Source organism: Osmerus eperlanus, chromosome 2 (assembly GCF_963692335.1).
Source record: "Osmerus eperlanus chromosome 2, fOsmEpe2.1, whole genome shotgun sequence".
NCBI classification, from domain to species: domain Eukaryota; kingdom Metazoa; phylum Chordata; class Actinopteri; order Osmeriformes; family Osmeridae; genus Osmerus; species Osmerus eperlanus.
In genome coordinates, this window is record NC_085019.1 from 7,932,182 (window position 1) to 7,995,658 (window position 63,477).

At 41.4% G+C, this 63,477-nt stretch overlaps 4 protein-coding genes across 8 annotated transcripts in view; 1 reads left to right on the plus strand and 3 right to left on the minus strand.

Moving 5' to 3' along the window:
• LOC134037670 (dynein axonemal assembly factor 8) overlaps window positions 1-2,372 on the plus strand; it is an 8,954-nt gene extending 6,582 nt beyond the window's left edge. Inside the window, exons 22-30 of the mRNA XM_062483124.1 lie at window positions 98-136; window positions 215-378; window positions 558-753; window positions 890-984; window positions 1,061-1,181; window positions 1,423-1,619; window positions 1,761-1,846; window positions 1,964-2,033; window positions 2,178-2,372. Of these exons, the coding sequence (XP_062339108.1) occupies window positions 98-136; window positions 215-378; window positions 558-753; window positions 890-984; window positions 1,061-1,181; window positions 1,423-1,619; window positions 1,761-1,846; window positions 1,964-2,033; window positions 2,178-2,249 (1,040 nt within the window). The 3' untranslated portion in view covers window positions 2,250-2,372. The remainder of the gene's footprint in view (window positions 1-97; window positions 137-214; window positions 379-557; window positions 754-889; window positions 985-1,060; window positions 1,182-1,422; window positions 1,620-1,760; window positions 1,847-1,963; window positions 2,034-2,177) is intronic.
• A 60-nt stretch (window positions 2,373-2,432) lies between these two features.
• unkl (unk like zinc finger) lies at window positions 2,433-14,718 on the minus strand. Of its 4 annotated transcripts, none has more exons than XM_062450590.1 (16): window positions 14,602-14,718; window positions 13,130-13,339; window positions 10,929-11,105; window positions 10,384-10,517; window positions 10,136-10,271; window positions 9,566-9,683; window positions 9,342-9,426; window positions 8,973-9,139; window positions 8,464-8,652; window positions 8,060-8,113; window positions 7,697-7,874; window positions 7,454-7,546; window positions 7,138-7,368; window positions 6,833-7,029; window positions 6,489-6,746; window positions 2,433-6,300 (listed from the first exon to the last, which is right to left on the minus strand). In XM_062450590.1, the coding sequence occupies exons 1-16, from the start codon at window positions 14,664-14,666 to the stop codon at window positions 6,145-6,147; spliced, it is 2,448 nt and encodes an 815-aa protein (XP_062306574.1). In that variant the 5' UTR covers window positions 14,667-14,718; the 3' UTR covers window positions 2,433-6,144. The 4 variants fall into 4 exon arrangements, with proteins under 4 accessions (XP_062306574.1, XP_062306566.1, XP_062306588.1 ...); XM_062450582.1 differs by having other exon boundaries at window positions 8,060-8,188; XM_062450604.1 differs by lacking the exon at window positions 8,464-8,652.
• A 4,019-nt stretch (window positions 14,719-18,737) lies between these two features.
• Window positions 18,738-22,236, minus strand: gper1 (G protein-coupled estrogen receptor 1). 2 transcript variants are annotated; one of them, XM_062483144.1, is made up of 2 exons: window positions 22,003-22,236; window positions 18,738-20,736 (listed from the first exon to the last, which is right to left on the minus strand). In XM_062483144.1, the coding sequence occupies exon 2, from the start codon at window positions 20,270-20,272 to the stop codon at window positions 19,208-19,210; it is 1,065 nt and encodes a 354-aa protein (XP_062339128.1). In that variant the 5' UTR covers window positions 20,273-20,736; window positions 22,003-22,236; the 3' UTR covers window positions 18,738-19,207. The 2 variants fall into 2 exon arrangements, with proteins under 2 accessions (XP_062339128.1, XP_062339120.1); XM_062483136.1 differs by having other exon boundaries at window positions 18,738-20,741.
• A 10,938-nt stretch (window positions 22,237-33,174) lies between these two features.
• Window positions 33,175-41,468, minus strand: gpr146 (G protein-coupled receptor 146). The gene is made up of 2 exons (XM_062450615.1): window positions 41,178-41,468; window positions 33,175-36,697 (listed from the first exon to the last, which is right to left on the minus strand). Exon 2 carries the CDS (start codon window positions 36,653-36,655, stop codon window positions 35,654-35,656), a length of 1,002 nt encoding a protein of 333 aa, XP_062306599.1. The 5' UTR covers window positions 36,656-36,697; window positions 41,178-41,468; the 3' UTR covers window positions 33,175-35,653.
• Window positions 41,469-63,477: the final 22,009 nt, after the last annotated feature.

Below are 63,477 nucleotides of genomic sequence, written 5' to 3' on the forward strand. Positions count from 1 at the left end.
TCTCGCGGTTGGTTGAGGACAGCCAGCTGTGCATGATAGCATACCACACTTGGAGTTTTGTCTCACATCAAAACAACAATATTGTTATTTATTTCAGGTTCCAAGAGTGTGTCACTTCTCAGTAGCATGGCAAATGGTGAGTTCTGATGAGGTGGAAGACCAATTTGGAGACATTGTTGAGAAGTTGAGATCTCATTGTTGAACATGTTCTTAGGTCCCCAGCTACTTGTCACTATGTGTCTCTTCAAGCCTGGAGCCTGGAGCCATGTTCTGGGTAAAATCCTTCGAAAAGTGCAGCAGAATGGGTTCACCGTAGTGGGCCTGCGCGTGGTTGTGCTAGACACATCCACAGCAAAGTCCCTGCTGCATGCAAACAAGGTAATCCTTGGACTGACCTGTAGCAAAGGACATTTTTTTGATTTCACGGGACATGTTTGTGTACTTGTATTGTCAATATTCGTTTCTACAGTCTGTGTGATCCATACATGACAAAATATCTTGCCTTTTTATTTTGTCTCCTGCATTAGCCCATTAGGTTTATTCTTTGTTTTGTATAGAACCCTTGTGATGTAGAGGCCCAGGTGCAGCACCTGTGCTCTGGCCCCTCGCTGGCTCTCAGTCTTCAGAGAGAGAATGCTGTGAAAAGACTTCTGGACTTGCTAGGACCAGAAGACCAGACCCAGGCCCGTGCTCAGGACCAGTTCCTGTGGAGGGCGTACTATGGCACGGATAATCCTCACAGTGGCATCTATGGTCAGTAACCTTTCCCCCAAGCTAGGCCACCCTTCAAGTCAACAGAGACCAATCAATAACATCAACAACCAAGCTCAGACTGGGACTATTTTGTTTAGAACATGAATGTGAGTCATGAATATTTTCACTATTGTAGGGTCAGCTACATATCGGAAAGCTGTTCAGGATGTGAAAAGGATGTTTCCAGAAGGGATGTGCTGCACAGAAACTGAGACGATGAGACGGGAGCAGGTACTCTTCACACGGGTAGCCATGCGGTTTGCCTGACGTGTCGTACCCAGTGTGAAAACCTATTGTGTGTTTTCAGATACCCTGCGTACACTCCGACTCTGTGGCCTCTGTGATCCGTGAGCAGAGCTATGCTCTGGCTTCTATGGCCAAGGAGGAGGCATCACTCACACTCCTAATGGAGTCAGGAAAAAATGGAGGTTCGGAAACCTGGAGATCCCAATCTCTTAATCTTGCTCAGTCTGAGATGATATATTTTAGAAGCACTTTTTTTTTTTAAAGAACCAAACTGATCATACAGCTTATGCTATGATCCTACTACACTGTGATTACTCCCGACCAGGTGTTGACCAAGTTTTGCTACGTTGGATGTTGTTTCAGCTGCAGTTGAACTTTGTTAGCTAGGCTGAAATCGTCCTGTTGTTTGTTTGTTTGTGCTAGGGTCCTTAGTACGCAGTGCCCTGTGCCAGACCACCTGTCTGCTCGTGCCTTTTAATGTTCTGCAAGTTAGCCGAGTGCCCCTCCAACTGGACCTACTGGAGAGCCTGCTTAAGGCAGGCTGCCACCTTGTGGCTGGAAGAATGAGCGTGCTGGATGAGGCCCAGCGGCAGCACATCAGTAAAACACTGGGTGGGAAGGTGAGCGTGGCTCTGTGATACCGGGAGGGATATTACTGTGTATGGGGTGGGGTGTGATTGTTAGTGTGTATATGCCCTGAATGGACATTCAGGTCAGATGTTGGTGGCGTGTTAATGTCTGGTCTCTGGTGTATCCTCTAGACTCCTCATCTTCCAGAGGGCCCCTGTCTTGTTGTGGCTCTTCAGAGAGACAATGTTGTGACCTGTTTTGACTCCATACTTGAAAGGTAAGACAATCATGCTGTTCATGCTGACCTGTTTAAACCTGAATGTTTTCCCACTGGTTTCCCACTGCTTTGTTGATGCTGTACATTTTACATTTACTAAACCAGCATTTACTTTAGAAGTTACAGGGAGAGGTCTGACCTAGAAAAAGTGGGAAAAGGGATCATTTACCCCTGCACGGAAAAAGAGGTAAGATTTTACAAAACATACTTAACCTTTATATAGTATTCAAGCATTTAATTCATACTTCTTGTATGAATATCTAACAACCCCCCCCCCCCTCTGGCTACAAGTATATATACGTCATACATGTTATCTTTGTTTTGGCTTTAGGCTGAACATCTGCTGTGCTACCTATTTGATGTCCTGTCTCCAGATAGTCATCATGCTATTGTACCACAGTAATGACAAATCTCAATTGCTGAAATCACTAACAGACCAAATATGTGAAAGTTGCCTTGCACTACACTGCTACACACACATTGTATTAACTGTTTATATAACTAAATGTGTGGTGCATGAATAAAACAAAATTCAATTGAACTCCGCCCAAGCTCGCCTATCTTAATGTGCACATTCCATGACCAAAAGATTATTTTAATTTCAATTATAAAAAGTTTATGAATTTTTTTATCTTCTGCATAACTTGGTGTAGTGTAAAACAAGTGTCTCATACACTAAAGAAAAAATATTATTCAATTTACACATTCTACTTAATTCTTATAAACCATCTATTACTTTCTGACGCTAATGTGAGAAACTCCAAGGAATAGACAAAGTTAAATTAAAGACTTAAACTGGCTAAAATAAAAAAACAGATATATCTTTTGGAAGAATAAAGATATATGATCATGGTGTCCCAAAAATATTTATACAGTTTCTCAGGTGCAATACAAATGTTTGTCCATTGAAGTTTAATACATCTATCAAAGGCAGTTCGTTCAAAAAGAATATTAGGAATGAACACCTTGATTCTTCTATAGCCCCCACACTCATTACACTGACAAATACAAAACTTGTTTAAATCTTATAAATTTATTTCATTGTATATCAATTCACAAAACTAGATGCTACATCATTATGGATTAACTGCTCCATATTATTCCAGTGACCTAGTGTACATCTAATTTAGAACGGTACATTCAATATTTCAGGGTTTTCATGTTAAATTAACATCTCTATGGAAATTATTTAAAGGGAAACATTGCTATTTGTTTCCTGTTATTTCACCTGTCGGTAATTATTTACTTAACAATTAATTATATAATCAATAAGGACACAAAATCTTGACCGACTTTATCCAATAACAAAAAAATTGTGAAAAAATATAAACACTAAGCAAAGACATGTAATTAAACAAGGAAAGCACCTTACAGTTTAGGTGTACTTTTGAAAGCATACACATAGTGCACAACCATCCATATTCAGCTCTGATTAATTGACTTTTTCTGTAAGTGAACTTGACGTACAAAAAATAAACATAATTCAGAAAATAATATATATGGCAACTTCATAATGTTAACACAAATGCCATTCACTTTTGACATTCCTTCACTGTAGACAACAGACAATTCCAATTCCTTCTAACTTGAGATCAGTGCACCCAAGACCATTTTATAACAGGTCTCATTTTGACATCAAATGATTTCTGTGTTACACATATGAATCTCAAGTTAGGATGCTGCCTATTAACATTTCAGAATAAAAAAATTGTGTACCCCACTAATAAAAAAAAAAAAGCCATGTGACAATGGCAATCTATAGGGTACAAGGTTTGGTATCTGTCAGATTGTGTTTAATTTATTTAGCTGCTAAATGCTAGAATGCAAATAGTTATAAAAATACAAAAAAAGAAAAGAACAACTATGAACAGTAGAGGTCTTTGGTTGAACTACAAAATGGGACTCGAGTGCATCAATTGTCAACAAAAGCAAATGGCATAGATTTTCTGTTATTTACTTGTGAAGAGATGTCATGCTGTACGCAATGTTTAAAACATGCCATGATAATTACTACAGGAAGAAGGTACAACACCACTTTGGTTCATTTTAGAGAGGATAACATGACATCATACCTTTAGTTGGCTTTAAACAAGAAATCAAAATGTTACTGATACTGAAGTTGGTGTAATGTTTAGAATGCACAAAATACTGCAGACTAATAACATCAACAGAATTCTCAGAACTAATGCAAGAATTGGGAAATTCTACAGCAGGTCCATATAATTATTCTACCAGATTTATAAAAGTACCAAAATGTCAGTCAAAACATTTTTTTTTCCTCCCACAAATATGTCTACAGAAGATTGATGCTTTCATGTCTGTAATCGGAACTGTTTGTGCACAATCACATTCAAACATCTAAATGTATTACAAAAAACTACATTAATACATTTTTTACCAGCAGCAGCAGAGCTTGCAGAAGTGAAGGATCAACCCAGTAATATGCTAGAATGAGTCAATACAAATATTCTGGCAGTGAAATCTAGATCCATAGCTGGTTAACAAAGCACATACTATAAAACATGCGATATATTTTTGCCTGCAGTCTTTACTTAATACCAGGTAATATTTCCTGTGACTACATTTCTAAGAGACACCAAGACAAGTTAATTTTGAGTTGCTTCATCGCCATACATGTTAACAAATCAAATTTAGCTTAATTCCTTGCAAAAGCTGTACCTGGTTTCTCTTTACATAACTCAAAAAGCAGTCAGTCTTACAAGAACCAAGATACAAATCAAGAAAAAAATAAAACTTTTTGTTTTGTTTTTACACAGTAGAAGGTCATTTCAATTAGATTAACTTAAACACATTACACTGTCATATTTCAAAATGCAACCAATGGGTGCACCACCGCTGATTTTATTTTTGTAAACACTACAGGGTGATGCACTTAAGTGTAAAATAGAGCTTGTCTTTTGCACAAGAACATGAACTGTTTTGTCCTTTTATTTGCATACTACTAAATGTACTCTTCCTTTTCCCAAATCAACCCCTAACTGTTTTGTGCTTGAGGCGATCTTAAGGACTAATGTTAACAGTGTGGTGGCCTTTTCAACCAGCCAAGCAGAGCGCAAGTTAGAGCCATTACCACCTTAACACTGTCACATCCCTTCAGATCTCAAGAAGCGTTTGTTTTGGGGTGGGCTCTGAAGCTACACTAAGAAGCACCATTGCCAATTCAGACAAGGAATGGGGTTAAGTTTAAGGTGTGATTTGAAGTCAGCATTCAGGCACTGACAAGGTATGTTTTGATACTATAAATTATAAAATGCTTCGAAATAATATTTGGGCAAATACACTATGGCATACATATTTAGGTTAATGCAAGATGAAGTAGACATTTTGCAGACATCTTAGACGAGCTTAGACTATGTGTGTCTACTTATCAATCCTAAACATAGATGCACAGCGTTTTACTCTAAGGCAAGGCACTTGAGAATGAGAGGCCAAGTATCAGATATGTTCTACACATGTTTAAGAGGCTAGAAGTCCTCAAATAATCAAACATGTCAGGCTTTTGCACATACTACAAGTGCCCCTCTTAACAACTATACAGATAGATTAACTGATACCCTAACATTGAGTATGTGCCTTATTGATATTACAGCTGCTGGTTATGTCTAAAATGCATTCAAGGTTTGCACTTATTTGATTGAAAATGTAAATTCAACAATGATAGTAGAAACTACTAAATACTTTTCTATGAAAACTAACAAGATATATAGAACTATACCATGATTTAATAATAGGAAATACTAAATGTTCTACATGTTTCACAGTACACACAAAAGCTTTATACATTAGTATATTTAGAGAAAATATACATCTAATAAGAAAAAATAAAATAAACTACAAAGCAGCTTAAAGCAAAATTCTAAATACCCTTTAACAAATTCCCAGTTCAACAAAGTGCTTTAACAAGTAATCAATCTTCACAAAGATGGTCGCTATAATGATGTTTGACTGATGCATCAAGTTATGAACAGTCAAATCGGGGCAAATTTCCAGAAATATAATGCTAATGTGGGATGTGTGTTAGTCATTCATTTATTACAAAATTACTTATTATATTTAAGGACTTGCTTGTCAGTCAAACATCATTCAATAAGCTTTAATATAACTATTAGTTAAATCACTGTTTGAAATACTGAAACACAAAACTATTTTGAAAATGTAAGCATGTGTGTGTGTGTGTGTGTAATATATAAATACACACACACACACACACAAGTATATTTGTATTAGTAGTTCTTCAAAGGGCTAATTCTTTAAATAGTACCTTGATTAATTGTACATCACCACTTCAATATTTTTGTCTGACAGTAGGGACATTCTGTTTTATTAGATGCGCAGTTCTCACAAAGTACATAATGTTGGCAAGGCTGCAGAACTATGCAACGGTCATGCTTTTGGCAAACTATACATTTCTTTGACTGAAGCTGATATATTACCTGTATTGGAAAAAGATGAAAGAGTTTCAGTTACAACTGACAAGGAAAATAAATTGGCTTCATGCAAAAATGGTCAAATACAAATTCTAGATAGATCATGTTGTAGTTTAAACGGTTGCCTAATAGGTGACAAAGGGTTTGTCGGACACTATCAATTAGAAGTTGTAAGTTGATCTAGTTCTTCTTACCCCGTCTATACGATCTAAATCAGCGCGCAGCTGGCTCTGGATGGAGTGAAGCTTTGGCAGAGGGAGCTGGTCCAGGTCTCCATAGCTGCGTAGTAGTGGCGTTCCAGGGGAGCGACACAACACATCAAAGTCCCGCTGGAGCTCCTTCAGCTTGCGCTCAGTGTCCTCTCGTTTCTGCTCTGCCAGCTGCCGCTCCGACTCGGCTGATTTTGCTTGCTCTTTTGCATCGTGAGCATCTTTCTGCCAGGCTTCACATGCCTGGGGGGGACGGACGAGAAAGCAGCGTCAGATGTGTGGGTGACGAGGTCGTGCGGCCGTGATCGCTGCGTGGGACGATGGCTTACCTGTTTGACCTGGTGCCAGGCATCCTCCCACTGCTTGATCTTTCTCTTGGCCTCCTCCAGCTCCCGAAGGAGACGGGTCACATCGGTGCTGCTGGAGCTTCCTGTCGTGGAGGTGAGGCTGCTGAACACTGGAGACGGGCTGGGAGAATAGCTGCCACTCACAAAGTCCCATATGCTGCCCGTTCCCCCATTCAAACCTAAAAGGGAGGAGGAGGAAAGTGAGTCGATGCTCACGCAAAAAAAAAGGAAAATAGGGACATGTATTGTGAACGGTCAACTACGAAATGATCAACTTGCAAATTTACCCAGGGAGTTCTGGGAAGTGGAGGTAGGCGTTCCCAAAAGACCGTGTTCAGCTTTGGCTAAGAGGGCCTGTGGATGCTGGGGTGCCACCCCTGACAGCAGGGACAGGGACAGGGATTGAGAGAGCGAGCTCAGAGGGGAGGCAGAGAGTGACGAAGATGAATTGAGTGACGAGGACCGTGCAAGTGAGCCAGGAATGTTTACCGGGGCAGAACCTCCTATTAACCGTTGATCTACAGAGAAGAAATCAGTGTCAGGTATGGTAGTTCCAAATCTCAAATTTGACGACACAAAAGTATGCATTGTATGTATTCTTACTTGCATATCCGAAAATGTTGTTTTCTTGCTCCTCTAAGTCTTTATCAAGACAGGCAACATTGATGTCACTAAAATTGAGATCAAGAGCAGAACCTACAAGAGAAGATATAGGTTTAAGGCTTGTGCACATACAGTCACAATCAAAACGTTCACAAGGGGGCACAATGGATGTCTCTTTGTTCATTCAATGTGTGTACATGAAAAACCCATATTGAATCACTTTATTTGAAGAGGTAAACTTACCTATAACGGATTCCACTGTATTGCTCCCAGGGTAAAATGGGGTGGCTTTAGCATTCATTGTTGATAAGGTGGTGGGTGAGGAGCTATCGGAGCCAATACTAGAGGCCAAGCTTGACGTTATACTGGAGGTTATACTAGATGCCAAAGGGTTCACTACAGAGAATACAGTATTGTGTGTCTGGAAAATAAATGTCAAGAAGGTCATAGTGAGAAACAGCTTCAGAAACACAGAAACCACCAGGCAGTTTTAAGGTTGAATAATAAGCTAAAATAAATAAGATATATATAAATAAATATATAGTTATTTGTTGGAATATGTAAACTGAGGCCAACCCTAAAACCTGGTTGGATTGCTGCTATTACCTGTTTTTCTTGGTCCATCAACTTTTGATCGTTCTGTCCCTTGTGGGTTCTTATCTGAGAACAGACAGCATATTTACATGACCAACACACAAGACCATCACACCCCAGGTCATGAGACGAAAGAAGTTTCTTAAAGGAGAAGGAAATGTTGTTAATAATCAGTCAAACGTCTGCAGCTCTATCAAAGAAAGAGGGGGTTCAATCAAGAATCAGGCATTTCGCAACTGCAAATCATGCAACCTCACAGAATATGGATTATGAAGTAATGTTGAAGAGCTCAAGTCAAAAAAACAAAAGGAATTCTTGAGTAAGCTTTTAAAACTTTAACCAAATAGTTATGCCTTTGTTTTGTGTAGCAGTTGTCTTCACACATGGAGAAAACGATGAGAGCAGTTTTATTGTACCTGGTCCTCACGTTCAAAGCCCGGAGCTTTGGGATAGTTAGACCTCAGAGATGAGACACTGGACGTGGTGGACTCTGAACATAAACTACCATTAATTAGGGATTTAGGTCTGCCGGTGGGTCCAATTGGGGATAATGAACAGTTGCTCCCTGAGCTTGGCGTTACAGTTGGACTATTTGAACATGAAACCTGAGGGAGAGAAGTACACAGAGTCTTAAGATTAATTTGGAGCCAAATATACTCTCAAATGATTGGCTTAGGAGCAGTTAGGTGAAGAAAGTGAACGGGTTGATTTAGCAATTTGAGAATTTGGTCCTAAAAGAGACTCTTGTTGCACTTTTTCTCCCTAAATAAAAAATTAGATGACATGTCTGTAAGCAAAACAATCAAAACACAAAGAAATAAATAGAATACAAATCATGTAAAACTATCTATTAGGCACTGGAATACAATTTGGGCACTGGAAAGAAGGAAAGAAGAAGGGTGAGGGTAGTATTCAGGAAACATACATTTCCCACTTGGCCATTGTTGCTGGTCGTGCTGCTAATGGAGTTGGCACTGTTGCCCCACTCGCTGACTGGACACTCAGAATACTGCTGGGAGTTTAGCTTGGACTGGGAGCCTGATTGCATGGCTGTTAGCAAGGAGCTCATGGTTTCTTCAGTGGAAGGAATTCCTGGAGGAACACAAAGACAAGAGATCCATTTATATTTCATATTAACGCTTCCTTCTTTCCTTACCGCGAGGTTAAACTAAAATCGAATTATGTCAGATTACGTTTTCTCTCCTGTTTCATTTGAAGATGTCTAGGGCCCAAAGACCCCAACAGACATTCAATCAGCAAGCAAAGATTTTAGAATGCCAAAGATTTTACTTACTTTCTACGTGGGCAAATGCACAGAACGGTCCCCTTGGACAATAGCCAGTTTGCCTCATGTCATTGCATTTGGTGGATTTGTATATCTATAGGATTTAAAGTAAGAGCAACAAGGCTGGTGTATTAGCCTACACTTTATTTATATATTTTTTTAACGATATCACCTAATATTGCCACTCAGAATGAATGAAGTGAATGTGTCTGGAGAACTAACTGCCTACTTACCTCTGGGTGGAACTGTTGTTCTGTGCGTGAGTGACAGTACTGGCAACTATCTCCACTGTCACACTTTGATGGCTCTCCCCACTCATCCCCATGTTTCACATTTGGGCATGGAGTAGATCTGCAGGAACATTCACAAAGATTAGCTTTTTGTTTTGTTTACCACCTCAGTTGTCACTATACTATGATGCTACATCCAGACGTATTGCTCAATTTGGATTTCTTGCTCAGATCCCTTTTTTGTTTTGTCGTTCACATAATTTTGAACATTTGGCCATTATCAGATTCCAAACTGGTTATGGTCCTGAAATGACCCGCATGCACAAACAAACAATAACAAAGATGCAGCAAACTGTAAAAGCATGCTGGCCGCATAACTTTTGATTTATCACGGGATGACAGTATTGCAAAATCCATTGTGGCGCAACATCACACCGGTGAGAACTATGTAATCGGTGTACCGCCCACCCCTAGTTCACACTTTCATGAAAATAACAGATCTGAGTCACATGAGGGGGGAAATAAATCTAAGTTGAGACACTTTGGTCGGCAGCCTAAATAGGATGATCTCACCTGTATTTAAACTTTCGTGGATTTCTTCTTCTGTCTCTACTGTTGTGGTAGTGGGGACAGGCATAGCCTTGTCTGCATAGTCTGGGAGGCTTGGTACACTGCTCTGTTTTATAGTTTGCCAAAACAAAGTTTGTATCTGCAAGGAATGCACAGATTACAATTGTTGTTAATTGCTTCACATCCAGTCCAACAATCGAATGGTAATGTTTGCTCAGGATGTGAGGTCGCTATGGATGTATCCTGCTCACCTTGCCACCGGGGGTCCTCTGTCAGGGTTTTCTCTATCATGGCTTGGCTGGCCAGTACACCTGGTTGAAGATCAGGGATGCCTTCCCCAGATCCCAGCTGTCCATTCTGTAGAGCCTCCTGAGCCTGAATTTCTCTGTTAAAACAAACAAAACAAAAAATAAGACTAGTACACACACATGAACAGCACAAAAACACCAAGCAGTAAATGTTAAATATCCAGGCATTGGTTAGGTAGTCATTTCTTGCTCAACAGTTGCTAGGCAACAATTGACATGGCTGTTTAACCACTATAGAAGAGCAGCAGCATGAAATAATTTGAGACTGATAGACGTGTGGTTATCAAAACCTTTGTTTATGACCGAAGTCTATAAGTGCACTAAGCATCTGCTGTTAAATCCTCAACAGATAGACATTTTGTATTATAGAATGTACTCTAGCTCACATCTTAATCAGTTAAGCGGGGTAAAAGTTATTGGTAGTAGAGAGTGTTTCATATTCAGAGTTTAAGACTAAGAAATTATTATGGTCATGCGTGACGTTTCACCTGATATCATAAACAGGGGGGCGGAGATCATGTGGCCCATGAGCGAAGGCGCAGTGCAAGCCGTTTTTCACGCAGTGCCCACGAGCATCTGTTTCATGAATACAGGTGCCAGTCTTGTAATAGCGTAGATGGTACTTGCGCTCTGTGTCACCAGTGGTCCGGTGTAAGTAGGGACAGCTAGAAAGACAAGGACATCCAAAAACAAGGCCATGTCAAAATGTACATTACTGTACTTAAAATACAAACACCTAATCTGCATAGTCTTTTTTATGTGATACTAACATTTATAGCATAATGGAATGGAATTGTTATGCCAGTACTAAATAATGCTGTAGTGTTTAAAATGCAGAGCAGACAATGGCAAACAACAAAAATGCAACAACAAAAATGCAACTAATGTCCAAAGTGGGAGTACCAAAAATGCAAAAATCAGCCTATGACACCCTTTGATTTATGGAAAGCAGCACTTTAGTCTGTACAGAAATACATTAAATACCTCAATCATGCCATAATGAAAGAAATTACCAATAATCTTCTTGGATATAGAAAACACTCTATAACTGGGTAGCAACAGTAACCATGACAACTGATGTGATATCATGATATGGTAAGAGAGAGAATAACTGTTTGCTTGCAAATAGAAAATGAAAATCCTCAACACACAGTATTCCATGTTTTTGTCTAACAGTGACTAGAAATGCTTTTTATTCACAATCTCTATATTGTCATTTACTTGAAATTACCACTTTGAAATGGTATTCCATTACTAAAAACAATGTAATGATTCAAAGCCGACACAAACACATATTTGGACTACTTAATCTCAATCATGAACAGGTCATGTAGTTTATCATGCTCCAGAGGAAAGCAAAACCTAATTTTGATAACATAACTGAACATATTACTGGAACAAAAGCAGTTAAATCGGGAACAAAGAATCCTTGTCTGTGTGACTACAATAGTACAGTTTCATTGCTGCTATATCTGGAACTCTTGTCAGATCTTTGTGAATTGGAATGTCGCTAGTCACATGCTTCATTTCCTTCAAACATGGTAGGTAATAAGATACATTCATGTTACAGTCTTGCTTAAGAAACATCTCAGTCAATCAAAGTCCTCAAAATCTGTTCCTCTTTCACTATATTTATATTTATATATTATATTATATATTTAGTCATTTAGCAGATGTTCTTATCCAGAGCGACTTACAGTAAGTACAGGCACATTCCCCCCGAGGCAAGTAGGGTGAAGTGCCTTGCCCAAGGACACAACATAATTTTGACACGGCCGGGAATCGAACTGGCAACATTCAGCATTCAACATTCCTGACTCATTAAAATAAGTTGTGCACATTGTGTGTACATAGCACTCCAAGGAGTGAATATATATTTGATTCAGGTGCAAGACAAGTTTAAAAATATCCCTTGGAGGACAAATGCTGTTTAAGATCTCTCTTCCTTCAGATAATATGACAAAGGGGCAAATATAAGACAGATTTGATTAATCCAAGCTTAAGTAGGGTGAATAGATGAAAAACAACATGCCAGGATACATGCTTTGTGCTGGATAAAACACAGACATTAAGTATAACCAGTGGCTATGTAGCATGAGTTTCTCCTGCTTGCAATACCAGTAAGTATAAGTCTGGGAAACCAATTCTGCAGACCTTTTCTGGATCTCTGTGAAACTATACCCATATAATAGCTCAACATAATATCAGGAGTCAATCATGCATTGCATTGGGTTATAAATATGTATTGAACATATGTTAAGGAACAAATATTATCAATAATAAGCACTCAGAATAAGTTGGATTTCAACCGATTTAACAAATGTGCCAACACTAAAGGAATTTTAAACAAGCGTCCTTGGCCAGAGATGACTACGTGCAGGGGGTGTGCGATTTATTCCCTTCAAACATGAGTTAAAGATCAATAGATCAAACCCAAAGATGTAACCAGATGCAACACACAGTTGAAAGGCAAAAACTAATTTAGCTAACTGGCTACACTGACGAAGAACGCTTAATTAATCGAAAAATTGTGCAACAATGACCAAGTGAACAATCAATAATCATTCAAAAAAGTAATTCAAATGTATACATTTTGCTTTATAATCGGATGTCGCACATGACAGAGAGTACAGCCTAGTTAGCTATTGTAGGACCATTCATCCACTCACTGGAGTGACTATGCACTTACTCATCTCCGTCTGGGCAAATGCCTGTTGTCTCGTCGTACTTTGTGCAATAAACATCAGGACTGTAGTTAAAAGTCCCATCTCTTCTCCGTATTGGTCGTCTACGCCTCTGGTTCAGAAAATGCCAATGGAAACAGGTGAATGGTCTATGCTGCGTGCACTTGTGCTGCAAAAATAGCGGGCACTGTTCGGTCCTGAATTCCTTCAAATACCTGCAATACAGAGAGAAGATATTATTAACATAGTTTCTATCGCAGATCTAGCATTATCTTTAAATGGCACTATATAACGACTGTACTGTGAACATGTATAACATAGTTAGCTATTTAGCTAATAAGAAAACATTACTGACAGACATAAGCCATTGTTCGGTGATTTAGCTAGACTAACCGAGTGCCAATAATTCGCTTGCTCTACAAGCAAGCAAATACGAAAGTTTTTTCGCTAGTGTGGCTAAACTAGCTAACGTTACCTATTTAATTGCATATATTACCTGAGTCTTTATATAGCTAGCTCTAGCTAGCTTACAAGATTAATATCATAACAAAAACTAGCTAGCTACATGCGTTCGTAATATGAACCATGTGTTAAACCAGTTCATAGCCTAGTCTATTACGTAAAAGCATGATTTATAGAAGATAACTGTTGCATATAGTTTGTCACCATTAGAATGTTCTTTATCGTAATAGTTATGATAGTGTAGTTTATTAGCATTATTTAAGTACAGAACAGTCAAGCCAATTCCCCACTCCAAACATGGGACTATTTGTTTACAAACAGACAGACTGAGCACAAGTTCACTGACAACTATGTAGCCACTGGCTAGGTAGTTGTTGGTTGGCGTAAGTTTATTTCGATTACTAGCTCTATATGTTCTAAAACCACACTAGCTACTTAAACCCTATATATTTAGGGTACATTATTAGTTAGCTAGCTCTAATTATTAACTTCCAAACTGGTCATGTAGCACTAGCTATCGATTCGTAGCTGACAAATTGCAAGTAGCTAGTGCTAACTAGATTGCGGTTCAGACTATTCGCTGGTCCAATCATTGATGATGATGATACAAGTTCCGCGATGGGTACAAACAACTGTCTTGTGACTGCGTGTTCCCAAATGGTCCAAAACAAGAAAATAATTGCCTATCGTTAACTGTTAGCATCCATTTGTTTAAATAACATGAGACACGCGCGTTGGATATGCACGGTCCTCAGGAGACCAACCTGTTAACTATCTGCATGTAGTATAACACATTTGAATTGAATAGTTTTACTTCAGCAAATATACGAAGCCCGAGCTACATCGCCAGCTAGCGTGCATTCGGAATTTACAAAAGGAAAACCACCGTGTCCAACACACAAACACGAGTGAAGGAAATCTATTACGTCTGCAGTAAACTATACATTATATGTCAATGAGACCCAGTATCTAGTAAAATGTGTGTTTTATACGTTTTAATATTTGCTTTACTTACGTATAGTGGGTTGGTTTCTCGGTTTGAGGAGAAGCATTAGCCGCCGTTTTCGAAACCGACGGCATTTTCAGTCAAAACAATGAATTGCGCATGCGCGATTCATTGCTTGAAACCAAGTATTCGCCAGGTAATCAGAAGATAGCGGGCAACATACATTCCAGTACGTAGGCCCTATTTGAAATAAAACACCACCATGTTAATGTCAAACGCATGACAGTACCCTACATGTCGAATAAAGCGGCAATTATATATAAACCTCAGTCCTCTCTGAAAACGTTTGACGTTGCTCAATCTTGCAACTCCACGAGCTGCGACATTGTTAGTATTAGTGCAGACAATTTAGGCCGACCGCTGACTTCCCATTGAGTCTCAACGTGATTATTTAGCAAGAAAACAGTGATTAGGTTATAACAGAGCCATCTCTATTGCTCTACTTTAGAAGGGCAATTAACAAGTTGAAATTTTACACATCCATCTGTAATTGCACTGCAGGTCTTCGAACCGCTGTGATGTTGTTTGGTTATTAGCTGTGTTAAACTATAGCCTTATGTGTAATTAATAAATGCTAAATGTAAATGTAATAATTATTTGAATTTAACCTCCATCTAAGTATTAGGGGCTCATTATCTTAGTCCGAAGCTCATCATTACTTTTCTCTGTTAAGATTGTAGACTGATTGTATTCAAAGTGCCTCTAAACAGCAGAGCAGGCTTGCTTTCAGTTATTAAGTAGCTACATTTGGATAATGTATGTGCTGAATGTGAGTCCATGACATTATGTAATCCAAATAAGCTTGCAAGTTGATACTTTACTTTCAGTAATGTAGTAAAAATGCCACTAGAGGGCAGGAAAGCATTCTCCAATTGAAGCGCGGGAAAGCATGTTTGCGTTTGGACATGATGATTGAACATTTCTTTTGTCAGTTATTTTCTTTGCCTACTGTCAAAGATACACGTCAAAAAATATGACACCTCACTAGACACTCATTAGACTAATTGTACGAACCAGAGGCGATTTTAGACTCTTTTTAGGGGTGACCAAGCACATCTAAATTTCATCTCAGCACCCCTAAAAAAATAATAATAAACAATTCAATTTTTTTTTATTATTATGAATTATTATGATCTCGAATACGTTTTAGTGCTCTAATGTGTTAAAACAATGTTTATTTATTGTTGACACATCATTATCGTTTCATTTGATGCTGGTAGTTCATGAAGAAAGGGACTTTCTCAGTTTTTTCATTCATTCAATATTTTGCATAATAATAAATAAATGTATTAATTGTTATCCAGTGAAATTATTGATTTATTAGCAAGGGGGTTTAACACTTTTGCAAGGCAAAAGTCCATGTCACATTCTCATTGGGGGCTGAGCCCACCTAAAGGTCTGATCCTAGAATCGCCCCTGGTACGAACACTGCCTTTTTTGGGGGGCTACCAAGGGTAAACTGTTCTTTACCCCTTTTTCCCGCCCCTTTGAACAATGTTAATTTACAAATGCAATCATGAGTTGCCTCCATTATTCAGCTTGTGTAGGCCCACAGTATGCTCTTACAATTATGCATTAGCCCAGCTCTATCTAGGCTTAATTACTTTGGCATGGCAGCAACCTATCTGATTCTTTGCGGCTTTTCACTTTCTGCATACCATTTGACACAGATTGGCAGGGGTTAACTGGTCATATTAAAAAGTATTGTCGAGCATGAAAATGACTAGGCTATGATCTTAAATGGACTAACCTTTCACTTATTTAGGAGTAATATGACATTTGCTTTACACATTGCAAGTTAGGCCTATAGGTTGCTATATTCTCACAACCTAGTCTGCCGTAAATAGTTTAACGTCTTCGTGTTTTTCAAGGAATGCAATTCAAATAAAAAAAAAAATCTTCAATGACATCAGTCACATCAAACCCTTTACCCTTGTCCCAGCTGCACATAGTACAGTGCCCTGTCAACCTCTTCTCACACTGTGTGTTTTTATGTGGACGGATGGGCCCTGCTCTGCTTTCCCCAGAGACTCAACTGGGGGGCTTTTGGTTCCTTCCGTCTGGGCGCCGCTTCTGTTTATTAATGAACTTGTCAGTTTTCATTGCATTATCACTTGCCCATCTTCCTGTCTTGTGCCCTCTGTTGATTCCTCGAGTCACATCCTCGGGCTGTTCTCACAACACTTTATTTCAAGATGTTCTCCAAATATTATAAAGACATACCCTTAAGATATGCTCAAGCAAGTTCTGTACTTTAGGAAAGTCTTAGAAGCGGTTCCTTGTTGGTATTTTGTACACATTCCCATAGAATCAGTTAACATGCTGATGGTAATTTACCATATGCAGTGAGGCACTTCTTTTTCTTAGACCCCCTACAAACAATTATTTAAACAATGCTCTGTTGATTTCCCAGGCTGCTGGGATGGTAACAGCTGGAAAAACAGTTTGCGGTTTGGGCTGCTGTTTTCCCAGACTGCACCAGGTCTGTATCTCCTGCTGCTGGCCTGCGTAGAAACACCAGTGCCCCACCACCGGCTGCTCCTGGAGCCGTCCATACACAGCCCATTTCCCAAATTACATATAACTTAGATACATAAAACTTCTTTCACTGGCATGACCAGACCGATAGTGATGTGGATTTAGCAATAGCTTGCCTACTACTACAGTAACAGTACTGTAACGATAACAGTCAATCAAAACATACGATAAAAGTACCACTGTATTTTTTCCTTTTATTTATCTTAATAGTGTTTTTTGTTTTAGTATAATCAGATTTGTATTGTGAAATATTGGAGGATGTACTGTACCACTGAAAAGCAAACATTTTCACTGAATTGCATCTGGGCAATTTTAGTCTATTCACTGCGTAACAGAAATATCTTAAAGAGGCTGTAAACTGAATTTACGACAGGTGCTTTTGTTAACCAACATTTAGCACTATAGAAACATGTTTGTATCCCACCTGTGTTGTTTAAATGTATTGCTTGGTAACCTGAGATGCATTTTTGTAACACCTATTTTTTCAAAATCTATATGTAGATTGCTGCTGTTTATCAAAGTGAATTAGTCATATATTGATATTGTATGTCCCAAAGAGACAGATTGCCCATTATTTATTCCCAAGTAGATCCACAGGGCCAAAAACCTATTTGATCTTTTCATTGCTATTGACCAGGATTGGCTCATAAAATGCTGGCACAAATACTTGATTGTGTTTTAATGAGTGGCCTGATGGATGATTCAAGAGCATATAGGTTGAATGCACATCTATATAGTATGGAGATATGATTAAATATTTTAACAGAATGGATTCATAAACAAACAATTGGCAAATTTTCTAAAAGTGCACTGACATGTATACTGCAATGCAGTGCATTGGTTTATTTTCCCTGTTGTTTCTTTTACAGAACATGCATAGTAAAGAGATGCTTTGTTTTTTAGAGATGAACACATTCACAAAAAGAAGCTGTAAGTTTATCTTTAAAAAATGAAGCATGAATGAGTTTAGTCTTCTAAAACTAAAATGTAATGTTTGATATAAAGGTTAATACAGTACCTGATACTTAATGTACTTAAGCTTTATTATTCAGAAATATCCTCCAGATGACTGTCAGATTTTTGTTGGCTTAGGTGAAGTTCTATGGTCATATGTCTCTTTGTGACATTACTTGGAAAAAGGGCTATACAAATACAATTTGATTTGTTTTGATTTAGTATAAGCTATCATTCATACAGTCGTTACATAATATGTTTCTCTCTAATTGTAAGTCGCTATATCACCTGTAACTAAAACTGAATTCCACAATGTGGTTGTTTACACAAGAGTTTACCAAAACAATTCTGTTTACTAAATAAACCCATTGCTCTAAGTCCCTTTACCCTAACTTAGGTCACTGCGGTCCAGTAGTGTGAGAAGAGTGAATGACTGGGACTGGGGAGCAACAGCTCCATCTTCGTTCTGAATAATGTGTTTACACAGCCTAATCTCTTTGGAGCAACACCTGCCTCCTTGCTCCAGCCTTGGCCTAACCGGAGCTGACAACTAGGCTCATAATAATGTGGATAGCGTCCTTCTTTAACATTTTGGTTGGATTTATCTTAGTGGGCATCATGTTTCAAATAAAGCAGACTTTGTCGTCATTACATTAAGATTATTTGATTAGAAAAAAAGTATTTCACTTTATTTCATTATATAAAAGTGGAGTTAGGACAAAGACTAAAGATTTACTATGTATCTAGTAAAATACAGTGTCATTGTCACACATGAAAACAAGGCAACAGACAGGTTTGTTAAGCAGTCCCTGGTTTACCTGAACAGTGCAGAGCGTAACAGCAGCAGTATAATAACCACATTCAGTTTACGGAGCTGCTGGTCCTTTGATGTGACTCTTTAATTTGTTCCTTTGAGAATAATGTTACAAAAAGGAGCTGTGTGATACATGACATGAATGAGTTAGTTTTTGCCAAGATATGGTGATACATAAAAGAAAAGATTGAGAGTCATCATCGTCAAATTTCCTGGAATGTTTGCCCAGTGTTTCCCTAAAGGCATAACATATATTGTGACTATACTGAAATGAGGGCTGAATCCTGTCCAATGATCAGGACCCAGGTGTCACACCTCTGACACCTCACTTCTAACAGGGATGTGTAAATCCAGAGTGTGGTGACAGAAGCGGTAGATCACGGACCAGCTGGCCTTTTGCTTGACAAATAGCCGCAGCTTGTCCCTAAAGGTTTCACCCAGGAAGCTGTAGATGATGGGGTTCAGGCAGCTGTTGGAAAAAGCTGCCAGGTTGACAATGTGGCCTGTGAGAGGATAATCATGCCACAGGGTGGTGGCACTGCGCTGGGCAGGGTCCGCCGTCCCCTGGAGCAACTGGATGCTAATAAAGACGTTTTCCGGCAGCCAGCAGATGAAGAACACCAGAACCACGACAACAATCATCCGCAGGGCCTTCTGCCTCCGTGGCCACAGGCCCCGGTGTTTCTGGGCCCTCATGAGTTTACGTACGATCAGAGAGTAGCACAGGCCAATGATGGAGAAGGGCACCAGGAAGCCGATTGTCACCTCCAGCCACTGGATCTCAAAGACGTTAGCAAAGCAGAAGTGCACCTCTCCCCTGTGTTGGGTCTGCACGATGGTGAAGGGTAGTAGGGTGGCTAGGATGGAGGCCATCCAGATGAAGGTGCAGCTGAGCTTGGCATGCTGCATGGTCCTCAGAGGGCTGCTGCTCATTGAACTGGCCAGGGCTACGTAGCGGTCGAAGCTCATCCACGTCAGAAAGAAGATGCTGCTGTACATGTTGACCTGCAGGAACAGGGACATGAAGGTGCAGAGGACAGCATAGTCATAGTATTTTTCGTTCAGATTGAACACCTCGATGAGAGAATCGGCTACCAAAATGAGGTCCGCCACAGCCAGGTTGACAAAATAAAGGTCAGGGATGGTCATCTTCTCCCTGTGGTTGAGATTCACCACCAGAATAAGTATATTCCCGATGAATCCAATCGGAAACAGGAGTATGGTGTAGAGGCAGGAGAGGAAGAGGCCAATGACGTAGTATTGATAGGTCTCTGGGTTCTCACTTACATCGCTTATGTTGTAGTCATACGAGGTGTTCAGTTGTTCCATACCATTTACATTTAACTGAACCAAAGAGGTGCTCTGCACTTCCATACTGATTGTGTCTCAGTTTTGGATGTCCTGAATTATAGGTCATATGTCCTATATCTGCTCCGTAATGGCATTGTGACAGTATCCAGTGCTCTGTCTCAAAAAGGTGTCTCATCTATGCTGCGTTTGCTTGCTGACAGCAGTCAGTTCTTTAAATAAAGTCTATGGGATATTTGCACCCATGTTGATATCAAGGTTTACCTGTCAGAATATGCCTGAGGACGCAGACAACAAAGACAGGCCCCTCCATGTTTTGATGTAGCCTTATCTGGCGAGGCTGCGAGTGCATATATAATCCATAGTGTAGAGTCAAACCATATGGTCAGTGCTTCACGGCGTGTGCTTCTTTTTCTTTTTTTGAGCAGTTTGTTTTTCACACGTTCTGATTCCAGTGCTGGCTTGTCTCCTCCAGTCCATGAGCATCTTTATTCAGCAAACCTCAGCCTGTGACGCTATTAATGTGACACCTGAGCTGAGGAGGACAGAAAGAAGTCATTACAGGAAAAAAGGGATTAGTTTTACGGTCCAACTTTTGGCCCGGAATACCTTGTGGGTAGACTTACAGGTTTTTGAAAACATATCGAAAAGTGTGAACCGTACAGTTTGTTTCCATTTTTGATGATAGCTGATCTAAACATTATTGGACTTCTATAGTTGTATGTCGGATAGAGTAGACTATAACCAAGAACATTAAAATGCAGGCTACACTTAAACACATGCATTAAAGAGCTGCTTTGAAAGCCTCAGCTAATCTTAGCTCAGCCTTATCCAGTCAGTATTGATATTAATAGGTGAACATGGTAGATGAAGAGGTTTTTAGATTGAGATTGAAGAATCAGCACAACTTCTAAACCTAGTACACATTATAATGTCTTTGACTTTATTTTTACATTTAAACAACGGTGAATAATATAACGTATAAACAACAGTATGGCAGCATTAACCACATATAGTCCCATGAATAGGCTCAATATTATAAAATATAATAAAACAATTCAGATTCAGAAAACAATTCACAGAATTTTTTCACAGATGATTGCAATCAAAATCAGGTTTATCAAACCTTTCAGCAAGTGTCCCAGACATGAAAGGAAGATCTTTTCAGAGCTAATACCTACATGTGAGTGAGACACGGTAATAACCTATGCAGAATGTATGCACAGGACATCAGAAGGGGATGAAAGGGCAGGTTTATCCCCCACAAAGGGAATAGCCATGTAAAGTCAATTTAATGAAAGTTCACCCTAATAAACTTGGTTGACTTAGTGTGGTTCTTTTGTTTTGACTCAAGCTGTTTTTTTGTTTTGACCGACTTGAGCTTAATAAATAATGCCCCAGCAAGACATTTGGCAGAGATAGAAGCTCTCTGGGGAGATGGGTCTCTCGACCAGTCTAGACATGTAGCCAGGCAAGATGAAGACTAGATCAATTATAAATCACCCATTCGTGTTCATTTGGTCATCTTCCACAAAAGATTTAGAGTCTATACAATCACAGGTCACCCAAAGCAATGTTGTATTAAATGCACAAAGAACTCTATTATAGAGTATTACTAATATTAATTTGTTTGAGCCATTCCACCTATTAGTCATTGTATTTTCATGTCATGTTTCATTGAATCAAGGTGTTCCTCCTGTTGTCCTATTATAAGGGACTGTTTCTTTGTTGATACCTTTTTGAATCATGTGAACAGCTACTATATAATACAGCTACTCTGATAGAAAAGCACTTACTTGTCTTTTTTGTGTTCGTTGTCCAGCCAGAGTAGAGTGTTAGTGTAGAAGTCAGCAGAGTACCACAGATTGTAATCCCCATATCCAGTTGACGCTTCCCTCCCTTCATCACCTGCTGTTCAGCCCAACCTTCGACAGAGGGAGGCAGGGGAGAGCAAAAGTAGAACAGGAGAAGAAGGCGTTGAAAAGTCACTGAGGAGAACACTCAAATAGATGCAGTAGCTAATAACTAAACCTCACTGAAGAAACTGCTTTGTTTATGACCACGCTTCCTCACTCACACACCACCCCTCCACCGACTCTCTCCTCCTCCCACCTATACCCCCTAACATCCTCTGAGCAGCAGGCATGTTGCCAAGGCTGAACAGGACAACTGACCATCTTAAACCGTAAAGAAGGGTTCTATATATCTGTTCAGAGGAGGTATGAACCACTCCTGTTAGTTGTCATTGTCAAGTGCTATAGCTCCAAGGTAAAACATTAGAAATAACGTTATCTACAAATCCTGTCTACAGTGGATACTGGGAAATGTAGGGTGGTGTCTCTGTAAAAGCAACGATATCTGACAGTGCACAGAACTGCCTGTGTTTAGACATGGCCATCTGCTCATTGGAACTATCTGTTGAACCAACGCACTAAGTCAACTATCTGTGTTTAGTCCACAGTATACTAGCGACAGACTCAAGGAGGCAAAGGGAAATGTTTCTTTTGGTCTTGACTTACAAAGAGGAAGCTTTTTCTTAACCAGATCTTTTCCATGTATTGCATAACTATCATCTGAGAGTGACAGTTGTACCTGTATAGAAAGAGACACATTAGACACAGAGAAGAGAATGTAATATTTTGATGATGTTAGTACGGTATTCATGCTGTTTAGGCTTGACACCCACAGTAAATTATATTAGATACATTTTTAGGGGCAGGACTACTGCTGTTACTATTCCTTGCATGATTGCATGCAAATTGCAAATACTCTCAGAACAGCAAATATGATCATAATTAATATCACCATAGCAACTTTCACAGTTGCCGCTTGAAGATTGATTGTGTGCATGCAGGACTAATAAAGTCTCAAAGAAAATGTGTCTCAATGTGAATGTCAATATTAAGAGCTGTATGAGTGTTTGTGCTCTCATAAAAAAATGACATTTTGTTAGTTATTCATTTATCACTTAACAAAAATCGCTATACAGTAAAAATAGAGTATATGGCAACACTTTGCATCAAGGTTACATTAACTACCATGTCATTATGTAACAATACTTAAAATAACAATTAGCAGTTACTTTGGAACTGCAGTGTAACAGCACAAGTTATTACGTAAGTGAAACTTGGCATGGAGATGGTTGGGCTTTCCAGGGTTAGGGGAATGTTAACTTGGATCTTCTTTTGGTAAAGCAATCTCCAATATCCACTTATGACCATTTAATTACATAGCAATTCCTATGTACCGAGAACGTTTTTTCTGTCTCAAATATTTTCTTTTCTATTGCTATGTAGTTACATGGTGGTTAACTTAGAAGCTTAATGTAAAGTGTTGCCGAACGTACAGTAATAGAATACGATGGAATGGAATAAGGATAGAATAGAGAAATTATACAGAAAGCAATTCGAAAATAAGTAAAGAGTTTCAAATAACATCTCATATCATTTCTCATTGATTTGCCAGTTTCTTACTGGCTGATGTTAGCAGAGGGAAATGGTTGGAGCCCAGTGTACGTAAACCCTGCCTCTGTGTGTTAGCCCAACGTGAAACTATGATGCTCCACAGAGAGCGTATAGGGCTGCTGAGGACAGGGTTAACCAAGTTGAGAAATAACATACAGCTAAGCGGGGAGACTTCCTAGAACTACAACTTACCCAGACACCAGGGAGACAGTTTTTGTCACATATTCACACATCACATTCGGGCACATAATAACATAAAACTTGCTCTAAATATTTCTTCGTGTGAAGGGTGAATGGGAGATTGTGACACTGACTGATTCCAGACCGTATCTTTTTCCAGGATAATGTTTATTTAAAAGGAAATTTCAGACAAAGGGAATGCTTTTAATATTAGGCTAAAATAAATAATCTCCTTTGGCTAATTTATTTGCATTCATGGATTCAGTCACTATCCTCAAATGTTTCAGATGGATTTCTATGGATTTTACATAATGTTGTTTATGTCTGAAATGTCAAACCTTTTATATTCAGTGTCCTTTCATCATACTGGAAATCCTTTTTGGAGTACAATGACATTGCTTTCTCTCAAATGTGTAGATTTGCAGGAAAGTTTTAATGGATTCAGTCATACTGCCTTTGAAGGGCATGGTATTGAAGAGTAACAAATAAAAATGTTATACATTTTCATTTTAATTTATGTCCTGAAGATGCCAGTATGTTTTCTTACTAGGCAACACATGTCAGTTCCAGTAACGGCCACTGGGCTGCGCACTAGTATTAATAATTGGGTGTGCTCAACCTTTGTTCTCTCACATATATTTATTATTGTGAGAATAGTGCTACCATCAGCAAAGAAACAACTCAACTCACCTTAACCCTTGTGTTATCTTCGGGTCATTCTGACCCATCAGTCATTGTGACCCACCGTCGTATTGCGACAGATTTACTGCATACAAAGACAAAGTGAAGCATTTTCTTTTAACAGCTAGGCTGTCTCAGACCCCCCACATTGCAAAGGTTAAAAGAAAATTATTTTAATTTGTTTTTGTATTGGGTAAAATTGGGTAAACACAACGATGGTTCATTATGAACCTTTGGGTCATGTGACCCGAAGGCAGCACGAGGGTTAAATCAGTTTCTATCCAATACACCAGTATTATGGGTGTCTCAGTTTAACTATATTGGAGAGCTTCTTAGTTCTTCCGACGTTTTTTGGCCTTTAACTAGTTCTGCATACTTTCACCGATTCCTACAATTTTTGTATCAAAAGGTTCAGCTCCTTCAGGAGATGTTGGCTATGACTTTTGGTATTTCTCACTTTTATACTTTTTAAGACATTAAGGTTTTTGTGCAAATTATTCTCCCATTAAAAGTAATGGTAAATCCTTTCAAATCATTAAAAAGCTTCCTCCTCTTTCAAACGTAACTACTTCAGCATACTTTCAGCTAGAGGCACCATTCAACCTCTAAAATGTTCACAAGACATTCAGCTATTCCCAAATGATTCAGCTTTTTCAAATATTCAGCCAATTTTGAATTATGACAGTTTGAAATACATTAAAATGTTTGCTCCTTCTTGATTTTTATGAATGAGCAGCCAGCAGAGTGGCACACTCTGCTGCTCTTTTTCTGATATTCAACTAAATTGTCAAACAAATTCCTCTAACGTTCATATAGTTTAACTTACAGAAACAAGTTATACCTTAAAATGTAGGAAAAATTGTCCTCTTTCAGCCAATGTAACTACTAAAGAGCTCACATATTTTCAGCTTTGAGCCTTGAAGCGAGAGCAGCCTTTCAAATTCTCTCACTAACTTCAATGGAGAGGTGGGTAAAATTCGTCAGAGAAAGCGAAAGAAACAAGATTTTGAAACTGCCGGTAGAGTCGTATTTCTGACCGCACAGACATATAAAGGACATCTCTGGTTTGGAGTCTTGGAGTCTTGGGTCTCGGAAAATATCCTTATATTTTGGATTGGACGTATAGTTTTGCGTCTAGGTTAACTTGTTTGAGGTGTGGATTCTAGCTACATTAGTTATTCTCTCTGCCCAGCTCGTTAGCGATCACAGCTGCTCCATCGCCGTGGCAACCAAACAAACACGCAGAAGGAACATGTTTTTGAAACTGCAGGTAGAGTCGTATTTCTGACTGCACAGACATAAAGAATATCTCTGGTTTCGGCAGAGTCTTGGGTCTCGGAAAATATCCTTATTTTTTGGATTGGATGTACAGTTTTGCGTCTAGGTTAACTTGTTTGAGGTGTGGATTCTAGCTACATTTCTGTTATTCTCTACCCTCAGCGCGTTAGCAATCATAGCTGCACCATCACCGTAACGACAGACACGCACCACTTAGTCTCTCACACAGGTGATTGGTGCGTTTACTTGACCATGAGAAACCCGATTACTAGCAATTGTCGGTTTATGCCAATTATAGATTACTCCGTTTAGATGTGTAATTAGTTATGCGATTACTCAATAAACGCGTCTACATGATTCTTTTTTATTAATTGTTGTATGCTCCACGGACAAAACTTGCACCAACATCCTTCTGCAACAAAGTGTCGCCGTGTCTTCCTGTATCGGCCCTACTGCTGTATGTTTCATTCCGTCAACACAATGAATCCTACTAAGAAAACCGAGTAAACGCACTCAATGTTAGGCTACATCTGCTACTGCTATTACTATCCCAACTATAATTTCAGCTGTTAAAACGATAATATTCTTGTTACGACTAGCTAGCCTACTTCTTCTGTTTAACAGTTCAGCTTTCAGCTTCTCCCGCATTGTAGGCTATTTTAGCTCTTAGCTTTGTTAAGATGATGCAGTTCAGCTTCCACACTGCCTCTTTTGTGTGATTCACACATTTTTGAAATTCATTTCAGCTTGCGGGTATTTTCTCATTTCTCACTTTTATACTTTTTAAAATATTAAGGTTTTTGTGCAAATTATTCTCCCTTTAAAAGTAATGGTAAATCCTTTCAAATCATTGTTGGAATGCTGCTCCAGCCCCTTTCAAAAATACCTTTCGGTTGCTTTGAAGCTTCAGCTCATAACTTTCTACTAATTTTTTACTTTTCAGCTTTTTTAGCATGGTCAGCTATCCCCATTCAGGTTTTCAGCATTCTCACTGCTGTTTCGCAGGAACAGCCTTTTCTAGTTATTATTTATTTTTGCCCCCCTAAATCTTTGTCAATATTTGGCCTACATAGACAACCTAGGTGTCAAAAGTTTCGTCTTGGTAGCGATTGAGTTGCTTGTATTTTTATTTACGTTCCGTTGCATGGTTTAGGCTGAAGTTAAGTTTTTGTGGCGAAAAGTGAAGCTAACGGTGGCTAATTTGCTAGCCACGGTCACTGACGTTACTAACGTCACTACGTCACTAACGTCACGAAAACACGCGTGACTACCTGTAGCAGAACATTCGTTTCGCATCTGTTAACTTGGGGGATAGCTAGGCTAACTATAGCTTTGCTGCAAGGCAGCTGCAGAAACGCCACAAGCAAAGAGGCCAGGGTGATAACTATTTACTCATTGGGTGTGCTCAAGCCTTCGGCGAGAGCACAACCTTTGTTCTCTCACATATATATTATTATTATTATTTTTATTTCTTTTTGCCCCCCTAAAACTCAGTCAATATTTGGCCTACATAGACAACGTAGGTGTCAAAAGTTTCGTCTTGGTAGCGATTGAGTTGCTTGTATTGGGATTTACGTTCCGTTGCACGGTTTAAGTAGAAATGACGTTTTTGTGTCGAAAAGTGAAGCTAACGGTGGCTAACTTGCTAACCACAGTCAATGACGCTACTTACGTCACTAACGTCACGAAAACTCGCGTGACTACCTCTAGCAGAATATTAGTTTAGCAGCTCGTTAACTTCTGGGAGATAGCTAGGCTAACTATAGCTTTACTGCAAGGCAGCTGCAGAAACCCCACAAGCAAAGAGGCCAGGTGATAACTATTTACTAATTTTACTTTGTGATATGACACACAATTGTGATGTGTAATGTACAATATAAGCTGATATTATTAAGGAAGTACATCTACTTTCGGAAACAGTAGTCTACTATGTCACTGAAGTATTAGCATCATGACATTAGCCTGTGTTGCCCGGGCAACACATACTACAGTGGTCTATGATGCATCTGTTTTCAATCGTTAAAATAAACATTCCTCACAAATACATTTTCGTTGTAGGATTTATTATGACAATACATTACAAGTAAACGATTTGTGGGTGAAATTATAATTACCTGTGGTTTCAAACCAGTGTTGCTCACTGCAACGCTGTAGCCTACCCGAGACACTACAAAAACATCTACACAGCTGTACAGTAGGAAGTCAAACGGCGACAGAACATGTTCGGCACTCCCCTTACTTAAACCAAAAGTCTATCTAACTACTAACCTTAACTTCATTGCCACAGCCTAAACTTTGTCAATCTGTTCATGAAAATAATTAATTTCAGCCTAAACCTTACAACGGAACTTTAAATCCAATTCAACCAACGCAATCGCTACCAAGACGAACGAACACAGGAGTAGTCTAGTACTGTACCGTAGTAGTACAATTTACCGGGGCAGCTTCTCCACACAGGGCTATATCGCACTTGGCGTTGTTACTGACAATGATCGCTACCACTGAGCTTTTTATGAAAGCGATTTTCCACTAAATAAATGTCAAGCTTATTTACGTTTTTGGGGGCATATTTTCAGTTAGCAGATGGTACTGTTTGAATCGCGATTCCATCTTCTACTGCCGGTAACGTCGTAGAATAATCTTCAAAGGGGGTTCTTTATTCATGAATGAATGCAATATGAGTAGACTAAATTCCTTAAAATATCACGAGAAGGGAAAAACTTAAAAGGACGTTTAAGTCATAGAGATTAGGTCAATTTTTACACCGCTCTGCCAAATGTATTCGTTTTGATTCAACGATGAGGCTGCCTCTTGCAGGGGAAATGAGAAGACATCTATTTCATTCTACACTTCACTCTATTTTCAGTTGTAAATGAGCAGCAAAAAAAAAAGCTTTTAAATCTATGTAATCTTTATAAATAATAAGTATGCATTTTTATATAAAATATACAGAAATATCAGTTGTAAAAATGTCATTCAAAAACGGACCCCTGTGCAACCGACGCAAGCAAGCACACCCTACAATTTCCCCAGAAATTGTACCCTCTTTAGTTTTACTTTGTGATGTGAAACACAATTGTGAAATGTACAATATTAGCTTATATTATTAAGGAAGTAGGCCCACATCTACTTTCGGAAACGGTAGTCTACTATTTCACTGAAGCATTAGCATGACATTAGCCTCTGTTGCCCGGGCAACACACACTACAGTGGTCTATGATGCATCTGTTTTCAATCGTTAAAATAAACATTTCTCACAAATACATTTTCGTTGTAGTATTTATTATGACATTACAAGTAAACGATTTGTTGGTGAAATTATCATTGCCTGTGGTTTCAAACCAGTGTTGCTCACTGCAACGCTGTAGCCTACGCGAGACACTACAAAAACATCTACACAGCTGTAGGAAGTCAAACGGCGACAGAACATGTTCGGCACTCTCCTTACTTAAATCAAAAGTCTTTCAATAGGTGAAACTATCTGACTACTAACTTGAACTTCATTGCCACAGCCTTAACTTTGTAAATCTGTTCATGAAAATAATTAATTTCAGCCTAAACCGTACAACGGAACGTTAAATCGAATTCAACCAACGCAATCGCTACCAAGACGAACACAGCAGTAGTCTAGTACTGTACTGTACAGTAGTATAATTTACCGGGGCAGCTTCTCCACACAGGGCTATCACATGTTGCGTTGTTACTGACAATGATCGCTACCAGTGAGCTTTTTATGAATGAGCGATTTTCCACTAAATAAATGTCAAGCTTATTTTGGGGGCATATTCAGTTAGCAGATGGTACTGTTTGAATCGCGATTCCATCTTCTACTGCCGGGTAACGTCGTAGAATAATCTTCAAAGGGGGTTCTTTATTCATGAATGAATGCAATGAGTAGGCTACATGCCTGAAAATATCACGAGAAGGGAAAAACTTAAAATGACGTTTAAGTCATAGAGATTAGGTCAATTTTTACACCGGTCTGCCAAATGTATTCGTTTTGATTCAACGATGAGGCTGCCTCTTGCAGGGGAAATGAGAAGACATCTATTTCATTCTACACTTCACTCGTATTTTCAGTTGTAAATGAGCAGCAAAAAAAATAAATGCTTTTAAATCTATTTAATCTTTATAAATAATAAGTATGCATTTTCATATAAAATATACAGAAATCAGTTGTAAAAATGTCATTCAAAGACGGATCCCTGTGCAACCGACGCAAGCAAGCACACCCTACAATTTCCCCAGAAATTGTACCCTCTCTAGTTGATTGTGTTTTTTATCATGTCAGCAAGACCTTTTCTGAAAGACTTGCAACACCTTTACCGAGGTTTAACATACAAACTTAGAGTTTTAGGGCCTTGCAAGTGAAAATAAATATACAGGCCTTAATCCAAAAAGGTTTGTTGTTTCGTTGGTCTAGCATGGTTTTTGGTTTCTCGTTGTTCAGGAACAGGTAGTAATGTGGATCTATACTGTCCCCTCTCTAAATGTCAAAGGGCACTGACCATGGATTAGTCAATGTGAGGATTGCAACACACACACACATACAAGCCATACATACTGTACTCACACACACTCCTGTGAGGTCTGAGAAGGCCCAGCTGTCGTACTGGCCAGTGCACCAGTCTTTCTGACCCCACAGTGTTTCCTACAGCTGTCTACCAAGCTACCAAACCATGGCTTTGTGGAGACAGGAGGCCAAATTGACCTCCTCTTTCATCCTCTCTGCTCTGTTTGTTTAGTCTTTCGTGAATAGCTGTATCACATGCTAATTAGCCATAGTGAGGTGATCTGTGCTTAGATTATGTTCTCAGGGGGATAATGAGCAGAGATTTAATGTTTTAGTGACATGAAAAATGTTATGGATGGCTAGCAGAGAGAGGTTGCTGTCTGTGGTTTGGAAGTGGGAGGTCGTCAGCTCTAATCACTTGGAAAAAAGTAGGGTGTGAGGAGTACATTCATCTGCCTTTACTTAACAGCTTTGCATGATGTGCGGCTGTCTCCCAGGCCCCCGACCACAAACTGAATAGAACATCCTACAGACAGACTCCTCTCTAGTGGTTCCAGGACCCAATTAGATATTTTTGCTGACATTGGATTTTTACATTGTTATTGTAGATTTGATTCTCTTGTTCACGTGAAAGGAGGGAAAACTACAAGGCTGGCAGAAGAAGAATGGTGGATCAAGTTTCAACCATCTGGTGGCTTGGTTGTCTTCCCAGAGCTGAGAGGAAGGGGTGGGACAGGGGTGTGTGTGTGTGTTTGTGGGGGGGGGGGGGGCAGTAGATTTTAAATAGGGTCAAAGTAAACCTTCCCTCACCCAAACCTCTTTTCTGTAGGACTTCTCATGCCAGGAGTCTTAATTCGGTCAGGTGTTGCCAGAGGCTAACAGCCTCTTACAGTGCCATTCTTATTAAGATTCTTATGCAGATTGTGTTGTTAAAACAAGCTGTAAATTCAATGGTTTGACTGATTGTTTGATACATTGGTTTTTAATTCCACAAATCAGGGAAAAACAAACTAATCAATGATAAGCAATTTGTGTAGACAAAAGTGTGATTATTAGAATCATTAGTATATTAACAGTGAGGATATTTCACTACACCATGCTTCCTCACACAACAGGTACACACAACAGAGAATCACATTCCCTAAAATGACCTGAATTCTCTAAAATACCGTCTTCCAGATGGTGTGGTGGATCTGGTTAACAGCCAATTAAACTCTTTAAGTGACAATCAAAATGTTCTGCAAAGCAACTACATCGGTGGTCTGATGTTCTTTACATGTAACGTGGATTCCGCATGATAAATCTGATTTGGACTCCTATTCAATGTGATTGAATAAACGTAATTCTAGACGATATGTTTAATTTTTCAGAGCACAGGTTAAGAGTGAGGAAGGTTTTAAATACACATAATTTGATCAAAATATCGCAAGACAAGAAAAGTTCTACAACGTGGCAGGTCTAAATCAAGAGGACATACAACTTTAGACCCGACCATCTTCTGAGCAAAGCTAAGAGACTGTGTTCCTGTGACAACAGTGAATGCATTGTGTCCAGGCATAGGGTCATGTCATCACATCCATCTTCAGGCTATAGTTGGGTAACATCTGAAGTGAATGTCTGACTGAATGCCCGTTCCTCTGCCAGTGCTTATGAATCATTACCACTTCGAAGTAGAAAACGTTTCAGTGGCGCCACATGTACTTCTTCATTTCCAACAATGTGAATATCCAACCTGCCGTCATAAAGTGGACAGATGGGTTATGAGTGTTTTGTTTTCCTGAGTGGCTTTGGAGTCATGCCCCATGCCCCATGAAACTTCAGTTCTCCAAGGAGAACTGTATCCATGGCAACCATTCCCTATTCATTACACTATCACATCATTTCCAGATGTACAGTCAGTATATTTCAAGCTTTCCTCTTTCAAACTATTGCTGCCTTGTTTTGCAAGACCATGTTTATCCTCTTCTTGGTTGGACATTTCATCCTATAAGAGCTTTCTATTTCAGATCCTACCATTTCAGTGTTTTTAATCAGGCTCCTTCAGCTCTTATCTCCCTCAGATGACTCACACTGCAGGCACCATACAGCCCTGGTTATCGTGTATATCAAGACAACATTGTTCTTGTTGAGAATGACCAAAAGAAAATGGGACCGCATTTGCCCACGGAAGTCAAAACAATTCTTAGAATGACAGGAATGTTGCTGTTTTCCCCATTTCTTAATCACGTGGTCAATGGACACACCACAAGCACACTAGTGTTTACAGTGCCATGAGTTGAGAGACTCATTTTAAAGCCGAATTTTCCTGTGTGATTCTGTGTGCATCTCCACCAATCGACTCAGACTTGCTATGGGATGGTTACGAGAACATGAAGATAACTCGAGTAGTTTGGCATTCAGTAGGCTCAAGAAAAGCATTAGGTTATGGCATTTGGGAGGGAAACACATCAGCCATAAAAGCATAATCTCCCAAAAATATTTTCAGAGATAGTTGATGGTGGAACACAACAAGTCTATACTTGTACCAAAGAGGAAAGAACAGAGTTCATCAACTTATGATTGACTCAACCATCCATGGGAATAGCTTGTTGATTTGAAAGAAGGGAAAACCTTCTATTCCAGATGCCATTGAGACAACAGACTAACAAGCTTCTTTTTTTTTACAGTACAAATGGCTGTGGTTATGGGCAACCAAACCTAATTATGTTGCAAGATGACACAGATGCCTGGTTTCAGCTGTACATTGCTGGCAGTATTCTAAGACTTCAGTCATGAACACTATCATTATTCCATCTATGAACCACAAAGCAGCTCTAAATACAAAGCAATACAAACAAGACAAACAATGGAAGTGACCGTTATTGTTTATGTTAGTTTATTGTTTCAACAGTCTTAGACTCAATAGATAATAGTGAAGATTACTGATGCTACAGTATCTAAATATATATCTCAGAAAATAACACTGTATTTGTGGAAGGGCATGGTGTTCATCTACTAAATCTTTAGCTTACAATATATACAGATACTGTATTTCTTTTATACTTATATACGAGTATATACACAGTTACAAAAGCATCACATCTGAAACTGGATTTATCTTGACCTATGAGGTTTCATGGTTTTGTAGCTAGACCTCATGACATTAAATACATTCTTGACTTTGTTTATATAGGTGGATTTATAAGAATATCAAGCTCTACTATTCCCACATACAGTACTCATATTTTTTTAATATTCTCAATTTGGTAGATTACAATGGCTCAACATAAAAAGAGAGAGAGAGGTGAAGGTGCCAGACATTCTAAGACATGATATTGTTCCTCTTTTCACTTCCAAATGATCACTTCCTGTCATTAATTTCACTATCAGAGTGTCTATAATAATGGTTTCACTTATTCATTAAGATGTAGAATACATTTCAATTCCATAGTTTCACAATCAGTTTTCACTGTAATTTCAGTTCTTAGAATGATGTACATTTTTGATTCCACTTTCATTTCACTGGAAATGTTTGGACCCATGATTCAATAACCCTTAGATTCACACCATTTAAGTTAGCTATGTCTACCAAAAGCAGTGTATACAATAGGAAATGACTGGCCCTGCCATAGATCTAATGTGAATCAACAGGACTTTGATCTAAGTTTCAACAATCATTAACTGGGTGTGGACTCATTTTTAGTCTTTAACTTCATGGTGATATCTCTTATTGACAGTATTACTCATGGAGTGCATGAGTAACATGAGTGAGTTTGTGTCTTATACCTGCAGTAGCTAAGCCTGGAATAGCCAGACCCTCTAAGTTCATTTTCAATTTCCATGGGGCGTTATCAACGGGTGCTGACCAAAATGCCGCTGGACGCAATTGGATAGATATAACCAATCAGCGCAATGAAACTTCATCTTGGTTGTTTATGAAAATGTCTCAACGGCGCTCCTCTGTACAGTCATTGTATCAACCCTGCCCTAAATAAGATAAACGGTTGTGATGAACCGGCACTGTCCAGGCCTGGTGGATATCTATCTGAGAGGGTGGCCAGACTGTATCTGCCAGAGCAAACAAAACATGAGCTGACTGACTCGTCTGATTCCCAGGCAAGAACTAGCAATGCTTAAATACCGGCTATAGCTTATAATTGTATTGTCTTTTAACCATGACAAAACTGACCCTCTCCGTGAAAAGAAAATAATTGCAGGCTTCATAGCATATGTTTAAGCGACGATGTCCTTAAAATCAACAAAATAATACGTTTGTTCCTTTACTGTGAACCAGATTCATTTTTATGTTTTAGCCATGAAGGGGATTAGGTGGTAAAGCAGCTGTAAGGGGTGATGAGGAGATCACCTTTAAATGCATCTGAGCAGCACTGATCGGATACTGAGGAATGGCAACGGACCCCCCCCCCCTTACACACACACACACGCACGCACGCACAAACACATATTTAGCTGTTGCAAAGTGCTGTCCTCAGGTAGTTATTGGAAATCATCCTGGGACACGAGGTAAACTGACCATGTCTGGACCCTGAATATAAGCTCTTAGAAGACCTTTGTTAGCCATTAGAATGACCAATGCAATACCATAGGGATGGGAGAATGAGGACATGTATTTTAGTATGTAATTCGATAGATGAACATGTGTGCAAAGCTTTACTCTATGTACAAACACAGTGAAACTGGACTGACAGAAACAGAAGACCTACAATGAGGCGCAGAAGCCCCACAGTACCGGATGGCCGTTAATGGCCATTCTCATTACGCTCGATTCCTAGCAATGTGTCAACATGCTGAATTACTAGCAAGGTTTCGACATGCTTCATGAAAGAAAGAAAAACATGACTTCATGGTAACATGACTCAATATCCAGATGTATAAATGTCTATTTCGATGTATAATGTCTCTCTATGTAACTCTTTACAAACTTGTTTTAGAACCTGGTGTCATGTCAGAGTCTCATCCAAACCCCAGTCTTTACAGTGTGGGTGGATCACCCGGATCTGATTAGTAAAGATATCTCTGGAAAGCTTAGAGGGAAGGCATAGGCTTTTCTCAGTCTAGGGAACACGAGCTCAAGGTAAAAGCTTGCTTGCACTCTCACAAATAAAACAGCACTTAGTGGTTTCTGCTTGGTTTGTCCTCTCCACAACCGGACAAATACACTCAAATGTTCTGGAAAGTCACTGAAGATTCCGTGGCTTCTTCACGAGATGGACCTCGCTCAAGTAGCGAGGGACCCATTGCGGACCTCTGAGGTCGTGTGCTGGCTCTTTGGGGGTCTTGGATAAGTGCAGGCTTGCTAGTGGGCGTAGAAGGGACAGGCGGCGCCCTTCTTCATGTCGCCACCTGTTGCACTGTGGAGCGTTCGTGAGGGCAGGCCTGCTCTCCGCAGTGCAGCCTCTTTAGCAGCCGCTGGAGTTTATGGGAGAAGTTCTTGTTCATCTGCCTGTACATGAGAGGCATGGCGAAGCTGCTGGAAAAGGCTAACAGCTCCGACAGACACCTCAGGAAATAGTAGGTGGTGAGGCGATGCCTGTTGCCATGCCCCCCCGGCGCCCCGGCGACAGTGTGCACCAACAGGGTCATGTAGTACGGCGTCCACAGGACAAACTGCATGCACACCGAGGCCAGCAGGAGCCTGTGTATCGACGGGTCCAGACGGGCCGAGTCCTGATCCAGGGGCGTGGACTCCTTCCTGATGCGCAGGATGAGAACGAAGGCGTACAGCACCGCCACCGCCGGCACCACGTAGCCGATGAACATCATGATGGCGTCGGCCGCCTCCTTGTTCTGCATCTTGGAGCACTCGATGATCTTGGTGGAGACATGGTTGCACACGTAGAAGAGCAGCGAGGAGAAGCTGGTGAGCACGGCCCCACCCCAGATGAAGCCGCACACGTGCTTGGTGTTGTACACGCTGGACATGTAGGTCCGAGGCAGCGCCCGCTCGATGTAGTAGTCCAGGCTGAGCAGCGTGGTGGAGTACATGATGACCAGGGAGGAGATGTTGAACAGGATGAGCAGGGTGATGTACACCTCGTTGTTGTACTCCCACACGGGCCACCGGGTGAAGCTGGGCCCCATCAAGGCCACGGGGGCCACCAGGTTGAGGACCAGGCCTGCGATGGCCATGTTGACAAAGTAGACGTCCGGCATGGTCATGGATACCTTGTTGGAGAGGTTGACCACCACCAGCAGGGCGTTGTAACACAGGCCCACGGGGAAGCACACCATGAGGTAGATGAGGGAGAAGACAGACAGGATGAGTCCAAAGTCCTGGCAGAGCCGGTTGTCCCCCCCGGAGTCTGTCTCATTGTAAACCATACAGGTCCACATTGCTAGGCTCCCTCAGAGATAAGCTTTCACTCGCTCAGTCAGCTGGGGAAGCAAGAGAGAAAACCTCCATTAGTCATCAGATCAACTAATATCATTTCACTCATGACATAATACATTCTTGTATATTATTTGAATACATTGTGGACAATACTGTGTGTTTTAGCTTCATAATGTGATGCATAACTTCAGTCTCATTGGTTTCTGGCATTCTTGTGTCTTTTATAAAACGCTCTGCTGAGCAGAAAAGAAAGTGAGCCCACTCACAGACAAACAGGCCAGACACGGCATGGCTATTATTCTTGGGATAACGCTATTAATTCTACTCCATTGCTTTTCATTGGATGAATACAAACTCCTCACAATATGTCTCATTGGCTGGCCCTGGCTTCAGAGCGTTCTATCCAGTTTTAGGACTGCACTTGCCAGAGCAATTGAGGGTCCTTCTTTTCTTGGAAGAATACAAAACTGCATTTGTCTGACACCCCTGCATACTTGCTCTCTCCACCTCGCTCTGTTCCCTGTCCCAGTCACATGCAGGCCAGGCACCCTGCAGAGAGCTGCCCTTGTGCCCTTCGAATGGCAAGCCAGATAAAAAAAACTCCTTCCCTAGGCTCACTCTGCAAGCTGATTTGGCTCGTCCATTCTTACCAAAGCGTGGACACCTTCTGTTCAGGTTACTAGTCCCCTGTCTCCCAAAAAAAAAGAAATTGTGGGTCCAAAAGGAAGAGAGAAAGAAAGAGAGAGAGGCTGGTAGATTTATGGAGTGTAAAATGTGTTGCAGGTCCTTTGCGGGCCCGCGGTGGGGTCAGAGTGGGCTGAGTATGAGGTTGGAGTTCAGGACAAGGTCAGAGAGAATGCCTGGGCACATGCGGGGAAAGGCCGGACTGGGGATCAAGCCCCACAGAGGCAGCTCATTAAAACCAGAGTTACATAACACTCTCTCTCTCGCTAGAACATGCCAACTCAGATCATATTTGAACATTACCTCTAATTAATTCATCTAAAGAAGACATGAAAGCATAAGCTCACAAAAGGGCTTATGTACAGCATGAATGGACTGAGTGTGGATTTTCAAGGACACAGTTTCAGCTTCTTCTATTCAAAGTAATAAATAATCTAAAAAAAATGACCCAAAATCACATTCTAGCAAATTCCCAGTTAAACATAACACAAAACACCATTGTTTGCAATCACACACCAATGATTCATAATAAACCTGGCAATACTTTTCAAGGACAAAATCTCAAGACAGTGTTTCGGAACACTAGAGGGATAGTTTAGTTTGGAGGATGTTGAGGGAAGATGCCTGTAAAAGAGCACATTCCTCCATTCACTTACATAACCTCACTACTGAGGGACTGTTGAGGCCTGAGGGACACACGCCAAACTCTCTCATATCATTCATATAGGAGAGCAAAATCATTACTTTACACCTCTCCTGCTGGTTGTAGCAAGAGTCTGGTGGAAACGGGAAGGGAGCACTAGGTAGGGGGTGTAAAGTTACCCTTTCAGGAACACCAGCAGCGCCTCTCCCTTCCAAAGGACAGGTGTAATAGACTCACAGGCCATTTGTAAAGAACACTCGTTACCAAATTAAGTGACTCATTTACTGGTGGAAGTTCAGCAAAAAAACTCCCTACAAAGTCATGCGGCTAGCTGTGGTCTTGAATGTTTCCCTGAATTTAATCTGATTTGTCGGTGTAGTATGAAGACATGAAGGTTATCAGCAACCATAGGTTCTGTCCTCCAACCCACGTCATTGTGTTCATGTAGTCTTTTTTGGAACAATGAACACGCTTTTAATAATCAACTTCGGGCTATAGTAATGCTACACAAAATAGCCTACATACTGGGCTGTATGACTTTTCTCCTATGAACAGTTATATAGGGAGTCAGGTGGCTGAGTGGTTAGGGAATCGGGCTAGTAATCAGAAGGTTGCCAGTTCGATTCCCGGCCGTGTCAAATGATGTTGTGTCCTTGGGCACTTCACCCTACTTGCCTCGGGGGGAATGTCCCTGTACTTACTGTAAGTCGCTCTGGATAAGAGCGTCTGCTAAATGACTAACTGTAAATGTAATGTAAATGTATAAACTCTGAATACTGACTTTAAAGCATGAGAAGACCTACTTTTAATATCCACACAACAACACTACATTCTGCCTGGAGATGATTTATTTACTTGATGTAAAGTCATTTTTATGTCTTTCATTTTATGTTTTCATTGTTTATCTCATAAGAGATAGTGACATAACCTGGCCTGGCAGATGAAAGAACTGAGGTGCAAAACATGCATACAGCTGGGAAAAGTTTTAGGACCGATTTTTCACCAATCTTACTTTCACTGCCATATTAGACTACACCTGGTCTACAGCACTGTGAACTTTTCACACTGTCTCCTTTGTCAAATGAAATTAGCTCAAAAATCCCTGTAGGAGCGGTCTGCTCCAGCACGTCCTCCTCTCCCCACAGACTGGGTGTTGTGAGGTTGACGTAGATGAGCTTGGCGTTTTTCGCATTTTGAACTGGGTTCTTCTGGGCCGATGGGAATAGTATGACATGCTCTGCCCACACCCCTTACAGCCCCACTGGAATGTACAGGCGTTTCTAAGAAAGTGATGTCACATGATTCTTCGCACTCGCCTGCAGTAGAGCTGCAGTGAGCTGTTGTGGTGGAGTGCCTGTATTTGGGTGACTCACATGTTTTCACACACAGAAGTGTCAACAACCCTGCATACAACTCTACAGTAGCCAAAATCAAATGTATACGCAACTGAATGTCATTTCACACAAATACATTTGATCCAATCTCCTAAATATGGTACAGTACCAAACTGTATTTTTCTTCACATATTGCTGTAAATGGCATCATTGCACTTTGCTGAGGGAAGGGTGGAGTGGCTTAGACATTTGCATGTTTTGAATGAATAATTCCACCTATGAACATCCTTCACCTATAATGAATGGCTTTATAAGATACACCTGCTCTTTATTTGCCGCGAGCAGCATTTTAAATGAATAGTGATATAGGATTTTCTCTGAAGATGTCTGCTCAGCCTGTTCCGAACTGGTTGTTTCAGGAAACATTAAACAGATAAAAGCCAGTTAACACCGCATAACAAATCACTATTATATCATCTGTCTAGAACTTCAATTGGTGCATACGAAGAAAGGGTATAGGCCAGGCATACCCTGAATCTCTACTCTCTTGCATATGAGTTAAAACACTACCATTCCTTTTAGTATGGGTTCAAGAGAAGCCATACTTTCTATATATTTAGATTGCATCATGCATTGAAAATGGTGTTTGTGACACAAGAATAGCTACAGTTTCAACTCCTTTACAAATACACAACCCACGGTGAACAGCAGTCTGCATTCAGCAGGATCATCTATGGTAAACCATGATGCCTTCCTAGTGACACAATGCTATAGGTAGGCTATGGGCCAGGGACAAAAGTCGAAGTTCAATGGTCAGCAAAAAACAGGCTAACACTCACTAAGCCAGGGCACTTATGCCTACTCTCCCCTCAGTCACATGAAGCTAACTACCCCAGGCCTCAAACTTAGAGCTCAGGGGTTACAGTGTTTAATTCAGGTCAAAGTGGCCTTGGTCATTACATAGCTATATAATGAATAATTATAAACTTGCGTAAAGTCAAATGTATTTCATTACTACTGATGATCTGTCCTGTTTGCAAGTCCTTCAACAGGAGCAATACAAAGTTTTTAACATTGGAGTACACCCAACTCACTATGGTGATTGTTACATACTTTGATTTGTAATTAAAATGCTCACTTCAGTATCACAACATGAAACACATAGGAGTGCACCACTATACTTTGATTATATTTACAGGTTGCAACAGGAGAACAGTTCAAAAAGAACGATGTCATATTCACTCTATTTTCAAATCAAAAGAATATTAGATTGTTGAAATGATCACGAATCTCAATAAAAAACAAACAACCTGTTGGAGGTGCAACATTTTATTAATATTATTATTATTGTACAGCCAGTACTTTATCGTGAAAGTCACAGTTTTTATTTTTAACGGTTGATTACCCGTTTCTTAAATGTATAGAAACGGAGTAAAGTCGCTATACAAATACATTAGGAATGCTGAAATTATTCATACTGAGCTAAGCCTAGGATATTATTTTCTGGTATAACTCTTACAGTAAGTGTCAGCCTACTTAGGGAAACTGCCTGGTTTGCAGCACTATGCAGGCTACATGTAGGCTGTCTTCTACAACTTGAAACAATGTACGATGCATCACAGTGGATGTGTTAGGCTACATTGTTGTCACTTGGGTATACAATTCTTTAGTAAAAGCAAAGAGATGTAATAGAGATGCTTGCAGGATATTGAAAGCTTTACCCGATCCTTTAATTTTCCAAGTTTAGCAAATATAAAACATTTCCAATCATAATTTAGGATACTTGAAATTGCAGTTGTGAAATCAAATCCGTCAAAATAATGTCATATTCCGAGTCAGAATATGTATGTCAAGAAAACTCACCAGAGAAGTAAAGGTTTGTCAAGGAGAAGGATCTACGGAGGCATCAGGTTTTGCTGTAGTACTTCCACTGACATTTCTCTGTAGTTACATGTAGGCTAATCGTGTATTGTATTCTATATATTCGTTCAAAATATAAATACACGATAGCTCTACAACTTTTCACGCAGTTACTTAAAGTAGTTGGCTAAAAGCCTACATTTAGCAATCCCGTTTCTCGTTCAACTCGGCTTGTTCCCGAAAGTGCACGACGTTGGCGATTTACTACGAAATGAGTGGTACTGAACTCTAGTGTATACACACGTGACCCTCCCCCACTGTCTTCTACGTTTGGTCGATGAGGCCCGACTGCCCCTCGACGTTCTCATTGGACCAAGCGAGAAGAAGGGGGGCTTGCAGGCAGACGACGCTACTAAACAACAAAAGCCTTCCCACTTATTCATACGAAAACATCTCAGTGGGTTTTCCAAAGAAGACAGTAACTAGTCGTGTACTGCACGCTATACTTTGGTTTGAAAGTAGTCTACAGTTACTGTAAGCTATTTATTTTACCCCCCGCCCTTACATTTAGGCCATTCAGACTTATACCCAATAGTCCAAAATGTATATTTTCCTGTAGATAGTTTGCGTTCCGTATTTGTACACTCTTATTGAAAGTATCATAAACTCAAACAAGTCATGACGCAAGTTTGACAAAATTGACAACATTTACGTATGCAGCTAAATTAATTACTTTTTCATTTATTTGTAAATGGTCTTCTCCATAATCCATTACACATTTGTGTCTGCATTTCATTGGGTTTGGTTCCACAAATAGATCCACTAAACCTGTCAAAAGCAAACGTGGTATGATTGGGGAAAGTCTTGCAGTGGATTGTATTTTAATTTCCGTGGGTGAAAGGGATTGATGGTTTGATAGGGTTGGGATGAAATGTAGTTCGTGAGTTGGGTACCTTGTATGTGCCTAGACAGGCAGGTTACAAAAAATTTACAAATCCTGGAATCAGACAAATCTCTCTCTAATCTTACCTTCGGGTTTGGGTGTTCTTTTGAATAGGCGGAAGACAATCAGCAATCTTTTCTCTCAGAAAAAAAGATCAGAATGCCCCAAAAATATTATTGACAAGGCCCCCTGATTACTGATTACAAATTCTTGATGGATCAGAATAATATTATGTAGGCCGCTGTCATGATAACATGACTTTCTTCAAATATGAGCTTCATGAGAGACCTTTTTGTTGTACAAATGAATACCCCTTTGTAAAGTGACTGGAGTTTACTAAGAAGATTAAGGATTACAGAAGTTGGTCCAACTGTAAATACAGTCTTTCACTGTTTATGACCCACCGACCATCATCCTGACCAATAAGGTTTAGTAAGGCAGATGAATGTTGCCCTGGTTGAACAATGGTCAGTTTAAAAATCATTATGGGGTAAAAAAAAAAAAACATAGTAAAACCAGTTGACTACAACTTGACTATTTATCACTGACGTGTCATAAGTATTTTAAATGCCAGTCAGTGTGTGACCCAAATCTTACAGCATGTTAATTTGCTTAGCAACCTTCAGAAAAAGTTAGCGAGCCTAGGTGTTGATTGTGTAGGCTACATTAATCTTGTTAGACTCCAAGTCACAGTTTTCCGTTCTCACTAGAGTTCAACAACCTAAATAGGTTTGGTAAGTCAGGTAGGTCAGGTTATTATTAATTTTAAAAAGCTTATAAATGAAAAAAGGTTTATTTTTATATAGATAAAAATATGTGAAACATTCTATTTGTGTTTTAGAACATAGTTCAAAAATAGCTTTCAAAAATGTGAATTCTGAATTCTTTAATTACAGAAGATTACTAGAGGTGTGCCAGGCTCACAGTATTGCGTTAATGCTATATTTCTGTGTGCTCAGTGGCACCCTTTAATTTCTCACTCCACTGCTGAGGGGGAAGATAGATATACACATAAAATCCATGGTCATACCCTGAGGATCCTCGCTAGTATGAGATATGTTTCAAGGCCTTGCTGTGGACATTTCATAAAAACTCACTGATGTAATGTCATTCCGCTCAAGTATTTGATTGTTTTGGTGTGTTTCTATTGGCAATTGGATCACCTGAGATTAACTGTTGCAGGACCTTCAGAAACATAAAAGATGGAAGCATTGTACTGTGTATTATTCAACTCGCAGAGAAAAGTTGTGAGAACCTTAATTGATTTTGTCATATAAATAGGGTAATAGAGCAGTGTGTTAACGCTTCAGTGAATCTCTGTGCTCCCATTAATGTGTTCATTTGAATGTGGAGTCAATGTTATGTCACCTTATACAGTCACCCAATAACAATGTACAATGCTTTCTTTTAAACTTTTGTAATATTTAACCATAGGTTTCAGTCATGTTGGCCCGATTGTTCCTGGCTTATGTAACAACAACCCATATTAAAGTTGAAAATCCTAAAATCCAGGTTAGGCTGTCCTAATATTGAACACTGTAATTACAAGACACTATGACTGTGGGAGGTACATGGTCAAGTCAGTTCAGGGTACTATTTCCCCTGTTTCATCCGAAAATGACTGTTGTTATTATTATTATATTAAAATCTATTCTGGATCGACCTGTGTTTTAAAGCGCTGTGACTCCCAGTCCTGTCCAATGATGTTGTCTGACCTAATTCCGTTGTGGAGCAGCACTTATAGGTCTCTGTGCCTTTGAGAGGTTTATTTCTCTGAGGGATTAGACTGTATCTGTAATTACACTAGTCATTCTTAATTTATTTGTTTGGAATTATGAAGCCAATTTATACAATTTGGGGAGAACTTCTGGGTCTGAGGTGTGATTGATTTTTATCATGCAGAAAAAAACATTTTAAGAGAAGAACTTTTAACACCTGACAGAACACCTAAGACATTTACAGTTTAAACTTATTTTATCGTAGCACTTAAGTCAGGACTAAGGCTTGCGATTTGACAAGGTTTGAGCTTGCACTTACATTATCACAATCAATTACAATAGGTTTTTATCACAACCGACTGGAGAAAAAAGATTAAAGATTCAGTATTTTGTTTAATCTCACAGAAAGGCATGTTTTGTTGACACCATTGAGAATGGCTTCCTGGGTGTGTCCATGTAGCAGAGAGGAGGGAAAGTGTGTGAGCACAGGTAACATGCCCTGTTCTGTTCTGGCTGTGTACCCACAAAGTACAAGCATGTTTTTTATTGAGTTCTTTATGATAAAAGAACATTTGTGACAATGTCCCTTCTCAACATTAATAATACACTGTAGTTTGTTTGTCAGACTACACCAAAACAACATTGTTTAATTTCTAAGAAACAAAGCAAAGAAATAAACAATAAATAAATAATAAAATAAAGCAAAATATTTTTCTGATTTGCCTCCTTTCATTTATGGAGGTGGAATGGACATTTGATCTATTATGGGCTGCTATCACATCAGCAGGGGGATGAGGGTGGTAGGCATAGGGGCTGCTTTGCTGAACAATGTATTCAGGTGCAGTCCTGACATGCCAGTCGGGGGTAGAACTATTCTGCTCTAAAAGCTGTCCTGTCCAGACTCAACCATGATAAGGCTGAGTATTTGGAAGTCTATTAATCTCTAGACCGCTTGACTCTTATGTACTACATGCTACACAGACTACTAAAGGCTTCACAGACAAACTTTCTAAAGGATTTCTTCTGTCAAATACCGTACATTAGTTTCCATAGTGTTTTGATAGAACGTGTTGTGTACCTATTGGAAGTTGCTTTTGAATTATTGACCACCCAAGTTGCAGAAGATTATACTGGGAAGATTGTGCTATGCAAACTGGGGGAAGCTTGGTTCAGACCTTAAGGTTTCTCAGAGTTTCCAATAGGATATGGAACATGACTGTGAATGCCCTCTCTCTGCATTAAGAAAGGGAGAAAGTGAGAGGGAAAGGGATTGAAGCTTTCAACCTGTGAAGTAAATCACTGTTTATCCCCAATCAGGCTTGGAAATCTGTTCCTATTCCTGGAAGTCTCAACACCACTGTAAGACTCTGGCCGTAGTTTACCTGCTCCATAAGACATTAAAGTGCACTGTGACATGGCATATGTAATGTTGGAGCCAGATGGTTGAGCGGTTAGGGAATCAGGCTATTAATCAGAAGGTTGTCGGTTTGATTACCGACCGTGCAAAATGACGTGTCCTTGGGCAAGGCACTTCACCCTACTTGCCTCCCTGTACTTACTGTAAGTTGTTCTGGATAATAGCATCTACTAAATTTAAATGTACAACCACTGTTCATCCTCAACCTTACTAACAGATGCGTGTCAACTATTTGCATAGTCACTCGCACACCAAATAGTTACCCACTCGTAAGTGTGATAATAATGATAAAAATGTGTCCCCTTTGATGCTCATTATTGATCCTCTGGAGGAATGGCTATCCCAGCTTGGGCTTTTAACATGTTTGTGATTGAAAGCAATTGTATTATATATTACCTTTAACCTGTGTGTTTTTCGGAATTTCACACTGATCACACAGACACTCACATGCTCATACACACACACACAAACACACACACTTACACCAGCAGGTCGCAGTACACATGCCCTTAAGCTGGGAGGCCTGGTAGTGCACATTAAGACCATTAAGTCTGTGGTGGAGATTATGGCCTGTAGCAGGCCAGGCACGGGCAGCTAGTGTCTGTGACATCTCTCCACTGTCAGCTGACTGTGAACAGGCAAAGAGCACAGACCAAAGAGCAGTCAAGAATAGAATCAGTTCAAGATGTTAGCACATAGCTGTCCCCCGCAGACAACTGGCAGACAGAGTAAACTTCATGTTGTGTTAGACATTCAGATATACAACTGCATATTTGTATGATGTGTATGATGAATGTGAAAACGAGACATATTTTATTAAGTTGGCTATCACTCTACAGTAGTTGAATGTGTCAGCGGAAGGCAGCGGAAAACGTAAAGTTTAATATCCTGTGAAGATATCAAATTCAATTTTTCGAGGTCAGTGGAACGGGCATATTGTGCCTCCTGCAGGTCAGAGCCTTGTGTTTACAACACACACTCGATCTCCCAGGGACCCTGTTTTTCATTTAGCTGATGGAGCGAGGGAGGCGTGACTGGGATGGTGGCCTGTCATCTTGTTAGATGACTTCCTGGGAAAACGGCACGGGGACCCTTATGGAAGTGCAGGTGTTTGTGCATGCGTGTCTATGTTTATGTTCAGATGTCTGCTTGCGAGCGTGTGAGAAAAGCCCTACTGTACGTGTACAGTATTCCGTACAGAGGGGCTACAAAGTGAGAATGGACCAGCACTGGGCTCAGGATTAAGATAAAGCTGCGTAAGCCAGTTTCATAAGCTGGTGCCTGTGTGTGAGTTTGCTGGTGGAACAAATGATGCTTTGGTAGGATGTTTTTTTTTTACAATACATTTCGATTTCCTCTCCCCATCTGCTATACCCCCATTCAGTTTTGTTTTTCTTATTAACCTTTTGTGCTTTGCAAAGCAAATGATGTCATGGGTAGCAGTGATCCCTGGCCCTGGCAGGCATGCCTCTCCTTTGTTTAAACTCAAATGACCAGTGTGCCTTGCCAGCAGTGTGCTGATAACATCTCTGCTAAGAGGCAGCGTCTCCCTGCAGTCTCCCTCCAGTGAGGGGTTAATCTCCCTGGAGGAGCTCAGGGGGAGCCAGCTTCATCTAGACTCTCTGGCTCTAACTCTCAGACAGGATTCAGGGGGGCTGAGCAGTTAGCCTGAGTCAGATTTAAATCAAGCAAGGAGGCTAGAAGAGTAATTGCAGAGTTACTATGGCAAAAAAAAAAAATCCAGCCAAAACACTGATGTTGTAATTCGCAAAGAGCCCATCCCAAAGGGACAGAATTGCACCCAGATGTACAAACAAACAGGCAAACTCTCTGTCTCTGTATCTCTCTCTCTCTCTCTCTCTCTCTCTCTCTCTCTCTCTCTCTCTCTCTCTCTCTGTCTCTCTCTCTCTCTCTCTCTCTCTCTCTCTCTCTCTCTGTCTCTCTCTCTCTGTCTCTCCCTCTCTCTCACACACACATACACACATATATTAATGGGAGGTTTCCACACACGCGTCATACTACTTGGCTGTAGAGGGGCCTGCATTGCAGAGTGACATTCCTGGAGTAAGTGAACTGGGCAGATAGTGTTTTGGCACGCGTGTCCAGAGGGAGATCCATGCTGAGATGAATCATACATCCTGCATTCAAAGGCAGCTGTCTCCACCCACTGCTATGCCCAGTTCTCCGGGGCCCTGCTCCGTGTAGACCCACAATGTGTCAGGGCTTAACATGGAGCACTGACCTCAAGTCAACCCTGTAATGTAGCCTTTTCAATAACATCCACCTCCGCCAACAGTCTTTTTATGACACCCCTCCAGTCTTCCCTTTTCTCCCCAAAGCGAAATTTCCATATGTTGTCTTCTGTCAGAGTTCACCCAAGGTTAACATTCATATCCTGAACAGAAACTCCAGTGATAAATTGCTTTTTTTTGGTTTCCTCAGTTCAAAATACTTTAACCATGATAATGCTAATAAATCTCAAATCACTAACCTCTTATCTCAATCCACCCTGCTGTGTGACTGAGGCAGACAACACCTTTGAACAGGTTGGCACATCTGGGTTAAGACATGTTGGAAGCTGTATTGAGATGCTTGATTTTATTAGTGGTGGTCTGAGGAGGGTGCAAGGTAATCCTCTTGTGGCTAATCCAGTTAAGAATTTATTGTGTTTAGCCCTTTTTCATTGTATGAGGGAGCCTTGTTGGTTTAGCAGAATTTAGCTGTTCTTGCAAAAGAACAAATATTGCTGCCTCCACATAAATATAATATATATACAATTATTCGCATCAATCCTATTTTCTGATACAGAAATTTGGTAGCAATCAATATATTTGCACAATGATAGGCAAAAGTTAACAGCACGATCATCAAACCCTCTAATGTTGAGCTGTTGAAATGAAAAGTTGAATCTTCAGAAGGGCAGTCTCTGTAAATCAGCTGCACCAACAAGTCCTCAGGCTAGGCCTGTGTCAGTCAGTTGGTAAGCGTTCACTTTCATGGACCCCTGAGGCCAGGCCGCAGGGGTTCCCTGCTGGTGTCTGGGATGCTGCAGATGTGCATGGGGCCATGGAAGCGGATGACACCCCAGCGTGTGTTTGATTTCCTCGTCCATGTGGATGGGATCAGCCTCTCTCTGGGGGTTGGAGAACAGAGCACAGGGGCCGCCGCGGCCTGCCCACAGCCTCGGCCTGTGTCTAGGCCCCCCTGACCCATTCTTCTCTGGGCTTAAGCCAAGATTATTCCGCTGTTTGGTTCCACCAGATGCGGCAGCACCACTGGCGGGTTCTGTCTGGCCTGGATGAGCAGAGATACAAAGGGGATTAGTGGGCTGCTGTGGAGGAGCAGGCGAAGGGCGGGAGGCCGTCCAGACACAGCTGTGTGCTTGTCTGTTTCATAATGTCCTGGCCCCCAGCCCCTGCCCCTGCCCCTTCCCCAGCTGCCCTCCCCCTCCCCTCCCTCTGAACCCAGGGCACAGGGAGCACTCTGCAGCCTATTGAAGGAACTCTGAAACTTGGCTCTGGATAAGAGCGTCTGCTAAATGACTAAATGTAAACTTCTGGAATGGCATAAAAGATCTTGAGGAAACATGATGCTCCCTCAAGTATTGAGAATGACGTCGGAGAGAGCGAAGAAGTGTTGTTTTACAGGCAGGCATCCATGTCTGCTCTCCGTGTGTGTAGTGGGCTGATGGGACTTGACACATTTGTTGTGTACACATTGTTCCTCATCACTTATTTATGGTGATACATGTATATTATTGTCTCAAACTGCATTTTCAAAATGTTCTATTCCTGTCAAAGACACTTTTGACCATCATCAGATTCATTTCACTATTGGGAAAAATGGCAGCTGAGGAGGAGGAGAATGAAGTCATGTATGACTTTATAAAGAATACTAAACATTTGCCAGCCGTGTGTGACAAGGGAAGCTGTTGCCATAACACAGCCAGTGACACTGCCAAGTCCTGTATAGGTCCTGTCAGCAAGAGTGATCATATTTCATGACCAAATGGTTACCGTTGTTGGCTGGGGAAGAGTTCCTATTTACAGAAAACAATGACCATGGACATCGGGATTGTATGGAAAACATCAGAAGGTAAATGTGATCTCAATCTTATGTTGACTGAAAACATCACTTTTATGTGCAATGTGACCACGGCTAGCACCCAACAAAACCAGAACTCAGTGTTATTGCCCACCTTGGTTCTTGGTGTACAGCAGAATCACTCTCCAGCTCGCTGTGTGTGAGAGAGTGTGTGAGGGCTGTGGTGTAAAGCTGGCACTCTCTGGGCCCAGTGGTAGATATCTTGGTCCAGGTCAGAATTGTTTTCTTCCTGGATGGGGTTCTGCCTCAGACTCTGGCTCTGTTGTTTTTCTTTCATCCTTCCTCCCCAGACAGAAAGATCCAAAAACCTTTTTGCACACTGTCCTCCACCCCCAACACACATACTACCATGTCTCTGTCTATCTGCTCATGTGTATGTTTTGTACTGTTTGTACGGTTATTGCCTGGCTCTCTTCAAGTGTGCTACGTTTGGCTTCGTTCTGACTGGCATGCCGCCTAGCCTCTGTGGTCTACCCTCAGCCGTAGCAATGTGTTTTGGCGTGTGTGTGTGTGCGAGTGTTTGCGTGTGTTTATGTGTGTGTAGTAGTGGGGGAGGGGGGGGGGCGATTATTTCCATCTTTACAGCTTCTTTTCCTGATGTCCTGCCAAAGTGAAAGGAGCAACCTCATGGTCACAGATAAAGAAACACAGCTGGAAAAGAGACAGTGCTTCATCATTCTACCTGTATCTCATTTTACTGTCCAGTTGAAGTATTATACAACACCCTACAGCTGAAATCTGGATATTTAATGGATGTCATTAAGATGCTCCAAGGCAGCAAAACAATTTATGATTGTAAAATGTAATGTTCAATTCGAGATTTAAATCTATTTTTGTTGGGAAATGCTTCCCCCAAGATTGGGGGATGGACTGGGTCATTCCAAGTCCCAACAAACAACAATTTCTTAATATATACTATTGCTAATATGTCTGAATCATGCAAGGTGTGGTAAAGAAAGGCACTGAATGTCATGCTTTTTTGAGCTTGTCTTAAGACAAAGACCTTCACTGTTTGGGAAGACTAATGTCTTTATTTTGCACATGGCTGAGGGTCTGAAAGGCCTGTTGTTTTGATACAGTCTAAATGCTATTCTGAGATGGCTGGACCTAGCAACAGAGGAAAGGAACTGACCTAGGACAGACAGGAAAGGAAGCAGAGAAAGGAAGTGACAGGAACTCTTTGGAACTAGAACAAAGAACCCATGGAACTTGCATATATGACTCTTGACCTCTGTGTGAAATTGTGCTCTAATGCATGGCAGTTTTCGAAACAAGTTGATGAGAGTTAGCCATCCTGTGGAGAAAGGGATTGATTTGGATGTTTGTGGAGACCCTTGAACACCAGAAAACACCGGTCTTTGTCCGCAATAAACAGTATGCCCTGGCCGGATGAATAGAAGCAACCTCTGGAGTGATTTAGTTACACTCAGGTTTCTGCGCAGATCAGTCTGGGGAAGATTGACGTCAAAAGGTCTTTGGAGCTCAAGTGGAGCAGAGCTGAAGAAACACCAGCATTGTAAAGCTTTCACTCAGAGCCCACTGTTTTTTTTTAAATCCTTTATTCAAACATTGCACCTAAACCTGGCTCTCCTTTGCTGGTGTGACAGCCTGGTTCCAGACTAGACAGCTGCTATTTCCATTTTCTCTGCAATCACAGAGCCAGAGAGCCGTAAGACTACTGTGTCATTCCATCTTCACAGAGTAAGAGACGCTCGCCCAGAACCCCCCACTCCCCCAAGTCTTGGTTTCTGTCTCAATTAGGATGATTATCAATGTATTGACCTCCCTATTTTGCGTTGCCCTTGAACTGACCTGTGCAAGCAAGTACCATCCGAGAGTATACTTAGCATGTTTTGATCTTCTCTTCCTGTTTGTATTGCACTCTGATCAAAGATGAGAGGCTGGGGAGGGAGGGTGGGAGGGAGGGAGGGTGGGAGGGTGGGAGGGTGGGAGGGTGGGAGGGTGGGAGGGTGGGTGGGTGGGAGGGTGGGAGGGTGGGAGGGTGGGAGGGTGGGTGGGTGGGTGGGTGGGAGGGTGGGAGGGTGGGAGGGTGGGTGGGTGGGTGGGTGGGTGGGTGGGTGGGTGGGAGGTGCCCCTCTCTGTGGGGAGCGGTGGGGGCCTCCTGTGGCAGCCTTAATGGAGCCCTCCCGGCCACCACCAACCCTGAGATGACATGGGGCCCCTTCATCAGATAACACCCTCGCTGACAAGTCCTGCTCTGTTTGCTGGTTGTGCCCCTCAGAAAGGTCCTTTCCTTCTTAACTCTGTTGAGCAAACACACACAGACCCGTGCCTTTTGACATTCACACACTTGCAGACACACACTCATACAAATGCACACCATGCTTATACACAAGAGCTGGGAGAAAGCTGACTTTGAGTGACACAAAAGTAACACACATATTGTTTTCATCTTTGACAACCATGCATACCTTCCATACATGATGGAATTGTGAAATGGGCACAACAATCCCAATAACTCCTGGAGATTATACCATCTTAATATTGTTGGGAACTTTTTCTCCAAAAATCTCTGCTTCTTTCAGAGAAGACTCTAATTTCCAGTTCTAGCACACATTCCTTTTCCAGCATACATATGTATTCAATCTGTGATTTAGGAAAACATACAGCAATAGCATACTGCTGTCCAAGAATGTTAAAGATCCTACTGTCTCATTCAAATTTACCGTCTAGTGTAACAATAGTAGTTCCAACACCTGCTGGTGTCAGTAACATAGGCAGGTTAAAAAAGGGACCAGGCCTTGAGAACTTTTTCTACCTGGCTACATCACAAAGCTGACTGCGGCGAAGGCCATTCTGCTTTTATTTAGTGGACATGATGATGGTTTTACCCACATTTTCTTTCACCAGATCAAACAGACCACCATTTATGAGAGATGTATCCGTGAACCCTGCATGCTGATTGTGGTGCACCAAATAGCAGCCAGTGAAGAGCTAAGATTAGCCGACTACTGCTCCAAAGAACAGCTCCAAAGAATGAAAAGCCCCACATGCTTCTCAGTCGTATCCGGTGTCAGGTTGGATATCATGTTGATCTGGAAATGTTTACTCAGTGGTTCCAAAAGTCATGAGGCCTGAAATGGGCTGAAGGCACAGCTAATGGTAATAGTATGTAAGACAGGACAAGGAGCCATGCTCCTTCAGAGCACTGATATATTATCTAATGTAAACCAACCAGCATATGGTCAGACATTGCCTCTGTCTCGCTCCTCTGAACATAAAACTACGATAAGAAATACTCGTAAAAAATCCCCATCCGATTGTTCAGCAGACAGACATATTACCAAACAGGGGGATCTGACCCCTCGTATTAGTTGTGCTTTAATTATTTAAGGGGCACATCACATGAGAACTGTACTTAAGATGTAACTCACATGACCAACATGACTGGAGTTCTGGTGATTTTTCCCTCCCTTTGGTATTTTCTTGAAGCATTAGCACTGGAAAGTCCTGTTGCTGTTGTTGTGGTCAATCAGGGAACTGTACCTTTATATAAAGAGCTTCTGAGTTTACAGTAATCAGAATTCTGTGGCGATATTGTTCAAAAACTGAATGTGCATCACTCTGTTTGGGGATTATTAAAAGTAGGGTGCACAACTGATAGACCCTGCAGTCCACTGATCCCCCTTGCATCAGGCAATTCACTGTCCATTTGAAATCATATAGCTATGAATGCAGTGAATAACAAAAAGGTTGAATCAACACCTAACAGTCAATAGACCAAATAGGATTCATGAGGGAGGGTAGACAATTGTGCGTTCATTGTTTTAGACACAACTTTTACCTTATCAGTGTATCATCTGAATGTGAATAAGCCTTGAGAGGAAGACTGTATAGACATTATAAATGTTGTTGTTTGAATGATTGATTAGCAGGCTCTTTAGGAGTCGGTAAGTGTCTTTCCAAAACATTCTCGAATCAAACAAGGAGAAAAAAGTGAAGTGTCTGTCAGATTATGTGTGCGTGCATGAGCGTAGGTGTGTGTGTGTGTAAGCATGTGTGGGGGTAGAGTCAGCATTAAGGGTGTGAGGAGAGAGTGGAGATCTTATACACATGGTAAAGACTGTCTTTCCCAGGGTGGGGTGGGCAAATCTCGACTCAAGTGGATCCAGGAAAGATGATTTGTTAGCTACCTCACCCGGTGCAGGAACAACACCAAGCCCCCACACTCCCACACACAACAGTTAACACAGCAAAGGAGCAGTCTGGAGAAAAACAAAACACAATCAGAGCCAGATCTTTTTGCCACCTCAGGGATGCATCACTAAGAATTCCATTTGATAAAAAAAAAATGCTTTGCCACGCCACAGAAACAATGGCTATTTTGTCTTACTTGGTCTAGAAGTAAAGTTCATCCAAATTTAGGCAGAGGCAAGCAGAACACACAGAAAAAAGAATGATGAAACAAACATATGACTAGCCAGCGTTAGCATTATGACCGCCATATTGTGATGTATACGTAAGAGAACAGTTGGACTTTTGATGCTGGTCTGTTGTCTCCAGCATTTAAATAAATACTGTACAGTGTTTGTGGTGGGCTGGTTTACAGGGAAGAAAACCATACCTGTACTGTAGTGTGCTGTGTTCCGCTCCAGCAGGGCAGGGTTGTGGGTGTGCCTTCCCCCCCTCCATGTCTCCTGCTGGGCTGTGGGCTCTCCACCAGCCCCTCTCTGGGCCCCCAGACCTTGAAGCTCTACTAATCTCTATTGTTCTTGTGCTGGCTGCCATGTATGAGGCCTTTTCCTTTCAGCTGTACAAACCAGACTGTTGCCCACCTTCCTCTTCTCTGCCCTTTTGGATTCATCCACCTCAAACAAACATAGAAAAAATGACCTCAAAAAGGACACATACCAGTTTAAAAATGCACTAACTTGTTGACCTTGTCTGTCACTCTATGTGCATCAGGTTTCTCTCTGTGCTCAGTCAACATTCTCCCCGATAACCCCTGTGTCCCAGTAAGCATGTTGTTTGTACACATTTGAATGCGTTGGTGGAGGTTTGTGTAGTTGTAATGCTGAGGTAGCTGCCCTCATCTGGAGGGCTTGTTTTGCTGGAACTCTTGAATCACCACAAAGGTTTTTCTACTGTAGGTAGATACAGACTGAAACAGCTAAGATAGTAAGGGCACTATTATCCAATATTTCCCATGTAACGTTTTAGCGAACATGTTCAAACTCAATCCAAACTTTGTTTTGTACAACTGAATACTGGTGTGTATGTGCTTTTGAGTTTATGCATGTCATGTGTGTGTGCGGTACGTGTGTGTGGGAGTGTGGGGGTGTGGTGTGTGCGTGTGTGTGTGCACGTGAATGTGCTTGTGAATGTGTGTCCCATTGGAGAGGGATGAGCTCTCTGATGAGATCATGTTGTTGGAGGGCAGACATGTTTCTAGATGACACATGGGGAAGGCTGGGTGAACGTGTTGTCCATGGGAGAGTCCTCGCTGAGAACCTGTTATCACTAGTGAGCCTCAACATCCCCTTCAGAGTCAAAAACGTGACTTACACGACGGAAGACAGAAAGCGCTTCTGTTAGAACGACAAAAAAAGGGAGGAAAGCGTCATTACAAACTGATCTTACAACAGTTAGTCTACTGGTACAGTAACATTTCAATGTGACATAATTACACAGCTACATCTGCAGCGGCTTGGACTTTGACCCTAAACCTGTCACTGTTGAGGCCAGCCAGACTTGTAGGCTTGTATTAAAGAGGAAGATTATGGTTTTGGCCCTCCCCACTCTTTCCATCAGATAAGAATAAGCCCAGAGTACAGGCATGAGCATTCCACATGCCACACACAAGGCTACCTTTGTCTGCCCTGTGGATCTGTGGGTTCTGTTCTAATGGCTGTCGAGAAGGGTGGGACTGGGGATGGAGGTTGAAGGGGTGTGTGTGGGTGGGTGGGGGAGGGGGGGTACATGCTGTTTATTAGATAAAGAGACCGTGGCCCTCCTGTACTTAATTAAATCTCACAGGAAGAGGATTTGATTAAAGCCCACATCTTCACCAATTAACTCAAGGCTTGACTCCTCCCGGGGCATGTTAGACCACCCAGCAGTGGTGTACTGTAGCAAAGGGTTGGCTGCAGGGAACAGTGTGTGGGTGTGTGTGTGTGTGCGTGCGTGTGTGAGGAAGGGGAACACCTCTGAGGCTTTTCACCGCTTCCACAAACTTTACATGATGTTAAAATGCATTCATAAAAGACAGTGGCTTGGCGATTGTGGTCATAGAGGATAAATGATCTTGATCTAACTGTTAAAGACATTTACTAACACATGATGGAGATAGCTCATGTTAAAGTTAAAGATGTGAGCATGTTTTGAAGTGTTTATGTGTTGGATCCTTTTTTTATTGTGGTGTGTTGCTATGGTCGAGGATAGCATTATCTGTAAACAAAATGTTTCCCTCTTATTTCCAAGTAGGACACAGTGATGATTAATTGGTTACAAGTTCCTTTATCTTGTCATAACTGTGCGATGTTAAACGGTATGCCCCCATTGAACGGCTTTGCAGTGTTTTAATTACTGCCAATGGATTGATTGACTGCATTGTAGATTGTTTCAGTTTAGGAATGTTTTTGCCCATCAACCTTTTTTAATTGCAACAGCACAATTACCATGAAGCAGACAGGTTGTTAAGTCCCATCAGAGTGAAAGCAATTTGACAACCTTATTGCTCTCTGTCTATGTAGTACTTGGCAGACATGTGGAGCTAGCTGAGTCACCGCTGCCAAGAACACACAGATAAATGAGTGTAAAGCAAGAGAGAGAGAGAGAGAGAGAGAGAGAGAGAGAGAGAGAGAGAGAGAGAGAGAGAGAGAGAGAGAGAGAGAGAGAGAGAGAGAGAGAGAGAGAGAAAAGAAAAGGGAGGTATCGGAAACGTTAGAAGCAAGGAGAAGTCTAGGCACCTTCCTCTCCATGCTACTCCCCTTGCTTCAAAGAGAGCAAACACTCCATGAAGGCACACCACAGACCTCACCGTTGCGTAACAACACTTGGATTTCCAATTTGCTAACCAAGGCCTCGCCTTCACATGGAATTATCCCAGAAAATAGGATAACATTTCCCTGAATCAAGAAAAAGTGAATTTCCGAAGTTATTTACGATTCATTATAAGTTAACTTTAAACTGAACACCATAGGCCCCAACTTGTTCAAATTGAATTGGCCCAATCTGAGAAAAGTGACCACAATACAATAACACTCAGCTGGGCAGTTATGTCACATTATCTCCCAAGAAACTCTCCCTTTTTATTTTTGATAGTGTCCCTTGTATGTTCGCAGGTTATTCCAAATCTATGAAATGAACAATGCTGTCCAGGAAGTCAAGGAAGATGGCCCATGAAACAGAAGAGTAGATGTAGTGGTGTTCATGGGCTGCATTGGGACACAGAGAAGAGCATGGGATGAGACAGAACTGGTGTTGCCAATTAGCAAGCATCTGGATCCAGTTGCGATCCCCGTTGGCGCTGGGTGCACTGCAGGCGGTGCTCACCAAACAAACAGGCCTTCTTCTGATTGGAACCAGAGGACCAGGCCCTGTGCTCACTATACCACATTTCATGCGTGCTTGTCAAAAGGCCAGTTTTAATAACACTTCCCTGAGGGAGAACAGTTCCTTTTCCACCCAACTCTATGGTCAGAACCACAAGTTTCTGTATGAGAGATCTGTTAGTCCAACCTTGAGCTTGTTTAAATGTCGCTGTGAATGGGAAAGAGTCATGGAACGCGCTGAGCTTACTTCAGTATGAAGCATTCTTACTGTGTGAAAGGACAATTGTATTTTGGGCAAATGCTTGCATTTAGATTTAAACTTGAGCAGTTTTTCAGGTTTCAATGACAGATGGCTGTGTGTAAACAGCTCTGGTGAACAAGCAGTTATCTTTATCAAGGTCTGTTGTCAACAAGAATCAATTACCGGAGTGTAACACGATCACATCAAGCAACACACAAGTAAATTATGTGGCCAGTTCTGTAAGTCTTGGCTGAATGATTCTCCCCATTCCATCATTTTGATCCCAACTGCATTAGTGTGCTGGAACCTGTGCCAGGGAGAGAGGGGGGTGCACTAAGCCATTGCGTTGGTGGAGAATTAGATGGCAGGTTCTCTTGGAAACCCAAGCTCACCACATGATGTCCACATGACACACACACACGCACAAAAAAACGGTGCAGTGCTAACCCACAATGCCACACAGTGGGGCGGTTGTGGTGGGAGTAGAGCAGAGCAGATTGTCAGTGTTGGCAGCTGTAATGGTGGTGGTCCCTTGGAGTCAGTGATGACATCCATCAGGCTTTGAGAAGACTAAGACGCTCGATCGGGGATTGAGGCTAAAGCCTGTCTGGATCCACTAGCTCTTGGCTTCTAGGGGGGAGTGTTGCTGTGCTGTAGAATCAACTGTTGCCCCGGATTGTTTTTTCTTCTCAATGCTGCCATTTAGCTGTGCCAGCAGCTTTTCTGGTCCAACAGCGGCACAAAGCAACATGAATATATGACCATTTACAACAACAATGGTAGTTTGTTCATTACTGATGTACTTTACTGATCTGACCCTATGAGTTCTGCACAGCATGAGTTCTGCACAGCATGGCAACCAAGCTTGACCTGCTGTTACTAAGATACCGGCAGTTGTACCCACTGTACATAGTGTCACGTGACTTCCGTCAATTCTGTAGGGTACAGTTGAGCAAAACGAACGTATTTAAGGTTGTACAGTGTTGAGTGTTGACAAGGGAATTTTCTGCATCCAACGAACAGCACGCCACACCATCTCCCAGGTAACCTCATTCACGTGGTGGTCATGGCGAAATCGATGTACATGTATGAACACTAATTCAGTTCTCACCTGCCTTGCTCTTGTGGGATATTCATCTTAGAGAGGAAAAAACATGTGTTCCCAGCATGAGGCGCGTTCACGAGAAAGCGACAGCTGAGTTTTCTCTGTGTGCTTTGCTAGATTGTAAAGCATAACATTTTAGCAGCTGTTCCCACCCTCATCATCAAGGACCTTATCTTTACCCCACTTCCTCTGTTTTCCGAGCACTGCCCCATCACCCCCTGCTGCATGGACACTGGTGGATGTGGAGTCCATGGATGCTGCTGGGCCCCTGGGTTCCCGATGTTCTGTGGTCATTGTGGAACTCAGGGGGCATGAGAGAGAAGCTGACATAATAGACTGTCCCTCAGACAAACACATTGTAGTGTACCCGCAGAATAGCCCCCGTGACCAGAGAGACTCTGCCGGGATCTCTGTTTCTCACACTCTCTGCTCTTCACTGGGAAGACTGGCTGAGCCGATTCCCACAGCCTGTATGAGATGGTCCCACCAGGAGTCAGGGAGGTCAGGCAAAGAAGAAGAAGGCCACTCGGAGCCTATGACTCACCCTGGGGGAAGGTTTGCTAGGGACATTTATAGTACTTTTAATGAACTGGTGGAGAATGTCCTACAGAGTCAGACTTGACCTTTGACTTCTGCTGAACTCAGATTCCCTCATCCTCATTAGGAAGTCTGTGTCCATGCAGATTCCGTTTGATATTTCTGGTACTTTTGTCTTGTTGCCTGTTCTCCATCGTGTAGCTCACCCACTCAGATTTGTGTGTTGGCGAAAACTGAACTGGCCATTCACACGCACTGACTGGAATTCCGCCAATGAGACTGAACGGCTGGTATGAGCTTTACACATTGACGACTCTGCAACTTTGATTAACCCTATTATCTAATACAATGCATTTTTGTCCTGTACTTCACTCAGTCCATTTATGTTCACATGTTAGTACACACGGTGCAATTGCAGTAAAGATTAGGTGATCTATGATTTCTCTATAGTCATGGAAATGTTTTTTTTTTTTACAATGTGGAATATGTATCACATGCTGTATTACTGAATATTTGTAGTTTTCTTACTTTTGAGAAGTCATGGAAGTCTTCTGACCTTGAAATGAACTAGAGGATTACTGTGAATTGTGCAACTGGTTGCATTCTTCTTCTTTTACTGCTGGTGGTCATGGATACGGTGGTCTTTTGTTGTTCACTGGTCATCAAAGACTTGAAAGGGGCGGTGGTGAACACTTTGGCTTGGCGACTGACCACTTGACCCTCTGGTGCCCTGCTTGCAGACAATTTTAGTAGGAAATGAACTGAAGATTACTACCACCACAATGTTCTAGGAAAAGAGTTGGCTTTGTGTCATAGGTTTTTATCCTTTCAGAGAGGAAAGAGAGGTAGACAGGGGGGCATCCAGAGATAAATACCAGGGTGGTGGTCCTACAAATTAAATTAATACTGACTTTGGGTGACCGGGGAGATTTAGCCTTTTTCATTTAGCTGTTTTAATACTCTGCATCAGACCAAGCCACGAGTGCCAACATGAGGGGTTGCAACAAAATAAATAAAGCAATATCAAGGGCTGCTTCACTGCTTTGGTCAAAGTGTAATATCTGATGACACATTGATGTAATAGTGTATCTTTGATTGCCATTAACTGTATCTTTTCCCCCTGATTTTGCCTTCTATCCACCCGTGTCTACTGCAAAATTCAGCTGTAGGCCAATAAATGATTTAATAAGAAGCCCATGGGATGTAATTAAGTTGGTTGCATCAAACGCAAGCTCGGCTTCACTGTGCAATACATGTAGACATGCACTGGGCATAACATTTCACCTCTTTGGATTTTTCAACTCTTTGATTCGTTTCTGGGATGTTGGAGTGAGACCCAGAGTTCCACTCTTCAGAGCTGGGACTGAGTCTGAGTGGTTGAGGCATGTTTGCTGTAGCAAAAAGAGCAGGGTTCTGATGTGCGTGTCAAGGGGCAGTGGAGGGAACCACAGTGTCTGAGCTTGCAGAACTGAGTGGGTAAACAGAGGATTCATGTGGACAGGGCCTCGCCATAATAATGGCTTCTCTACAGTGGCCTACAGCTAGCCCACAGACCAGCCGAAAGAAGGAGAGCGAGAGAGAGAGAGAGAGAGAGAGAGAGAGAGAGAGAGAGAGAGAGAGAGAGAGAGAGAGAGAGAGAGAGAGAGAGAGAGAGAGAGAGAGAAACAGAGAGGGAGAGAGACAGGGAGATACAGTTTTTTAACTGCTTTTAGTTCACTCCCAAAACCGACTTCAAAAGGTGCCTTGGGATTGGTTTGAGCTATACTCTTAATGTTCTTGTCTGTGTTTTTGAGGGTTTGTTTTTGCGTTTCTCACCATGGTGATCTACAGCTGCACTGTACATGAGCTACACAAAGGGGGGAAAACAAACAACCTCGACATCAGGAGCCAACCTAGACTAATTGATCAAACTGATCGTTCTAGAACTGATGAGACACATGCATTAGGCCAAGGTTCTGCATTGCTAATGTTTTTTGGACCAGGGCCAGACTCATAAAGCACAGGGACTAGGGGAGAATCATATGCAGCTCATGTGATGCTTTTCTTGTATTTTTTCTTGCTGTGATTATTCAGAAATAGACCTGTGACCTTGTGACTCGGGGCCACATGTGTATATGATCATTTGGACTCTATTCAGAACAGTCACACAACAAAATGGGTTTTGCTTAGAGGAAATAATTTAGTCTGAAGTCGTATCATATTTTGTGCCTCAAGTAATTGACTTTGAACCTTTCATACTGAGTCATTTTAAACTCTCCATAGCCTAGAGAAAGCAATGACAATACTGGGATTGTCATAATGGATGTTTACAATGTGTGGCATAATCACAAGGCTGTGCTCACAGGCCACATACATTTTATGATTCACTTCCTTCAAGATAATGAGTGCCTTTAGTTGACTGCCATTCTCAATCTTCTCTCTTCTGTCCCTCCTCTCATCCTTCTCATCTGTACTTCCTCCACCCATTCACTCATTCTCTCACCAATCCATCCAGCCACCCATTTACGCACCCACACACCCACTCACTCATTCCCTCACCCATTCACTCATTCTCTCACCCACTCACTCACTCACTCTCTCACCCCTCTATTCTGCCTCTCTGTCCTTCCCCAATTATGGCTGTTAGTTGTGCCCTGAGTTCTGGCTCCATGCCGAGTGGTAGGGATCCCTGTTAAGAGGCTCAGTGGATGCTCTGCCCTGGCCTAGGCCCCTGCTCTGTACCAGATACATTCCTCCAGGGCAAACTGTCCAATACCATTTCTGACAGGGGCCACAAAGGAGCCGCTGTGCTGGCCTCTCTTCACCCTGGCTCTGTCCCCATTGAAGAGGAGTGGCTGGGCCTCTGAAGTGCCTAATTACCCAGACTCCACAGCCAAACCTGCTCCCACCTGCAGACAACAACCATAGCGTCTTTCAACAGGTGTCTGTGTCTGTGTTCTCAATCTGGAATGAGAGCACTTGATCTCTAGGAATCTCATGAGGCTTTGTCAGTTCAAACTACCAGGGGCTCGATACGTCTTCTTTTTTTTCATTTTTTCAATTGTAATCACTGATAAGAAGATTTTAATGCTCAGTGAAATTATTTTGTTGTTTCCCAGTGCTTGTCTGATTCAGCTTTCAAGGAAATGCTGGCTGCTTCCGATAAGAGAAGGGACTTCTCAGTAATCCTGAGCAGCTCATCGGAAAACCACACTGGAAGTTTCTTGTGAGGGAAACGTCTGCAGCAGTACAAGTTCAAACACGAGTAGAGTAAAACGAGCACCCTCACATTAATGACAGGCCTTTATGCCCATAAATCTGAGATGCAAATGTGTCTCCTATGATATCATGACTAAAACTTCAGTGTCTCTGTTTGCGAGAAGCTTAGATAGGGGCTAGGATGCCAGCTGCAGGTGTACTATATATGTGTGTGTTTGTGCGTGTGTGTGTGCGTGCGTGTCACATGCTGGGCTCCAGAACAAGGCTGAGTTGTGCCGTGTAATATTTCTGCAGAGAGGATTAGGGTTGTATTAAGGGAGATAAGAGACTGAGGGATCACAGTGCTGTTAAACGTACCTGCCAGAGCCAGGAGAACACAGAGCACAGCCAAGATTCCCCCGAGATCAACACCCGTCCTAGGCGTCTCTCTCCCTCACCCCCCAACAGTGAACTCACAAAACCCCTGACAGAGACAGCAAAGAAAACCTCTCAGATCAGTGGACTATATTTGATATTCATTTACGGGGAACTATTTCCAAACACGGATGACACGGTTTGTGTGTGTCATGTTTAAATGGAGAAACCTTCAGTTTCCAGTTTCCCAAAGCGTCCTGTGGGTCCGTGTCCATGTGCTGAGCTGCATGACTGTAGCAGTGTTTGAGGTGGGACACAAGGACAGCTCCATGTTCAAGTGGATCCAGAGTGACCCTCGAGGCAGCTCCTTCTCCTTCTGCTCCATCTGGTCCTCATTACAGAGCCTCGGGAGGCCTCCCCTCAGGTCCTCTGTCCATGACACAAGGAGAGCCGTGGCCCTGCACAAGACCTCTGTAGACCATCCTCTCGCACATATGTGCTCTGAGGAGGGTCTGTCGGGCCCCCCCATTGAGGCCCGGCGTCAAGGCCAAGACACCGGCCTCACTCGGCCTTCATGACCTCAGGCATGGCTGAGCATGAATCCGTCCTAAATGAGGCCTCGACAGTAAAGGCTTTACTGTTCCCGCACGTCCTCAGTTGTAACCGCCAAGAGCTGCACAGAGCAGGCATACCCTCCCACTCCTATCTTCCCACCCGCTTTCCTGGCCCAGATCAGGCTGGACTGGCCAAGTTGCCATGGTGCCTGACGATCCAGAAGCGCATCTGACATCTGATACTAGCATGCATGATACAGCACATTCGAACATGCAATTCGAACATCTGATGAGTCTTATTGTGTTACCTTTTTGTAACAGAAAACCCAACATGAGTCATCCACTAATTTCACGTTGGGCCTAATGTCAGTGTGGTTTGCGTACACAGTTAGAGTTACAAGTTTTCAAGATACAGTAGTTTATGTAACAACAAGGACATCTAGTGGTCATGAATGTCACTGTCAATGCAGACACTATTGTGACTTGTCTTAGACCTGTGTGCCCGAGTGTGTGAGAATCTGGGGGAAGTATGTATGTTATGATTGTACTGTGTATCATCCCTATTTACTTCCCTGTGTGCTTCTCTAAACAGATCATGCTGAAACAAGAGTTGGGAAA

What these genes read in the sequence shown, in the direction of transcription:
- unkl (XM_062450582.1), bottom strand. Translation starts at nt 14,666, where the DNA reads ATGCCGTCGGTTTCGAAAACGGCGGCTAATGCTTCTCCTCAAACCGAG. An exon ending in AACAACAGTTCCACCCAGAG is followed by an intron (nt 9,427 to 9,565) that starts GTAAGTAGGCAG and finishes TAAATCCTATAG; the next exon opens with ATATACAAATCCACCAAATG. An exon ending in CACTTCCCAGAACTCCCTGG is followed by an intron (nt 7,030 to 7,137) that starts GTAAATTTGCAA and finishes CCTCCCTTTTAG; the next exon opens with GTTTGAATGGGGGAACGGGC.
- gper1 (XM_062483144.1), bottom strand. Translation starts at nt 20,272, where the DNA reads ATGGAAGTGCAGAGCACCTCTTTGGTTCAGTTAAATGTAAATGGTATG.
- gpr146 (XM_062450615.1), bottom strand. Translation starts at nt 36,655, where the DNA reads ATGTGGACCTGTATGGTTTACAATGAGACAGACTCCGGGGGGGACAAC.